Source organism: Muscardinus avellanarius, assembly GCF_963383645.1.
Source record: "Muscardinus avellanarius genome assembly, chromosome: 3".
NCBI lineage: Eukaryota > Metazoa > Chordata > Mammalia > Rodentia > Gliridae > Muscardinus > Muscardinus avellanarius.
This window is the reverse complement of record NC_137788.1, coordinates 26,255,396-26,315,395: the sequence shown is the minus strand read 5'-3', so window position 1 is coordinate 26,315,395 and position 60,000 is coordinate 26,255,396. Positions and strand designations below refer to the sequence as shown.

Genomic DNA, 60,000 nt, shown 5'->3' with positions numbered 1-60,000 from the left:
CAGCACTATTTTTTTTTTTGGTGGGTCTGGGGATGGAACCCAGGGGCATTCGACCTCTGAGCTACACCCCCTGCTCTATTTTTTATTCTTTATTTTAAAACCAGGTCTCAAAGCCGGGCATGGTGGCCTGTAATCCCCACGCTTGGGAGGCTGAGACAGGAGGATCACACAGGTTCGAAGCCGGCCTCAGCTACTTAGTGAGGCTCTCAGCAACTTAGTGAGAACCTGTTTCCAAATAAAATAGAAAATAGGTCTGGGAGTATAACCCGGAGGTAGAAAGCCCCTGGGTTCCATCCCCAGTACCACCGAAAAAACAACCGGGTCTCACTGAGTTGCAGAGGGCCTCACTAAGTAGCTGAGGCTGTACGTGAACTGTGATCCTCTGGTCTCAGCCTCCCGAATGCTGAGATTACAAACGTGTGCCACCATGCCCACTTATTCTTTATTTTGAAACACAGTCTTTCTGGGTTGATAAGAGTCTCACTACTTGCTGAGGCTGTCCTCAAACCTGCGATTCTCCTGCTTTAGCCTCCCAAGTCCTGGGATTACAGGTGTGCACCGCCACACCCAACTTTAAAGGGTGGTAGTACTTCATGTTATTACATGATCGGATGCCACAGAACCTTTGTAACTGAAGAACATTTAGCATCTGGTTTGGTCCTCCAGTTTGGTAATTCTACTACTGCCAATTCTTCATTGACAGCTTTGGTTTTACGGGGGGTAATTTTTACATCCTTTGATTTTTTGACCTATTTCAATAATTTATTAAAAATTAGTGGAGGTTAGCTGGGTGCAGTGGCTGGAATTCCAGTGCTTGGGAGCCTGAGATAGAAAGATTGCAAGTTCAAGTCTAGCCTTGGCAACTTAGTGAGATTTTTTTTTTTTTTTTTGGTGGTGGTACTTGGAATTGAACCCAGAGGTATTCTACTGTCCAGCTATACCCCAAGCCTGATTTTATTTCTTATTTGCAAACAGGGTTTCACTAGGTTGATTCAAGTCTCACTACTTGCTGAGGCTGTCCTCAAACCTGTGATTCTTCTGTCTCCGCCTCCCAAGTGCTGGGACCACAGGCCTGTGCCACCACGCCCAGTTTAAGACTTTCTTTCAAGATAAAAAATCAAGCTAGGTTTGGTGGCATACACCTGTGATCCCAGTACTTGAGAGGCTGAGACAGGAGGATCTCAGGTTGCGGCCAACCTCAACTACTTAGTGAGGCCCTCTACAACATAGTGAGACCCTGTTTCAAAATAAAGAATAAAAAAAAATAGGTCTGGAAATGTAGCTTGGAAGTAGAATGCCCCTGGGTTAAATCCCTGGTACAACAAAAACAAACAAAATAAAAATGGGATAGGGCTGGGAGTTTAGCTTGTAGGTAGAATGCCTCTGAATTCAACCCCTACGACCAAAAACAAAACAAAAGAAGGGGCTGGGGGTTTTGTAGTTCAGGGGTAGAATGCTCCTGGTTTCCATCCACAATAACACACTACTAGAGTTTAGGATGTGGCTGATCATGGGCTTTGATGAAGAAGGGGATTGAACCTAGGGGCATTCTACTTCTGAACTGATGGGGATTGAGCCTGTATTGATTGATAATAAAAGCTATATTAATTGCTAAGAAGAACAAGTTTTCATACTTAGGCACAATACTTAAAATTCTTTTCTCTGCCTCTAAGCTGTCGGCCAAAAGCTGCAGCCAAGATTGACCTAGGTCAGCTAAAAGTTGGCTCTTAGCCTAGCTAAAAAATAAATGTTAAAGCACAAACATCAGCCGGGCGTGGTGGCGCACGCTTATAATCCCAGCATTTGGGAGGCTCAGACCGGAGGATCGTGGTTCTCAGCCGCAGCTACTCAGTGAGGCCCTCCGCAATTTAGTGAGACCCTGTTTCAAAATAAAGAATAAAAAATAGGGCAGGGGTTGTAGCTCGGAGGTTCAATGCCCCTGGGTTCCATCATAAAATAAAATAAAAAGCACAAACACCTATATTTAGGAAAAATTATATAGATTCTTACAATAGTTTAGAAGATAAAAAGATAGTTTAGAAGATAGTTTAGAATAGTTTAAAAGATAAAAAGCAAGCTATAGTAACCCAATATTAATTGCTAATTCCACAAAATAGTTATAGCCCAAAACCTCCATACTTTAAGAGACTATATTTTTTTTATTATAAGACAAATTTTCAACTTAATAATTTTTAGCAGACAGAGAAAAAGGCTAAAACTCACCAAGAACACAGGTAGACAATACAGGCTTTAAGCTTCAAAGTAAAAATAAAACCAAAGAGGGGCCAGGCATGGTGGTGCACGCTTCTAATCCCAGCATTCGGGAGGCTGGAACTGTAGGATCGTGTTTTGTGAACAGCCACGTAGCAAGGCCCTTGGCAACTCAGTGAGATCCTGTTTCAAAAATAAAAAGACTAGCTGGGCGTGGGGGCACACACTTGTAATCCCAGTACTTGGGAGGCTGAGACAGGAGGATCGCACAGGTTCGAAGCCAGCCTCAGCTACTTAGTGAGGCTCTCAGCAATTTAGTGAGACCCTGTTTTCAAATAAAATATAAAATAGGTCTGGGAGTATAACCCAGAGGTAGAAAGCCTCTGGGTTCCACCCCCAGTACCACAATAAATAAATAAATAAATAAATAAATAAATAATAAAACCAAAGACAAAGCGGGCATATACCATAGCTTGCTAACCAAGTGACACAAGTAACACTTTTGTGTGTGTGTGTGTGTGTGTGGTCCTGGAGATGGAACCCGGGGGGCATTCCACCTCTGAGCTATACCCCCAGCCCAGGGGAAATCTACCTCTGAGCTACAGGCCCAGCCTTATTTTTTATTCTTCACTTTTTGAAACAGGGTTTCAGTGAGTTGCAAAGGACCTCATTAAGTAGTAGCTGAGGCTGTCCACGAACTGTGATCCTCCTGTCTCAGCCTCCAAAATTCTGGAATTACAAGCATGTGCCACCACACCTGGTTTCCTGTTTTTTATTTATTTTTATTTTATTTTTTATTTTGGTGGTACTAGGGGTGGAATCCAGAGGCTTTCTACTTTTGGACTACAGTCCCGGGCCTATTTTATATTTTATTTGGAAACAGGGTCTCACTAAGTTGCTGAGAGCCTCCTCACTAAGTAGCTGAGGCTGGCTTCGAATCTGTGCAATCCTCCTGTCTCAGTCTCCCAAGCGTGGGATTACAAGCATGCGCCACTACACCCGGCCTATTTTTTATTTTATATATATATTTTTTTCTTTTGTGGTACTGGGAATGAAACTCAGGGGCATTCTACCTCTAAGCTACACCTCTAGCCCTATTTCTTATTATTTATTTTTGAAACAGAGTTTCACTAAATTGCAGAGGGCCTCACTAAGTAGCTGAGGCTGGCCACAAACCTGCCATCCTTCTGCCTCAGCCTCTCAAGTACTGGGATTACAAATGCACCACCATGCCTGGCTTATTTTTTAATTAATTAATTTATTTATTGTGGTACTAGGGATGGAACCCAGGGGCATTTTACCTCTGAGCTATACCCCAGCCCTATTTTTTATTCTTTATTTTGAAACAAGGTCTCACTGAGTTGCAAAGGGCCTCACCAAGTACCTGAGGCTGTCTGAGAACCGTCCTCCTGTCTCAGCCTCCCGAATGCTGGGATTACAAGCGTGCATCACCACGCCTAGCTTTCTTTTTTATTTTGAAAAAAAGGTCTCACTAAGTTGTAGAAGACCTCACTAAGTTGCTAAGGCTGACCAGGAACCTGCGATGCTCCCGTCTCAGTTCCCCTAGTACTGTGAGTATAAGCTTGTGCCACCATGCCCAACTCAACCTTGGGGATTCTGAGGGAAGACATCAATTGAGGTACATGTCTTGGAGAAGTGTAATAACTATGGATTATCTGTCATGTACTTGGTAAAGAGTATAATCAAGATTTTCTTTGGGAGCAGAAAAAAATATGCCAGACAGTTACACATCTTACTATTCATCTGTAGCCCCTGTGGAATATCTACTACCATTAGAAAACCATCAGTACTGTGGTGCCTTCCAGGGTTCTACCTGGGCTTCACTGAATGTTTAGAAATGTTCAGATATGCCGGGCGTGGTGGCGCACGCTTGTAATCCCTGCGCTTGGGAGGCAGAGACAGGAGGATCGTGCAGGTTCGAAGCCAGCCGCGCACGCTGGCTTAGGAGACCCTGTTTCCAAATAAAAATGTAAAAATAAGTCTGGGAGCGTAGCCCGGAGGTAGAAGGGCTTCCAGGAACCCCAGTAGCACAAAAAAATAAAAAGAAAAAGAAATGTTCAGATACTATCACGCTCAGTGTCAGATTCACAGAAAGGATTTTAATGGGAAGCGCAGGTTGACAGCAGGACAGAACCAGATGTTGCTCTTCTATGGGTGCCCCCGTGTCGTCTATGTGGCTAGTTCAGGGGCAAGGAGACAGATCAGGCCAGTGTGGAAGCTTTCTTGGTTTATGGGAGCACGTTTCCCTTCTAATAACCCCATAAATATAGCCTCTGGGATAGCCATAAAAGACAAAGCTATTTCCAAGAGTCACCGCACTTGAGAAGCCCAAAGCTGTGGTTTCCCATTAGGCACTCACAGTTCTCCCTGTCCAGGTACAGTTTACCATTTAGGGGTCATTTCCACCCTATGTAATGTTGCTTAGCAACATAGTTGACATATGCCTCTACTAGGTTGCCGGGGAAACAGCTAGAAAAATTAACCGAAGGTCAAAATCTCACGCAGAAAGGAATCATTCATTAATCCTTTACCCAACAGTATGTGAAGCAACCATACAAAGATACCCCACCTAATTCCTATGAAAGAGCTTGAGGGCTTCCTGTGCAAATATAACCAACACCAAGCATGCTTCCTCTCTCGAGTAGTACTCCTTTGTGCTTAGCTGCTTATGATTAATACGCTGTTTGCAAATTTTATTTGGAAACAGGGTCTTGCTAAGTTGCCAAGAGCCTAAATTGCTGAGGCTGACTTCGAATCTGTAATCCTCCTGTCTCAGCCTCCCAAGTACTGGGATTACAGGCATGCGCCACCATGCCCAGCAGGAAAGTATTATTTATGTGACAGATGGAGATGAGCCTGTGGTATCTGGATTGGGCCTTGGCTGGCCATGTGCAACAGCTGATACCCTAGAAATCAGGATTGATATAGGACAGGATGGTTATATCAATAGATTTGAGAGCTAGAAAGAACTTTAGAGATGGTCTAGTTCAACTCCATTTACAGAGAGATTAAACGAGCAGTTTCCAGTTCCCCACAGCTGGTTAAGCTCAGGACCTGACAGGCCAATGCTGATAGCAAACAAGCATGTTTGGGCAGGCAGAAGAGACCATCCAGACAGCAGTCATTGCCTTGGTTACCCAGCAGGACCACAGTGCCGTCTGGGCCTCTTAGGATAATGTACGTTCTGTGTGATCGTGGGCTGTGTTCTTGGCATGCTGAGACGGAGAGGGGGGAGTCACAAGTTGAGTATAGTGGACTTAATTTAAGTTCTTTCTCCTACAACACACATAATCTATAGCAAAATAACTGGCACCAAACATATACACTCATATAATGCAAACTGAAATTTCCATTGTCGAGTTATTTAATGTATGGCATGTATTTTATTTATTTTGTGGTACTAGGGATTGAACCTACCTTTGAGTTGCACTCCTGGCCCTCTTTTAGCTTTCATTTGGAAACACAGTTTCGCTAAGTTGCTGAGGCTGGCTGTGAACATGTGATCCTCCTGCCTTAGCTTCCCAAGTACTGGGATTAAAAGCAAATGCAACCATACCTGGTTGCATGTACTTGATTTTCATGTGTTTTGTGCATGTCAGGGGGGTGTTGGGGATTGAACTCGGGGGCATTCTACCTCTGGACTACACCCAGCCCTATTTTTTAATTTTGAATTTTGAATTAGGGTCTCACTAAGTTTATGAGTATCTTGCTAAGTTGCTGAGGCTGGTCTCGAATCTGTGATACTCCTATCAGCTTCCCAAGTACTAGGATTATAGGCATGCACCACCATGCCCGCCTGTGATTGATTTTTGAAATATAAATTTGGAGCCAGGCGTGGTGGCACACACTTGTAATCCCAGTATCTGGGAGGCTGAGACAGGAGGATTGCAGATTCGTGGCCAGTCTCAGCTATTTAGTGAAGGCTTCCACAATTTAGTGAGGCCTTGTTTCAAAATAAAGAATAAGCCAGGTGTGGTGGCGCGCCCTTGTAATCCTAGTACTTGGGAGGCTGATATAAGAAGATCGCACAGGTTCGAAGCCAGCCTCAGCTATTTACTGAGGCTCTAAGCAATTTAGTGAGACCCTGTTTACAAATAATAAAAAAATGGTCTGGGAGTATAGCCCAGATGTAAAAAGCCCCTAGGTTTCACCCCAATACCACATACACACAAAAAAAGAATAAAAAATAGGGCTGGGGGTATAGCTCAGAGGTAGAATGTCGCTGGGTATAATCCCCGGTACTGCAAAAAAGAAAAGAACATAGAAAGAAAGAAAGAAATAAAAAAGAAAGGAAGGAAGGGGAAAGAAAGAAGAAAGAAAGATGTGGCATGATTTGGGAATATCTTATTTGAAGCAGAAAACCACTTATCTCTATTTCAGCAGTCCATATACTATTGTGGTATATATTTTAGATTATTTCTTGACTCGGTGGATTTTAATAAATCTACTGCAAAAGTTAGTTTTAGCCGGGCATGGTGGCGCACGCTTGTAATCCCCGCGCTTGGGCGACTGAGATAGGAGGATCACACAGGTTCAAAGCCAGCCTTAGCTACTGAGTGAGGCTCTCAGCAACTTAGTGAGACCCTGTTTCCAAATAAAATATAAAAATAGGTCTGGGAGTGTAGCCCGGAGGTAGAAAGCCCCTGAGTTCCACCCCAGTACCACACCCACACAAAAAAGTAAGTTTTAGTTTTATGTCTGCAGTAATATATCAATATTTAGTAAAAACACATTAGCCACTGAACATCTAAAAATTCCTAGAGGTAGTGTTTCAGGTTGTTACTGAAATATTTATTACATTTGGGATTAAGATTTAGGGCCATCGAAGATGCGAATCATTTTAAATTTGGTTAAATCAACCTGAGGTAACAGGAAAGAGTCTCCAGCTAGTTTTTCCTCCTAGTCTGTATAAAGCCAGATAGAGACGCCCTCCAGAGGAGGTTAGAACTGAGCAGCCTCAGCCGGGCGTGGTGGCGCAGGCTTGTAATCCCAGCATTAGGGAGGCTGAGACGGGAGGATCGCAGTTCGCGGACAGCCTCAGCTACTACTTAGTGAGCCCTCTGCAACTCAGTGAGACACGGTTTCAAAATAAAAAGAATAAAAATAGGGCAAGGGGTGTAGCTTGGAGGTTGAATGCCCCTGGGTTCCATCCCCAGACCCACAAAAACAAACAAACAAACAAACAAACAAAACTGAGCAGCCTCAGCCAGTTTCAACAAGTCTTTCCATCCGTTTCATGCTCATTTTGTCCTCAGGAACAAATGTATTTTCTGATCTTCCAGAATTTGAAACTGACTTGAATTATATAACTGTATATTCTGAAACAGCTAAGGTCAAAATGAATAAAAAGTCTCTGTACAAGGAATGCAACAGAGAATTAAGGGTTGATCTTTTCACATGAATGAGCTAATCATCCTTCTCTCTTTTTTTTTTCTTTTCTTTTATTTATTTATTTATTTTTTGGTGGGTCTGGGGTGAAACCCAGAGGCATTTGATCTCCGAGCTACAACCCCTTCCCTATTTTTTATTCTTTATTTTTTGAAACAGGGTCTCACTAAGTTGAGGAGGGCCTCACTAAGTAGCTGAGGCTGTCCCGCAAACCTTGAGCCTCCTGGTCTCAACCTCCGGAATGCTGGGATTACAAGGGTGCCACCACGCCCAGCTAACCATCCTCCTTAATTTAAGCTTTGTTATTTTAACTAGGCAAGGTGATGCACACTTGTAATCCCAGTACTTGGGAGACTGAGACAGAATGTTTGTAGGTTCAAGACCAGCCTGAGCTGCTTAGTGAGGCCTTCTGCAATTTAGTGAGACCCTGTTTTAAAATAAAGGAGCCAGGTATGGTGGCACACGCTTGTAATCCCAGTACTTGGGAGACTGAGACAGAAGGATTACACAAGTTCGAAGCCAGCCTCAGCTACTTAGTGAGGCTCTTGACAACTCAGTGAGACCCTGTTTCCAAATAAAATGTAAAAAGGTGGTCTGGGAGTGTAGTCTAGAGACAGAAACCTCTGGGTTCCATCCCCAATACCACAAAAGAAAGAAGAAAGAAAGAAAGAAAGAAAGAAAGAAAGAAAGAAAGAAAGAAAGAAAGAGAGAAAGAAAGAGAGAGAGAAAGGAAGAAAGAGAGAAAGGAAGGAAGGAAAAGAAAAAGAAAGAGCCGGGCACGCTTGTAATCCCAGCATTCAGGAGGCTAAGACTAGAGGATCGCAGTTTGCGGACAGCCTCAGCTACTTAGTGAGGCCCTTTGCAAGTCAGTGAGACCCTGTTTCAAAATAAAGAATAAAAAACAGGGCTTAGGGTGTGGCTCAGAGGTAGAATACCCCTGGGTTCCATCCCCAGTACTGAAAAAAAAAATTAGTCAAGTCAGACATGGTGGTGCACGCTTGTAATCTCAGTACTTGGAAGGCTGAGACAGGAGGATCATGCAGGTTTGAAGCCAGCCTCAGCTACTTAGTGAGGCTCTCAGCAGCTTAGTGAGACCCTGTTTCCAAATAAAATATAAAATAGATCTGGGAGTATAGCATGGAGGTAGAAGGCCCCTGGTTTCCATCCCCAATACTACACCACACACACACACACACACACACACACACACACACACACACACAAAATAATTTTTAAAAAATGGAGCTGAGGATGCAGCTCAGTGATAGAATGTCCCTGGGTTCAGTCCCTAGTACAACACATACACACACACACACAGAGAGAGAGAGAGAGAGAGAGAGAGAGAGAGAGAGAGAGAGAGAGAGAGAGAGCGCGAGCACTGAAGGTGTAGCTCGGAAGTAGAATGCTCCTGGTTTCCATCCCTAATACAGCAAAATAATAAAAAATAAAATAGGGCTGTGACTATAGCTTGAAAGTATAATGCCCCTGGGTTCAATCCTCAGTACCACAATAATAAATAAATAAGTAAGTAAATAAATAGGGTTGGGGATCTAGCTTAGAGGTAGAATGTCCCTGGGTTGAATTCCCAGTAAACACACACACACACACACACACACACACACACACACACACACACACACACACCAACAACTAGTACATGTTAGAAATCAATGAAACTACTCCTTGCCCCCCGGAGGGGGAACCACACGTCTCATTTATCTCTACAGAAACATCTTTTGAAGAAAATCCAAACTTCCAGTGCTACAAAGGAAATGTTTGAGGAAGACAATAATATGGAGCAGGAGAGAACTTTTATAAAAGGACCAAAGATTAGTGAAATCACGTTCATCATGTCACTGAATATCATGCCCCTTTTCGGGTTAAAAGACCGTGTATCATGGGAAAGCCCCAGGTGAGCTACAGACGCCCACACCAGCAGGAAGGAGAGTGGCGGTGCTCAGAACGGAGCCCAGGGACTTCCCTCCCAGCCAGCCCCTTGCACTGGACTTCACACAGATTTTCCTGTCCTCAATGCGTAAGGGACACACCGGCCAACCCAGGGCTCCAAATCAAAGCCTGAGTTCAGTGGACAAAGCCCAGGAGTCTTCCCCCTGCTCTCAGAGCCCACACCGTAGCCCTACCTGCTGCTTTCCTCTCTGTGGGGGTCATCATGTCAGGGAACAACAACAAAATCCATCACAGCATCCAAAAACAACAGAACGCTCAATTCCACAAGATTCTGCAGACCGTCAGCTGAGCAGCTTCCTGCAGGAATATGCAGAGACAGGCGGTCACTGAAATGTTTAATCTGAATGGCATTCTTCTGGTACTGGATTAGAAATCAGGATGCTCTGTTATGTTAGTTATGTCTTCTTTCTTTCTTTCTTTCTTTCTTTCTTTCTTTCTTTCTCTTTCTTTCTTCTTTCTTTCTTTCTTTCTTTCTTTCTTTCTTTCTTTCTTTCTTTCTTTCTTTCTCTTCTTATCTTTGCAGTACTGGGGATGGAACCCAGAGGCATTTGACCTCCGAGCTATGTCCCCTATTTTTTATTCTTTTTTTTGGGGGGTGGTACTGGGGTTCCTGGAAACCCTTCTACCTCCAGGCTACACTCCCAGACCTATTTTATATTTTTATTTGGAAACAGGGTCTCTTAAGCCAGTGAGTCTGGCTTCGAACCTGCGCGATCCTCCTATCTCTGCCTCCCAAGTGCAGGGATTACAAGCGTGCGCCACCACGTCTGACTATTCTTTATTTTGAAACAGGGTCTCACTAAGTTGCGGAGGGCCTCAGTAAGTAGCTGAGGCTCTCTGTGAACCGCTATCTTCCAGGCTAAACCTCCCAAATGCTGGTATTACAAGCGTGCACCACCACACCCAGCTGTTAATCTTTATCTTTATTTTATTTTATTTACTTATTTTTTGCGGTACTGGGGGTGGAACCCAGGGGTTTTTCTACATCTGGGCTATACTCCCAGACCTATTTTATACTTTATTTGGAAACAGGGTCTCACTAAGTTGCTGAGAGCCTCACTCAGTAGCTGAGGCTGGCTTTGAACCTGTGCCATCCTCCTGTCTCAGCCTCCCAAGCACTGTGATTACAAACATGTACCACCATGCCCTGCTGCCTTATTCTTTATTTTAAATCAGGGTCTCAGAAAGTTGCGGAGGGCCTCACTAAGTAGCTGAGGCTGCCACAAACCTGTGATCCTCCTGTTTCAGCCTTCCAAGTACTAGGATTACAAGAGTACGCCAACAGGCCCAGCTTGTGTCATTTTTTAATTACAGTTATAGGCTGTATTTATATTCCTTCTTAACCCTTGAGAAGGGGCTCCCCATCCACTAAGAGAAACAACTTCCTAAGGGTGCCATTTTTGAGTTTCCTGCAAAGAAGAATCCTATTCATGCAATATATCTACTGTAAAACAAAAACATCCCTTTATAGACTTGGACTGAGTATGCCAGAAAAATGCTATAACATAAATTCAATCACTAATGGTCTATGTTGGATCTGATTATGAATTTACCTATAAAAATACCACCATGGAGCCAGGTGTGGTAACACATGCCTATAATTCCATTACTTGGGAGGCTGATACAGGAGGATCACAGGTTCAAGGACAGCCTCAGTAAGTAGTAAGACCGAATAAAACCTAGCAGGACCCTGTTTCCTAAATAAAAATAAAACAGTGCTTGTTTGTAGCTCAGAGATAGAATACCCCTGGGATAAGTCCTCAGTATCACAAAACAAACAAACAAACAAACAAACAAACAAACAAACAAAACATGGACTGCAGATGTGACTCAAGTGTAAGGCCCTGGGTTCCATCTCCGGCAACACAAAATAATAAATCACAACTCCACAACAAATTAAACCTTTAAGACACAGTGATTATAAATACTTACCACCAAATGTGAACATAAATTTTAAAAGGAACCAATTTAAGCCAGGCGTGGTGGCGCACACTTGTAATTCCAGCATTTGGGAGGCTGAGACAGGAGGATCGTGGTTCACGGACAGCCTCAGCTACTTAGTGAGGACCTTTGCAACTCAGTGAGACCCAGTTTCAAAATAAAGAATAAAAAATAGGGAGAGGTGGGATGCCACTGGGTTCCATCCCCAGTACCACAAAAAATAAAATAAAAAAAGTAAAACAGAATAAAAAGAACCAGTTTATGGTCTGATAGTCCAGAAAAAGGAAATATCTTCCCTCTTTCTCTACCTCCTTCTCTTTCTTCCAGTACTGGACATTGAACCCAGAAGCATTTTACCTCTGAGCTATACCCCCAGCCCGATTTTAGTTTTTTTTTTTTTTTTTTTTAATAGGGTCTTGCTAAGTTGCTAATAAGGTCCTCCCTAAATTGCTGAGGCTGGCTTCAATCCTGTCTTCCTCCTGTCTCGGCCTCCTAAGTAGTAGAATTATAGGAATGTACTACTCTACCAGGCTGAAAGATTTTTTTTTTTTTTTTTGTGGGTCTGGGGATGGAACCCAGGGGTATTTGACCTCCAAGCTACACCCCCTGCCCTATACACCCCCTGCCCTATATATATATATTTTTTTTTTTTTGGTGGTACCGGGGGTGGAACCCAGAGGCTTTCTACCTCCGGGCTATACTCTCAGACCCATTTTATACTTTATTTGGAAACAGGGTCTCACTAAGCTGCTGAGAGCCTCACTCAGTAGCTGAGGCTGGCTTCAAACCTGCGCAATCCTCCTGTCTCAGCCTCCCAAGCGCGAGGATTACAAGCGTGCGCCACCACGCCCGGCTCCCTGCCCTATTTTTTAATTCTTTATTTTGAAACCGGATCTCACTGAGTTGCAGAGGGCCTCACTAAGTAGCTGAGGCTGTCTGCAAACCGTGATCCTCCAGGTCTCAGCTTCCCAAATGCTGGGATTACAAACGTGTGCCACCACGCCCGGCTGTGAAAGATCTTTAAAAGTGCTTTTTTTGCGTGTGTGGTACTGGGGGTAGAACCAAGGGGCTTTTCTACCTCCGGGCTATACTCCCAGACTGATTTTATACTTTATTTGTAAACAGGAACTCACTAAGTTGCTGATAGTTTACTAAGTAGCTGAGGCTGGCTTTGAACTTGTGTGATACTCCTGTCTCAGCCCCCAAGTGCAGGGATTACAAAAGTGCACCACCACACCCAGCTAAAAATCACTTTTACAAGCCGGACACGGTAGCACAGGCTTGTAATCCCTGTGCTTGGGAGGGTGAGACAGGAGGATCACACAGGTTTGAAGCCAGCCTCGGCTACCTAGTGAGGCTCTCAGCAACTTAGTGAGACACGGTTTCCAAATATAAAGTATAAAATAGGTCTGGCAGTATAGCCTGGAGGTAGAAATCCCCTGGGTTCTACCCCCAGTACCACCAAAAAAAAAAAAAAAAAAAAAGATATTTTAAAAAGATAGGTGTGGTGATACAGGCTTATAATTATAGTACTATATACTATGGAGGCTGATAAAGGAATATTACAGGTTTGTAGCCAACATTAGCAACTTAGTGAGACCCTGTTTCAAAAATAAAACAGGAGTCAGGCATGGTGGCACATGCTTGTAATCCCCGTGCTTGGGAGGCATAGACAGAAAGACTGTGCAGGTTCGAAGCCAGGCTAGCTGGCTTAAGAGACCCTGTTTCCAAATAAAAATATAAAATAGGTCTGGGATTGTAGCCCGGAGGTAGAAGGGTTTCCAGGAACCCCAGTACCACCAAATTTTTTTTAAAAAAATTTTAAAAAGAAAATAAAATAGGAACTGGTTGTGGTGGCACATGTTTGTAATCCCAGTACTTGGGAAGCTGAGACAGAAAGATTGCAGGTTCGCTGCCAGCCTCAGCAACTTGTGAGGCCCTCTACAACTTAGTGAGACACTGTTTCAAAATAAAGAATAAAATGGGGCTCAGGGTGTACCTGGAGGTAGAATGCCCCTGGGTTCCATCTCCAGTACCATACACACACACAGACACACAAAAGTGAAATAAATAAATAAACAAACAAACAAACAATAGGGCTGGGAGTATAGCTTGGAGGTAGAATATCCTGGGATTCAATCCACAGCACGCGTGCACGCCTGCACACACACACACACACACACACACACACACAAACACACACACACACGAATCTACAAAAATGTTCAGGGTCAATGGTTCTGGGTGTGTGAATCAGTCAGAATTTCTAAATTTCTTTTTTTTTTTAGAATTCCTAAATTTATTTATTTATTTTTCTTTTTTGCAGTACTGGGGATGGAACCCAGGGGCATTCCACCTCTGAGCTATACCCCCAGCTCCTGTCTCAGCCGAATGCTACCACACCCAGCTTCTTTTTTTTTAGAATTTCTAAATTTCTTTCTCTCTCTCTCTCTCTCTTTTTTTTTTTTTTTCTTTTGTGTGTGTGTGTGTGGTATTGGGGGTGGAACCCAGGGGCTTTCTACCTCTGGGCTATACTCCCAAACCTATTTTATATTTTATCTGGAAACAGGGCCTAAGTTGCAGAGAGCCTCACTAAGTAGCTGAGGCTGGCTTTGAACATGTGTGGTCCTCCTGTCTCTACCTCCCAAGCAGGGAGATTACAAGTGTGTGCCACCATGCCTGGCTAGAATTTCTAAATTTCTACATCCTAAACCTAAATCAGATCTAGGCAAGCTGCGAGGCATTTGTCCTCAGCAATAGAACACAAAGCTAAGTTCACCCACTAAAGGCCATGTTTTAAATACTACATTGGCTGGGCGTGGTGGCGCACGCTTGTAATCCCCGCGCTTGGGAGGCAGAGACAGGAGGATCGCGCTGGTTCGAAGCCAGCCGCGCTGGCTTAAGAGACCCTGTTTCCAAATAAAAATATAAAAATAGGTCTGGGAGTGTAACCTGGAGGTAGAAGGGTTTTCAGGAACCCCAGTACTACCAAAAAAAAAAAAATGATAATAAATAAATCAATCCTACATTGTGTTGTAGCAGGGTGTCAGTGTTTGGATTTGAAATGTCCCCAAAGGTTCCTGTGTTAAAGGTGTGGTCCCCAAGGCAGCAGCTCTGAGGTCTCTGGCTCATCCAGGATTTACCCACTAATGATTCAGAGGGTTCTGGCCTCATCCGGGATTCCTCCATTGATAGCCTTAGTGGGCAATTGAGTGGTGGCAGGAACTTAGGTGGGGCCTGGTTGGAGGAAGCAGGTGCATGGGGAACATGCTCTGAAAGGCTGGGTTTTTGTCTCCCACCCCTTCTTCTTTCTCTTTGCCTCCTGGAAGCCACGAGGTGGACAGTTTCGCTCCACTACCCCTCTGCCCCGCCATGATGTTCTGTCCCACTGCAGGGCCAGAACTCATGGAGCCAAGTGACCAAGGACCGAAACCTCTAACACGGTGAGCCAAAGTAACTATTTCTTCTTTTTAAGCTGTTTTCTCAGTTATTTTGTCACAGTAACAGAAACCTGATGAACACATGGTTTCCCAACCTTGGTAAAACCAACATTTTGAACTACCTAATGCTTCGTTATGAAGGCACTGCCTACACAGCATCCCCAGCCTCTACCCACCAGAGGTCAGCAGGACCCTTCCCCACATTGTAACAACTGCTAATGACCCCAGACACTGCCAACGTCCTCTCTGGGCAAAGTCACCCCCAACTGAGAATTGTTGTCTTACAGTGAATTTATTTTATTTTATTTTATTTATTTATTTGTTTTTGGTGATGGTACTGGGGGTGGAATCCAGAGGCTTTCTACCTCCGGGCTATACTCCCAGACCTTTTTTTTAATATTTTATTTGGAAACAGGGTCTCACTAAGTTGCTGAGAGCCTCACTAAGCAGCTGAGGCTGGCTTTGAACCTGTGCAATCCTCCTGTCAGCCTCCCAAGTGCGGGGATTACAAGCGTGGGCCACCACACCCGGCTACAGTGAATTTATTTATTTATTTATTTATTGGGGATGGGAAGGGGTGTGTGTGTGTGTGTGTGTGTGTGTGTGTGTGTGTGTGTCTGTGTGTTACAAAGGATTGAACCCAGGGGCTTCCTTTTCTTTCTTTCTTTCTTTCTTTCTTTCTTGTATTGGGGGTGGAACTCAGGGGTTTTTCTACCTCCGGGCTATACTCCCAGACCTATTTTATACTTTATTTGGAAAAGGGTCTCACTAAGTTGCTGAGAGCCTAAGTAGCTGAGGCTGGCTTCAAACCTGGGAGATCCTCCTGTCTCAGCCTTCCAAGCACTGGGATTACAAGCATGCACCACCATGCAGGACAAACCCAGGGGCATTCTACCTCTGAACTATACCTCCAGCCCTATTTTATTTTGGAAAGGTCTCATTAAATTGCTGAGGCTGCAGTTACTTAGTGAGACCCTTTGCAACTCAGTGAGACCCTGTTTCAAAATAAAGAATAAAAAATAGAGCTGAGGTTATAGCTCAGAGGTAGAATGCCCCTGCCAGTAACACACACACACACACACACACACACACACACACACACACACACACAAATTGCTGAGGCCATCCTCAAACTTGTAATCCTATCTCAGCCATCTAAGTATTATGATTACAGGCCATGCCACTCTGCCCAGTTTACAGTGAATTTGTTTACACAGTGATATAAATAGGTCACAGGAAGCCGGGCGTGGTGGCACACACTTGTAATCCCAGCATTTGGGAGGCTGAGACTGGAGGATTGCGGTTCAAGGACAGCCTCAACTATTTCGTGAGGCCCTTCCCAACTTAGGCCCTGTTTCAAAATAAAGAATAAAAAGTAGGGTTGAAGGTGTAGCTCAGAGGTAGAATGTCCCTGGGTTTCATCCCTAGTACTGCCAAAAAAAAAAAAAAAAAAATCACAAAATGCTGGGCATGGTGGCACATGCTTGTATTCCTAGTACTTGGGAGGCTGAGACAGGAAGATAGCACGGGTTCGCAGCCAGCCGTTCTCACGGGTTCTCAGCTATTTAGTGAGGCATCTACAACTTAATGAGATCCTGCATCAAAATAAAGAATAAAAAATAGGGCTGAGGGTGTATTGGAGGTAGAATGCCCCTGGGTTCCATCACCATTACCACACACACAAAAAAGTTGGAAATAAAACATCATAAATAAACTGGGCGTGGTGATGCATACCTATAATCCTATCTATTCAGGAAGCTGAGGCTGGAGGATCCTGAGTTCAAGGCCAGCCTGAGCAACAGAATGAGACTCCCATCTCAAAAAATAGTAATAATAACAAATTAAAAAGAGCCAAAATATCAGTATAACTTCTTTCAAAACAAATCTACACATTCATCTAAGTTTTATTTTGCTAAGATACCTCTTTTCAAAAACAGCTAATGTTTTCATTTCCAATAAGTATTTCTGGGTTTTGATCATTATTAAGGTATGACTCTTGCCGGGCGTGGTGGCGCACGCTTGTAATCCCCGCGCTTGGGAGGTAGAGACAGGAGGATCGCGCAGGTTCAAAGCCAGCCTCTTTGGCTTAAGAGACCCTGTTTCCAAATAAAAATATAAAATAGTTCTGGGAGTGTAGCCCGAGAAGGATTCCATCCCAAATACTACCAAAAGTTTTTTAAAAATTAAAAAATTAAAAATAAATATGTGATATTCCACATATCAACATGTTGTCTTCCTGTACGGCCTGGTACCCAGCCTTTGTGTACAATAGCTCTCAGCTGGCTATGCGTGAATTGGTACACACCCTGTTCAAGATGAGACCATTGACCAGATGTATGGGTGTCACAGCAATATCAAAGTGTCAGAAAAGTTTCTATATGCCTACTTTTAACTTGTGGTGTGCCTTTTCTGGCTCTGAAATCAATCACCATATCAGTGCCTGCCATGGCCATACTTTCAGAAGCACTGCCCTACAGCTCTAACTACTAATAAGAAGTATGATTTTTTATATTTTTTTGAGGTACTGGGGATTGAACCCAGGGGCATTCTACCTCTGAACTATACCCCCATCCCTATTTTTTATTCTTTATTTTGAAATAGGGTCTCACTAAGGTGCAGAGGGCTCACTAAGTAGCTGAGGTTGGCCGTGAACTGCCATCCTACTGTCTCAGCCTCCCAAATGCTGGTATTACAAGCGTGCGCCACCACACCCAGCTTAGTATTATTTATTATATTTTATTTTTGTGGTACTGAGGATTGAATTCAGGGATTCTAACTCTGAGCGACACCCCCAAGCCCTATTTTATTTATTTATGTTTGCAGTACTGGTGATGGAACCCAGGGGCATTCTACCTCCAAGCTATATTCCCAGCCCTATTTTTTATTTTTTGTTTTGAAACGGGGTTTCTCTGAGTTGCAAAGGGCCTCACTAAGTAGCTGGGGATGGCTGCGAACCAAGATCCTCCTGTCTGTCTCAGCCTCCCAAATGCTGGGATTACAAGCATGTGACACCACGCCCGGCTCTTTATTTTTATTTTGAAACAGGGTCTCACTAGTCTGAGAGTCTCACTACTTGCTGAGGCCTGATGTGAACCTGTGATGCTCTTGTCTCAGCCTCTCAAATACTGGGATTACAAGTGAGTGCTATCACCTGGCTCCATGCCCAGCACTTTATTTATTTTTAAATACAGACTTTAATGCTAACAATTCCTTTAAGCTCAATTAACTTTAGCTATTACAAATCTTATGCAGATGTCACTATTAGACAACATTTAGTGGTTAATGTTAACACCAGGCCAAGCACTTTAAACTTAAAAAAAATTAACAATTAGACCAGTATCTACAAGTCAATTTTATTAATTTTTGTTTATTTAATTATTGGTACAAGGAATTAAACCCAGGGGCATTCTACCTCTGGGCTACCCCAGACTTTTTCATTTTTAAAGTATTGAAATGAAGTCTTGCTAAGTTTCTGAGGGTCTCACTAAGTTGCTGAGGCTGGCTTTGAACCTGAGATGCTCCTGTGTCATCCTCCCAAGTACTAAGATTACAGCCATGCACCACAATGCCTGGCAACAAACAAGTTTATAATGCTTTTCATTTTTTGTTTTTGTTCAAGAAGGTGAAAGAAAAATTTAACTGCGTTTGAAACACACTGAAATAAAGTTAAAGACAAAAGAATTTCTTTTAAATTTCATTTTGGATTTTTTTTTTTTCCAGTACTGGGGATGGAACCCAGGGGCATTCTACCTCCGAGCTACACCCCCAGCCCTATTTTTTATTCTTTATTTTGCAACAGGGTCTCACTGAGTTGCAAAAGGCATAAGTAGTAGCTGAGGCTGTCCGTGAACTGCGACGCCCCCGTCTCACCCTCCCAAATGTTGGGATTACAAGTGTGCGCCACCATGCCTGGCTCATTTTGGATACTTTAATATAAAACAAAATTATGAAAGTGACTTCAAGTACATCCCTCATCCCTAGACTCCTGCTCTTTAGTCTTCTAAAGAGCAACTTAGCAAATTCCTGTTTCAAAATAAAAAATAAAAAGGGCTTAGGGTATAGCTCAGAGGTAGAGTACCCCTGAATTTAATCCCTAGTACACCCAAAAAACATTCAATTTCAGCCTCGTTTGTTAGAATGATTGTATAGCTGCAGAGTGGATAAAAAGCAAACTGGTTTCAAAACCCATTCTAGTAACCCTCTCTTTCCCTTAAGAGGGTCTTTTAAAAGCTAATGATTTAGAAATATAACTTGTTTAGATGGACTTATGCTTTTATTCCAATTAAAGTTCTGGACATATATTAAGGAAAGAATGGGGTTGCTGTGTTTCCAGGTTGCAGTGATATCTCTTAGAAATGGCTGGAAGAAGTGGGGAAAGAGTTTGCGTTTTGCCCAAATGACTTGTTTTATGATCACAGAATAGGTTGTGTGTGTGTGTGTGTGTGTGTAATCATCAAATCCCAAACCAAATGGGAAAACCACCCAGCCCTGGCTCACAGGCTTCCTTCTTGGAACTAAGATAAAATATAATTCAACTGGGCAGGTGAGGGTGCCCTAATGAACCTTCAGCTCGTTTCCAGGCTTGTCTGCACATAAATACTCCCAGCTTTCAAAACTGCAATCTTAGATTTAGAGTGCCTTTTACGATCACGTAGGCAGACAGCCTGTCTGCTTTATATCATGAACTTTTCTCTTTGATACTTTGCCAGAAAATTAAACTGTGGAATGCATTTGGACAGGCTGGGCAAAACTTAATGTATTCCTGACCCTCAGAATAATGTACTCTTGTCCACCTTTGCAGAGAGAGGGGAAGTTGGCAAAGGGATGTGAAAGACTGGGACAGTGCGGAGACAAGTATCGAGGTTTTCTTACCTTCTTTCAACCCAAGAGTTTGGATGGATGCACAGCAGCAAAAACGTGAAGCTTCAGGGGTAAGCCTGATCCACTCAGGATTAAGAAGTAGTCAGACCCTCAGAAAACATGGGCACCACACTAAAAAGTGATTTTTTTTAACAGTACCAGGGATTGAACTCAGGGGCATTCTACCTCTGAGCTACACCTTAGCCCTATTTTATTTTTTATTGAAACAGGGTCTAAGTTGCTGGGGTTCTCCTACCTTGCAGAGGCTGGCCTCAAACTTATTCAATCCTTCTGCCTCAGCCTCCCAGATGCTGGGATTACAGGTATACACCACCATGCCCGGCTAGTTATGAGTCTTTTGAGTCATAAAATCCAACCTCTAGCTAGGTGTGGTGGTGCACGCTTGTAATCCCAGCATTCGGGAAGCTAAGACAAGAAGACTGTGGTTCACAGACAGCCTCAGCTACTTAGTGAGGCTCTTTGTAACTCAGTGAGACCCCGTTTCAAAATAAAGAATAAAAAAATCGGGCTAGGGGCGTAGCTTGGAGGTAGAATGCCCCTGGGTTCCATCCCCAGTACCGCAAAAACAAATAAACAAATCCAACCACTACCAGGTAGTGTAACAAAAATGCAACTATAACCACAATGAAAAACAAGTGTTCCTTCGGGTGGGATTCCACAAAATTGGACAAATGGTGGCCTTCACCACAGAACAAGCAAGGACACATTCTGGAACGTCTCCCCCACCCCAACTCCCGGTTTAGTGCTACGTAAGCGTCTCTCGGTCTGATGAGTTGGGCTGCATCTGAGGCCCGTCCCCAGAGTCCTCTGTGGTGGGGTCATTCTCGTCACCAGACTCCACGTAGATGGGCCAGTCATTGTCCGTGTCGCTTTTCTCTTGGCTCTCTGACGAAGCCTCCACCAGGCTGAGGTTGATGGGCATCAGATCGTCCTCATCGTCGTGTGCGTCAGAGACGCAGGTGCAGCTGTCGCACAGCCCAAAGCGCCGCAGCCCCTGAGAGAGGTGGCTGGTGAAGGTTCGTCTGCAGCCCTTGCAGATGATCGGACGGTTGGATCTGTGGACCTGCGGTCACAGGGAAATAGAGCAGGTGTCACAGGAAAGGGGCTGAGCCACAGCCCCCGGGCCTCACGTGACCCTCTAGCCTAGTCTCCCAGCCTCTCTCTGGGCTTTCTCTGCCATAGTCTCAGTCTCATCGAGGTCCTTTCCACCCCAAAACCACTGGACATTGATGGTGCATTTCCTCCTCCAAAGATTGATTGCCTTGCTCTGAGAGGACCATAAATGCAAAGTCTCTCTGAATGACCTGCATTCTCTGTAGCTGCTGGAGACAGAATCCCAGAGGGGAGGTCCCTCTTAGCTGAGACTCCTTTCTTTGCCGCCCACCGGGAGCTCTATAAATGGCAGCACATCCCTCCCCACCCACAGGGTGATGGGACTGTGGGAAATTAAAACTGCTCCTTATCTTCAGCTTCACACTGGTGGGAAGAGACCCACAACTCCTTCTCCAAGCCCCATCCTTCTCTGCTGTATTCCCGAGCAGGACCTAAACTTTCCTGACTTTCCCCTTAGAAGTCTGTTACCATACAAGTTGTAACTTTAAGTGCTACTAGCCCAGCTTTAATTCAATAGTAGAAACATATGTTCCTGATTCTCTGAAAATACCCCAGTGGTCAGAGAAGTGATGGGCAGGCTGGCCTTCCCCTTGACAGTGGGTGATCTGGGGCAGCCGCTGTGGCGGGACACTTACACTCAGGGCGTGGCTCCGCAGGTGCTCCTGCCGCGTGAACCTCTTGCCGCAGGTCTCGCAGGGGTAGGGCCGCTCGCCCGTGTGGGAGCGGATGTGCCTCTTGAGGATGCCCTTCTGTTTGGCAGTGTAAGGGCAGAAAGGACACCTGTGCAGCTTGATGGGGACCACCAGCACATCACCTAGGAGCCCAAGGGATTGATTTAGCTGCACGGTACACAGCAACCAGCTGGCCACCCTCCCGTGGACCAGATCGGAATTGAGGGATTCCACCAGCCCAGATGGAGAGAGTCGGGACACCAACTCTACCGCCAGCCACAGTGCCACACCATCCATAATTCCAGCTCTGGCTCCCTCTGGTGAGAGAGGACAACAAGGTACCCACTCACCTCCTGTCACAGAAAGAACCTTAGTTTACCTGACGGCCTAGAACATTCAGCTCCACTGGACAGCTGGAGGAGCTTCCTGAAGCAGTACTCACGCTCCTAGTGTCTGGTCTGCTTGATTTCATTTTAAGACAGTGATGTGAGACTTTGTTATGGAATGAATTATGTGCCTCAAAACATTCATATCCTTCTGGGCATGGTGGTACATGCCTGTAATCCCTGTTCTTGGGAGGCTGAGACAGGAGGACTGCAGATTCAAAACCAGTCTCCTCTACTTAGCAAGGCTCTCAGTAACCTAGCATGACCCTGTATCAAAATAAAAAGATCTGGAGTAGCCAGGTGTGGTGGTGCATACTTGTAAGCCCAGCATTTAGGAGACTAAGACAGGAGGATCGCAGTTTGCAGACAACCTCAGCTATGTAGTGAGGCCCTTTGCAACTCAGTGAGACCTGTTTCAAAATAAAGAATCAAAAACAGTGTAGCTCAGAGGTCGAATGCCTCTGGGTTCAATCTCCAATATGCAAACAAACAAAAGAATGATCTGGAGTATAACTAAGAGGTCGAAGGACCTTGGGTGGTTCAATCCCCAAAACCGCTTCCACACACACACCATATATATGTATGTATGTATGTGTGTATATATATATATATATATATATATATATATATATATATAATATGTAATTTATATATATTTTAAAATTCCTATCTTAATGCTTTAACACCTAATGTAACTGTAATTTGGAGATGGGACATTTTAAGAAGGTGATTAAAGTTAAATGACTCATAAGGGAAGGAGTCTAATGAGAGCACTAGGGGCCTCATCAGTAGAGAAGACACCAGAGATCCGCTGATCTCTGCGTGTGTGCCTCTCCCTGAACTCCACTCTCCCCAGAGGGCACTGACAGAGGAGAGGCCGTGCGTGACACAGCAGGAAGGCAGCCATCTGCAAACCAGGAAGAGTCTTCACCAGAAACTGTCCTGGCCTGCACCTCAATCTTGGCTTCAAGCCTTCAGAAAGGAGAATGAATCTCTGTGGCTTAAGCAGCCCAGTATCTTGTTCTGTTACAGCAGCCTGAGCAGACTAATACAGACTCTCTGCATTGATCTCATTACCTTAAAAAGTTGGGACAGCTCCTATAGTGCATCAGTCTTCTGGGCCAGAATTCATGATTTTCTGGACAGCAATGTCTAAGAATATCTTCCAGGAACATGTAGAAGAGGTCTGCTATAATGCAGACCTTAAATTGTCTAGAATTTATATTAACTCTATATCTGAAATAATCAAATACCCAGCAATTCATTTAAATCTTGTTCCAACATGTTTATTCCCCCGCCTTGTTCATACAATCATCAAGGTGACGTCATGATTATCATCCACATGTGTAGCTACTGTTCCTCTCAGGTCTTCTGGGCTATACTTACTGCAGTGCTCAGAGATTTGTTCCTTCTATCCATGCCCTTCGAGAGTTACAGACCAGTTGGGCGTGGTGGCGCACACTTGTAATCCCAGGATTTGGGAGCCGAGACAGGAGGATGGCAGGTTCTCAGCCAGCCTTAGCTACTTAGTGAAGCCCTCCGCAACTCAGTGAGACCCTGTTTCAAAATTAAGAATAAAGCCGGGCATGGTGGCGCACGCTTGTAATCCCCGCGCTTGGGAGGCGGAGACAGGAGGATTGCGCAGGTTCGAAGCCAGCTGCGCGCACTGGCTTAGGAGACCCTGTTTCCAAAAATGAAAATGTAAAAATAGGTCTGGGAGTGTAGCCCGGAGGTAGAAGGGCTTCCAGGAACCCCAGTACCACCAAAAAAAAAAAAAAAAAAAAAATTAAGAATAAAAAAGGCCGGGCATGGTGGCACACGCTTGTAATCCCCACGCTTGGGAGGCGGAGACAGGAGGATCGCACAGGTTTGAAGCCAGCCTCAGCTACTTAGTGAGGCTCTCAGCAATTTAGTGAGACTGTTTCCAAATAAAATATAAAATAGGTTTGGGAGTATAGCCTGGAGGTAGAAAGCCCCTGGGTTCTACCCCCAGTACCACCAAAAAAAAAAAAAAGAATAAAAAATGTGGCTGGAAGCCAGGCATGCTGGTGCACACTTGTAATCCCAGCAATTTGGGAGGCTGAGACAGGAGGATCACTGTTCGAGGGCAGCCTCAGCTACTTAGTCAGCCCCTTTGCAACTCAGTGAGACCTTCTTTCAAAATAAAGAATAAAAAATAGGGCTGGGGTGTAGCTCAAAGGTAGAATGCCCCTGGGTTCAACCTCTAGTACTGAAGAAAAAAAAAGTTACAGATCTTGGTCACTATCTCCTGTGAAGGCACTAGTGATTTGAACTTTCCAGAGAAACCTGGGTGGAGGGTCACTAAGTAGCTGAGGCTGGCTGAGAACTTGTGATCCTCCTGTCTCAGCTTCCCAAGTACTGGGATTACTCGTGTGCGCCATCACACCGGGCTCACACATCTTCTCTGTGCTTTGCTGTCCTCATCTGTACAACAGATAAGACTTCAGTTTCCACCTCGTAGGGCTGTGATAAGAATGGAAGGAAATAACACCTAAAACACAGCACCTGGCACAAGCAAGCTCTTCAGACTGTCAGCCACCTTTGCTGTCACCATCACCTCCCCAGCATTTGTTTTTATTGTTGTTGTTGTTGTTGTTGTTGTTATTGGTGGTGGTGGTGGTGGTGGGTGTGTGTGTGTGTGTGTGTGTGTGTGTGTGTGTGTGTGTGTGTGTGTGTTTTAATAGAGATCTAACACAGGAGCATTCTACCTCCAAGTTATATCCCCAGCCCTATATTTTTATTTTTATTTACTTATTTATTTTTGGCAGTACTAGGGATGAAACCCAGGGGCATTCTACCTCTGAGCTACACCCCCAGCCCTATCTTTTATTCTTTATTTTAAAGCAGGGTCTCACTGAGTTGCAAAGGGCCTCACTAAGTAGCTGAGGCTGGTATCGAACCACGATCCTCCTGTCTCAGCCTCCCAAATGCTGAGATTACAAGTGTTTGTCACCATGCCTGGCTTTTATTTTTATTTTTGAAACAAGGTCTTGCTAGGTGGATGCGTCTCATAACTGGCTGAGGCTATCTTGAACTTGCAATCCTGTCTCGGCCTCCCAAGCGTTAGGATTACAAGAGGATTGGGTAGCCGTCTGATTGAGTCCTTGAGCTCCGGAACACATGCTTATCCACAGGCTCTGCCCCCAGGCCAGAGCTGCACAGGCCGCCCGGTGCTCTGTGGCCATCTCCACGTGGCTCTCCTTCCTTCCTTAGAGCTCTAAGATCGCTTGAAGCCCATAGCTGCAGATGACCCCACTGCTGCCCCTCCCAGTACAGGCATCAAGAGCCCTTGGCTATGTCCTGTTTCTCAAAAATGCCGCCAGAGAGCCTTCAAATGCAACTCCTGGCACAGTTCTTGGTGTGAATACTGAAAGACTTCTCTGTTCCTTGACCTCCGCTCCTTTCCCAGATCCTTGTTCCCACTCCACTTCAGGCCCCTAGATTTCAAGGTGTGTAGTGAGGTGTTGGATTAAAAGGCATGTTTATTTGTCAATGGGAGTGATCCAAGAGAAATGGGTATAATTGCCAGGTGTGGTGGCGCAGGCTCATAATCTCAGTACTTGGGAGGCTGAGACAGTAGGATCGAAGTTTCTTCTACCAGCCTCAGCTACTCAGTGAGGCCCTCTGCAATTTACACCCTGTTTAAAAAAAAACACAAAAAGCTGGGTATGGTGGTGCATGCTTGTAATCCCAGTTCTTGGGAAGCTGAGACAGGAGGATCACATGTTTGTAGCCAGCCTCAGCTACTTAGTGAGGCCCTCTTACTGAGACCTTGTTTCAGAAATAAAGAATAAGCTGGGCTTGGTGATGATACTTGTAATCCCAGCATTTGGGAGGCTGAGACAGGAGGATCGTGGTTCACAGACAGCCTCAGCTACTTAATAAGGCCCTTTGCAACTCAATGAGACCCTGTTTCAAAATAAAGAATAAAAAATAGGGCTGGGTGTGTAGCTCAGAGGTAGAATGCCTCTGGGTTCCATCCCCAGTACCACTGAATAAATAGATAGATAGATAGATAGATAGATAAATAAATAACCAGTCATGGTGGCACACTTGTAATCCCAGTAGGTGGGAGGCTGAGACAGGAAGATCACAGGTTCTTAACCAGCCTCAGCTACTTAGTGAGGCCCCTCCACAACTTAGTGAGACTCTGTTTCAAAACAAAGAATAAAAAATAAGGCTGGGGTGTAGCTCAGAGGTTAAAAAATAGAGTCGGGGATATATCTCAGGGATAGAATTGCCCCTGGGTTCAATCCCCAGTACCAAAAAAAAAAAAAAAGGAAAGAAAAAAATGGGGGTAATTATGGAAGAAATAGGGATAATTACCAGAGGGAAGATGGAGTTCCATGCACAAGTAAAAGCAGGTCCTGGGGGTTCACATGGGTGGTTGGGAGTATGTAGAGGCTTATTTATTTATTTATTTATTGTGGTACCGGGGATGGAACTCAGGGGCATTCTACCTCCGAGCTACAACCCCAGTCCTACTTTTATTCTTCATTTTGAAACAGGGTCTCACTGAGTTGCAGAGGGCCTCACTAAGTAGCTGAGGCTGTCTGAGAACCATGATCCTCCTGTCTCAGCCTCCCACTGGGATTACAAGTGTGCGCCACTACATCCAGTTTATCTTTTTATTTTTTGAAACAGGGTCTCACTGAGTTGCAGAGGGCCTCACTAAGTAGCTGAGGCTGTCCCCGAACCGCGATCCTCCTGTCTCCGCCTCCTGAATGCTGGGATTACAAGCGTGCGCCACCACGCCTGGCGACTATTTTTATAATGGGGATGAACCCAGGGGCATTCTACCTCTGAGCTACATCCCTGAACTCACTTTATTTTTACTTTGCAACAGGGTCTTACTATGTGGCTAAGGCTGGCCTTGAACCAGCAATCCTCCTTTCTTTTTATTTTTTTTGTGGGACTAGGGATTGAACCCAGATGGATTCTACATCTCAGCTGCCCAGCCTGATTTTTTATTTCTTATTTGGAAACAGGGTTTCATTAGGTTGCGGAGGGCCTTTCTAAGTTGTCATGGCTGACCTGGAACCTGCAATCCTCCTGTCTCAGCCTCCCAAGTGCTGGGATTATAGGCATGCACCACAATACCCAAATGAGTTTCTTTTAATGTCTCCTCCTCCTCCTCCTTTGCCTCCTCCTCTTTCTCCTCCTTCTTCTTTTTCTTTTTCTTTTTTTTTTTTTTGGTATGGTACTGGGGGTGGAACCCACGTCCCTTCTACACCCTGGCTACACTCCAATCCCTATTTTATTTTTTATTTGGAAACAGGATCTTGCTAAATTTCTGAAAGTCTCATTAAATTGTGGAGGCTGTCCTCAGACCTGTGGTCCTCCTGTCTCAGCTTTCCAAGTACTGAGATTCGAGGTATGCACCACCACGCCCGGCTTTTCCTGCTTCTTACTGACTTCACAAGCTAGGTTAGCAGTTCTCTCTCCGTCGGATCACTTCCTGCACACACCTCTGAGTGTCTCTGAGCACCTGAAAGCGATGGCATCATTCCCAAAGGTTTGATGTCCTCTAAGACACTGTGGATTCTGAGGGCTGCAACCATGTCTGACTTATCTTTGTATCTTCACGAAGAAAGTGCTCAAATATTAGAATGTATAAACAAATAACCAAACAAATCAATCCTACTGTATGCCTTGGCTTCTGGAATAAATTTATCCTGGAGCCCTGTGGGTGAACTATAAGCTGCAGACAACAGGCATGGCCGGGGGCCCAGGCAGCAGCCTTGCCATTTACCCTGCGGTGAGAAACAGAACTTTCCACGTGGAGCAGGACTGGACTTGAATAAAGGTGGCACAGAGCCAATGATGGTGTCTCCATATTCACTGACTTACAGTCAGGGCTAAAGACAAAACCATTACACTGAGATGCTCTATGCCCTTGTACTGCCTGCCCAGTTGCTTTTTTCTTTTGAGGGGGAAAGTACTGGGCGTTGAACCCAGGGGCATTCTACCTCTGACCTGCAACCCCAGCCCTATTTTTTATTCTTTATTTTTGAAACAGGGTCTAAGTTGCAGAGGGCCTCACTAAGTAGCTGAGGCTGGCCGAGAACCTGGGATCCTCTTGTCTCAGCCTCCCAAGTACTTGGATGACAAGCATGCACCACCACGCCTGGCTAATTTCTTTTATTTTGAAACAGAGTCTCACTAAGTTGCTGAGGGTCTTGCTAGGTTGTGGAGGTTGTCCTCGAACCCACGATCCTCCTGTCTCAGTCTGCCAAGTACTAGCATTACAGACGGGGACGACCATGCCCCGCTCTGCTGTTTCTTTAGTGAAAGCGAGTGAAATGCAGGCAGCTTGGGTTTCAAGTCTGAGCTGTGCCGCTGATTCACCAGTCTTGCATTCCTGGGAAATTCACCAAACCCTCCCCGGTCTCACTTTCTCCACATTTCCTCTGCCAAACTCATGGGCATCATGAGGGTCCAAAGGATGTAAAAGGGGGTTACAGTCGGTGAAATGCTGTCATACCCACAGAAATGAGAATTTCAACAAGTTCCCACAGTGTGTTCACTGAAAAAGCCACTCTCTTAACCAAATGCTGCTTAAGTTAGTCTCTGAGGTCCAGAAGCATTTCCAGGTCTAGTTTTCATCAGACATAGAGAGTTCCTCCTTAAAAAACAAAAACAAAAACAAACAAACAAAAAAAAAAAAAACTAAAGCCTGGCGTGGTGGCGCAAGCTTGTAACCCCAGCATTTGGGAGGCTGAGACAGGAGGATCGCGGTTCGCAGACAGCCTCAGCTACTTAGTGAGGCCCTCCGTGACTCAGTGAGACCCGGTTTCAAAATAAAGAATAAAAAATAGGGCAGGGGGTGTAGCTCGGAGGTCAAATGCCCCTGGGTTCCATCCCCAGACCCGAAAAAAACAAAACAACAACAACAACAAAAAAAAAACTAACAAGTCTCCAGACAGCCATTTAGTAATGAATGAAAGCATGGATCTCCCCTTGTTTAAAAGATTCTCCTACTCAATACTGAAGGGCAAACTAGAAATGTGAGTCATTAATACCTTGGCTTGAGGTACCGGAGCCGGAGCCACCTTTCATCTGTAAGTTGGCAGCGAGGGCGCCTGCCTCCTGCAAGAGGCCTTGCAGTGACCTCAGCTGTGCTAACTCGCCTTTTAGGAGTGCTGGAGTTGGCAAAACTCGCTCTCTGTCTCTCTCTCTTTGGGTGGTGGTACTGGGGATTGAACCCAGGGGCATTCTATCTCTGAGCTATCCCTAACCTTTTATTATTATTGTTGTTGTTATTATTATTGGTGTGTGTGTGTGTGTGTTATTGGAGATGGAACCCAGGGGCATTCTACCTCTGAGCTCTACTGCCAGCCCTATTTTATTTATTTATTTATTTATTTATTTTATTATTATTATTTTTTTGGTGGTACTGGGGTGGAACCCAGAGGCTTTCTACCTCTGGGCTATACTCCCAGACCTTTTTTATATTTTATTTGGAAACAGGGTCTCACTAAGTTGCTGAAAGCCTCACTAAATAGCTGAGGCTGGCTTCGAACCCGTGCAATCCTCTTGTCTCAGCCTCCCAAGTGCAGGGATTACAAGCGTGCACCACCACGCCCAGCTATTCTTTTATTTTGAAATAGTCTCATTAAATTGCGGCTGACCGCAAACCTGCAATTCTCCTTCTCAGCCTCCCAAGTACTGGGAGTACAAGCATGTGATACCATGCCCAGCTTTATTTTTCATTTTGAAACAGGGTCTCACTAAGCTGCTCAGGCTGGTCTCAAACCTGTGATCCTCCTATTTCACCCTCCCAACTAGTGGGAGTACAGGCATGCACTGCCAATTTCTCTTAAAGCACAGACATGTTGGGACTGGGAGTATAGTTCCCATGAAGTGCACTTGCTTAGCATGCTAAGGACTTGGGTTCTACCCCCAGCACCAACACACACACACACATACACACACCCCTACAAGAGGATATAAAAAATGGGCTCCCAGCTGGGAATGTAGCTCAGTGGGCGACCACTTGCCTAGCATGTACAGGCCCTGGGTTCAGTCCCCAGCAGGTGAAAATATGCGCTCCCATCAAGTTAAACACCAGCTCTAGAATATTTTGATGTAAATACAGGGCTGGGGGTGTAGCACGGAAGTAACATGACCCTAGTTCAATCCCCAGTAGCACAAAAAGTATACAAAAACAAAAATAAGAATAAAAATAGGGCTGAAAGCCAGGCGAGGTGGCGCACACTTGCAATCCCCGCGCCTGGAAGGCTGAGACAGGAGGATCACACAGGTTCGAAGCCAGCCTCAGCTACTTAGTGAGGCTCTCAGCAACTTAGTGAGACCCTGTTTCCAAATAAAATATAAAATAGGTCTGGGAGTATAGCCCGGAGGTAGTAAAGCCTCTGGGTTCCACCCCCAGTACCACATTTAAAAAAAAAAAAAAGGCTATTCTGAAGTAGAAAGCACATGAACCCACCATGTTCACTGACTGCCTAGGATGTGTTAGGCACTGTGGCTAATACAGAGCAGCATAGGGCCGGGCGTGGTGGTGCACTCTTGTAATCCCCGTGCTTGGGAGGCGGAGATAGGAGGATTGCGCAGGTTCAAAGCCAGCCTCGCTGGCTTAAGAGACCCTGTTTCGAAATAAAAAAAGATGTAAAAATGGGTCTGGGAGTGTAGCCCAGAGGCAGAAGGGTTCCATCCCCAGTACCACCAAAAACAAACAAACAAAAACTGTCTGTACTAAACATTTACAGACTTTTTTCTTGTCATTATTCCCTAAAAAAAAAGTACAATGATTCACATAGCATTTACTTTGTATTAGGTACTGTAAGTCATCTAAACATGCTTTATCTATTTATACATTTATTTATTTATTTACTGCAGAACTGGGGATGGAACCCTGGGACATTCTTCCCTCCAAGCTATGCCTTCAACCCTATTTTTTATTCTTTATTTTGAAACAGGGTCTCACTGAGTCGTAAAGGGCCCCACTAAGTAGCTGAGACTGTCTTCAAACCATGATCCTCCTGTCTCAGCCTTCCAAATACCGGGATTACAAGCGTTCGCCACTATGTCCGGCTTATTTATTTATTTTTGTGGTACTGGGACTTGAACCCAGGGGCCTTCGATCTCTGAGCCACACCCCAATCCTTTTTTCATTTATATTTATTTATTTATTGGAGTACCAGGGATTGAACCCAGGGGCATTTTACCTTTGAGCTACACTACACCCCATCCCTATTTTTTTTTCAAACATGGGGGTTGAACCCAGGGGCATTCTACCTCTGAGCTACACCCCCAGCCCTATTTCTACTTTTTTTTTTTTTTGGTGGTACTAGGGATGGAACCCTTCTACCTCCGGGTTATATTCCCAGACCTATTTTTAAAATTTTATTTGGAAACAGGGTCTTTTAAGCCAGTGAGGCTGGCTTCAAACCTGTGCGATCCTCCTGTCTCCGCCTCCAAAGTGTGGGGATTACAAGCGGCACCACACCCAGCTATTTTCTACTTTTTCTTTTTTTTGCGGGTCTGTAGGTGGAACCCAGGGGCATTTGACCCCTGAACTACACCTCCTGCTCTTTTTTTTTTTAATTCTTTATTTTGAAACTGGGTCTCACTGAGTTGCAGAGGGCCTAAGTAGCTGAGGCTGTCTGCAAACCGCAATCCTCCGGTCTCGACCTCCGGAATGCTGGGATTACAAGTGTGCGCCACCACGCCCGGCCTATTTTCTACTTTTAATTTTGACACAGGGTCTCACTAAGTTATGGAGGGCCTCACTAAGTAAATGAAGCTGGCTGGGCGTGAACCTGTGGTCCTCCAATTTCAGCCTCCCAAGTACTGAGATTATATAAGTCTGTGCCACCATGCCTGGCTTCAAGCCCTATTTTTTATTCTTTATTTTGCAAAGGGCCTCATTAAGTAGCTGAGGCTATCTGTGAAACAGGGTCCTCCTGTCTTAGCTTCCCAAATGCTGAGATTACAAATGTATGCCATCACACCAGGCCCCGGCCCTATTTTCTCTCTCTCTCTCTCTCTCTCTCTCTCTCTCTCTCTCTCTCTCTTTCTTTCTTCATTTATTTCTTTATATTTTTATTAAAAAAAATTTTTTTTTGCAGTACTGGGGATGGAACCCAGGGGCATCTACCTCCGAGTTACACTGCCAGACCTATTTTTTTATTCTTTATTCTGAAACAGGGTCTCACTGAGTTGCAAAGGGCCTCACTAAGTAGCTGAGGCCATCTCAGCCTCCTAAATGCTGGCATTACAAGCATGCACCACCACACCCAGCTTATTCTTTCTTTCTTTCTTTCTTTCTTTCTTTCTTTCTTTATTTTGGTGGTACTAGGGGTGGAACCCAGAGGCTTTCTACCTCCAGGCTATACTCCCAGACCTATTTTGTATTTTATTTGGAAACAGGATCTCACTAAGTTGCTGAGAGCCTCACTAAGCAGCTGAGGCTGGCTTTGAACCTGTACATCCTCCTGTCTCAGCCTTCCAAGTGCAGGGATTACAAGCCTGTGCCACCACACCCAGCTTATTCTTTATTTTGTAACAGGGTCTCACTAAGTTGCAGAGGGCCTCACTAGTTAGCTGAGGCTGGCCTCGAACCTGCCATCCTCCTATCTCGGCATCCCAAATACTAGGATTACAAGCATGTGCCACCATGCCCAGCTAAACATGATTTAAAATACATAGGAAGCTGGGTATGGAGACACAGGTTTGTAATCCCAGCATTTGGGAGGCTGAGACCGGAGGATCACTGTTCATGGGCAGCTGCAGCTACTTAGTGAGGCCCTTTGCAACTCAGTGAAACCCTGTTTCAAAATAAAGAACAAAAATAGGGCAGGGGGGGTAGCTTGGAGGTAGAATGCCCCTGAGTTCCATCCCCAGACCTGCAAAAAAAAAAAAGGAAAAAAAATGCCCCTGGGTTCCATCCTCAGTACCAAAAAAAAAAAAAAAAGAACCACAAATTATGGTTAGGGTATACCTCAGAGGTAGAATAATGTCTCTGGGTTCAACCCCCAGTTCCACAAAATAAATGAATGAATAAATGAATATTAAAAAATAGAACTGGGGGTATAACTTGGAGGTAGAATGCCCAAGTTCAATCCTCAGTACCGCAAATAAATAAATATAAAAATAAAGTACATAGGAGGATGTACATAGGTTTTATGCAAATACTGTACCTTTTGTGTGTGTGTATATAAGTGGTATGAGGGATTGGAACCAGGGAATTCTACCTCTGAGCTATCCCCAGCCTGATTGATTGATTGATTTTTGATGGTTTGGGAATTGATCTGGGAGGAATTCTATCTCCAAGCTACAGTCCTGACCGATTTTTATTTCTTATTTGAGAACAGGGTCTCACTTGGTTGCTGAGCACCTCACTAAATTGCTGAGGCTGTCCTTGAACCTGTGATCCTCAAGTCTCAGCCTCCCAAGTACTAGGATTACAAGCGTGCGCCACCATGCTCGGGTCTTTTATTTATTTATTTATTTATTTATTTATTTATTTATTTATTTTTGGTGGTACTAGGGTTCCTGGAAACCCTTCTACCTCTGGGCTACACTCCCAGACCTATTTTATAGATTTTTTTTGAAACAGGGTCTCTTAAGCCAGCAACGCTGGCTTCAAACCTGCGCGATCCTCCAGTCTCCACCTCCCAAGTGCGAGGATTACAAGCATGCACCACCATGCCGGACTTATTTTTTATTTTGAAACAGCATCTCACTAGACTGATTAGCATCTCAGTACTTTTTGAGGCTATCCTTGAGCCAGCAATACTCCTGTCTCAGCCTCCCAAGTAATGGAGTTACAAGTGTGTGTCACCACATACACTTGAAAATGACTTGCACCATTTTAGGCTTTTTTTTGTTGTTTGTTTTGTTTTTGTGGCATAAGGATGGAACCCAGAGGCATTGCACCTCTGAGCAACATTCCCCAGCCCTATCTTTTACTTTTTTTTTTTTTTTTTTTTTTTTTTTTGGTACTAGGGATGGAACCCAGGAGCATTCTAGCTCCCAGCGATAACCCCAGCTTTATTTTTTATTCTTTATTTTGAAAAAGGGTCTCATTGAGTTGCAAAGGACCTCAGTAAGTAGCTGAGGCTGTCTGTGAACCACGATCCTCCTGTCTCAGCCTCCCAATTACTGGGATTACAAGCATGCGCCACCACGCCTGGTTTGGCTTGCACCATTTTATATAAGAAACTTGAGCATTCATGGATTTTATACAAGGGGAGTCTTGGAATTAATCCTTCATAGATAGCGAAGGAGGGCTGTACTCTAACTGAAGAGGTAAAATACACAGAGGCATGAAGGAACGATACTCTGAATACAGTTCAGTTAACACCTACCAGCAGCGGCAGTGGTGATGATGATGAGGATAACGGCAGGGATGATGATGCAATGAGGTGACCATGGCAGCGATGAGCATGGTGATGGGGACCACAGGCACAGAGGGTGCTGCTAACTGACAGGCAGAGAGGGCGGTTAGTGGAGCTCACCTGTGTCTTCTCCATACCAGTCAGTCTGCACGTCCATCACGGAGCTCATGGCTACTCCGGCGCCTTCTGCTCTTCCCTCCAAAGCCCGGGAAAAGTGGCGCTCCGCGTGCTCTTTGCCCTGCACGGCGCTGTTGCGCAGGAGTGCCTCCAGGAACTGCTTGACGTGGTAGTTATTGTAGGCCAAGTCCACCGCCTGGCCGGGCAAGGCCTCCTCGCCGGGGGCCAGGCTCAGCGGGGCCGCGTACTGGGGCAGCGGGTCCCCGACCTCCACCTCCACTTCCGCAGCGTCGAACTCCACCTTGGGCTCTACCCTTTTGGGCAGAGTAGAGAGGTCACTGTCCGCGGAGCCACCGCCTTGGCTGTCTTTCACCACGAGTTCCAAGGGGTGGCAGTCCCCACAGTCATCACAAGGGGATTCTTTTGTGCAGTGGACGCTCTCTCCTCCTTTGGTTGGAGAGGAGACCGTGTTCTTGGGGCCACAGGAGGTCCCCTCCCTGCCCGAACTGGGGTTCCCGCTGTCCACCTGGTGGGCTGCAGTAGCAGCTGCAGCCGCCGCCGCTACCGCGGCAGCCACCGCAGCCTCCTTCTCCATCTTTCGGCAGATATCGAGGGACGACCTGATGTATGTCTTACAAAAGTTTACCACGTCGTTCATCTGCAGGTAGCTGGCAGCAGACATAACTTCTATCACGTTCTCCCCGCACAAATCCAACTTCCCGGAATAGAGGAAATCTAAGATGGTGGAGAAGGCGTCCGAGGTGACGATGTCCAGGGAGGCCGTGCTGTGCCGCCCAGTGTCCTGGATGTAGTGAATGAGCAGCGCGCGGAAGTAGCCGCTATTGGCAAACAAGATGTTCCTGTGGGCCTTGAAGATGCGCCCCTCCACGATGATGCTGCAGTCGCAGAAAAAGTCCCTCTTCCGCTGTTCATTCAATTCCCCTAGGAGCTTGGCATAGTAGGACTGCATCTCCATTTCTCCGCCAGCCGCTGCCGCTGCCGCTGCTCTGGAGTGGCCTGGGTCTCTGCCAAGATTTTTATGTACGTTAACTCATAAATTCCAACCTCACGAATGAGATGGTTTTTGTTTTGTTTCGCAGTCCTGAGCTACAAATTCAGCTGTTTATTTTTTGGTGCTGAGGGGTGAACTCAGGAACATTCTAACTCTGAGCTACACCCCCAGCTCTACTTTATTTTTAATTCTGTGTGTGTGTGTGTGTGTGTGTGTGTGTGTGTGTGTGTGTGTACTGGGGATGCAACCCAGAGGCCTTCTACCTCCAGGCTATACCCCCAGCCCTGTCTTATTTCTTATTTGGAATCAGGGTCTCCCTAAATTGAGAAGGGCTTCAATAAGTTGCTGAGGTTGACTTCGAACCTGTGATCCTCCTGTTTCATTTTCCCAAGTACAGGTGTGTGCCACCATGTCCAGCTATTTCTTTCTTTCTTTTTTTTTCAGTACTAGCGAAAGAACCCAAGGGCATTCTACCTCTGAGCTACACCCTTAGCTCTATTTTTTATTTTCCTACTAAGTAGTAGCTGAGGCTGGCTACGTACCTGCAAGCCTCCTTTCTCAGCCTCCAGAATGCTGGGATTACAAGTGTGCGCCACCACACCCAGCTTATTTTTTATTTAGAAACAAGGTCTTTCCAAGTTGCTAAGGGGCTCACTAAATTCCTGAGGTTGACTTTAAACCTGTGATCCTCCTGTCCCAACCTCCCAAGTACTGGGATTACAGGTGTACACCACCACACCTAGCTGAAAATATACAAATCTTGAAAAATATAGTTCAGCTGTGCTCAGTGGCACGTGCCTGTAATGATAGTACCTGGGAGGCTGAAACAAGGGATGCATGCAGGTTTGAGATCAGCATGTAGTAATTTAGTGAGACCCTGTTTCAAACTAAGAAAATAAGAAGAAAAATTTAACAGGGCTTAGGAGTATAACTCAGGGGTAAAACATCCCCTGAGTTTGGAATCAACCCCAAATCCCTATTGCTGTGCGTGCACACACACACATCACACACACACACACACACACACACACACACACACACACACGCACACAGTCTCCAGTGTCCTAATCTGGAGTTTGAGACTGGTAAGCACAGCCTCAGCTCACACCTCTTATCCTGGGCAGGTCAGCAGCGTTTCCCCTGCTGACGGTTCTGGTGCACTTTCAAGCATTCAGAGAATCACCTCTCCCCATCTTTGCATCAAGATGGCGTCACCCCAGGCTTCAAGTGTATGAGATGTAATGTAGGCTACTACAATCACCATATCCTACCCCTCGACCACCAGCAATTGGCTCAGAGACAGCCATATGACTTGGCCAGTGCCATTGAAAAGTTACCACACATTTTTTGGCTTTCTGAAAAAGAGCCCTCTGTTCTGTGGGCAGGTGAGGGGTGCTGTGGCCACACCCCAGGGAATCCAGCTAACAAAGACAGCTCAGACAGCTGAACCCGGGAACACCATCTGAGCCCCAGCTCAAGCTGTGCCAGAGCCAATTAAGTCCCTTTTTTTTTTTTTTTTTTTTTGGTGCTAGGGATTAGAACCCAGGGCCATTCTACCTCCAAGCTACAAACCCAGCTCCCCCCCACTTTTTTTTGTGGTACTGGGGGTGGAACCTAGGGGCTTTCTACCTCCGGGCTATTACTCCTAGACCTATTTTATATTTTATTTGGAAACAGGGTCTCACTAAATTGCTGAGAGCCTCACTAAGTAGCTGAGGCTGGCTTCGAACCTGTGTGATCCTCCTGTCTCAGCCTCCCAAGCACTTGGATTACAACCGTGCGCCACCACGCCCAGCTTTTATCCTTTATCTTGAAACAGGGTCTCACTCAGTAGCTGAGGCTGGCCAGGAACCCAGATCCTCCTGTCTCAGCCTCCCAAGTACTGGGATTACAAGCACAGCACAATGCCCAGCAAGTTCCTTTTGCTTTAGCTAGTCTGAGTTGGATTTTATTTTATTCTTTTTGAGATACCATGGATGGAACTCAGGGGCATTCTACCTCCAAGCTATACCCCCAGCCCTATTTTTATTCTTTATTTGGAAACAGGGTCTTACTAAGTTGCAGAGGATCTCACTAAGTAGCTGAGGCTGTCTGTGAACCGCGATCCTCCAGTCTCAGCCTCCCAAATCCTGGGATTACAAGCGCGCCCCATGGTGCCCATCGTCACTTTGATAACCTTCTTAGAATCTGGCAGTGCTCTGGATACAGTATGTTTGATAAGTTAAAAGGAACCTAACTGCTAAGTAGAGCAAGTAAAATCCATCTGGTAGCCAGGTGTGGTGGCACACACTTGTAATCCCAGTACTTGGGAGGCTGAGACAGGAGGATTTAGGTTTGTAGCCATGCTCATTACTTAGTGAGGCCCTCTACAACTTAGTGAGACCCTTTTTTAAAATAAAAAATAGGGCTAGGGGTGTAGCTCAAAGGTAGAATGCCCCTAGATCCAATCCCAAAGCAAAAAGAAAGAAAGAAAGAAAAAAGAAAAAATTAAAATCCATCTGGTAGCCAGGCGTGATGGTTCATGCCTATAATCCCACTACTTGAGAGGCTGAGATGGGAGGATCACAGGTGTCAGCAACTTAGCAAGACTTTGTTTCAAAACAAAAATAAAAAGGCCTGGGGTGTAGCTCAGAAGTAGAATGCCCTGCTGGGCGTGGTGGTGCAGGCTTGTAATTCCAGCATTTGGGAGGCTGAGACTGGAGGATCGCAGTTCTAGGAAAGCCTCAGCTACTTAGTGAGGCCCTTTGTAATTCAGTGAGCCCCGGTTTCCAAATAAAGAATAAAAAATAGGGCAGGGGGTGTAGCTCTGAGGTCGAATGCCCCTGGGTTGCATCCCAGACCCACGCAAAAAGAAAAAAGATTAAATGCCCCTGGGTTCAGTCCTCAGTACTGAAAAAATAAAATACTTAAATCCAACTGGTACCCAGGCATGGTTACCAAGTAGGTAACCATGAAATAGGGGGATCATGGGTTCAAGACTAGCTTCAGTAATTTAGGGAAATTCTCAGTAACCTAAGGAGATGCTGTTTGAACAAAAAAAATAAAAATAGGGCTAAAGGTATAGCTTGGGGATAGAATGCCTCTGGGTCTCATCCCCAGTGACATAAACACACACACACATACATCTGGCACTGAGGAAGACAGACACTGGCCTCCCAAGAGCTCTCCTCCATCTCGTCCCATCACACAACCACAGAACCTTCCATCTGCTACCTCTTCATCACTGGTCTACTGAATGCAGAGGTTCCTACAACCAAGCACAGCTGGCCCTCAGCATCCGCAGGTCTTACATTCACAGGTTCAACCAATTGTGGATTACAATATTTGGGAGCTGAGTAGGGGCAGTTGTGTCTGTCCTGAATATATAACAGACATTTTTCTTGGCATTATTCCCTAAACAATACAGTAAAACAGCTACTTACATATCATTTATGTTGTTTTAGTAATTTACACATGAATTTTTTTTTGTGTGTGTGGTACTAGGGATGGATCCCAGGGGCATTCTACCTTTGAGCTACACCCCCAGCCTTATTTGTTGTTGTTGTTAAGTGTGTGTGTGTGTGTGTGTGTGTGTGTGTGTGTGTGTATTACTGGGGATGGAACTCAGGGACATCCTACCTCCAAGCTACACCCCCAGTCCTATTTCTTATTCTTTTTTTTTCTTTTTTCTTTTCGGTACTGAGGATGGAACCTAGGAGCATTCTACCTCCAAGCCACACCTGCAGCCCTATTTTTTATTCTTTATTTTGAAAAAGGGTCTCACTGAGTTGCAAAGGGCCTCACTAAGTAGTTGAGGCTGTCCGTGAACCACGATCCTCCTGTGTCAGCCTCCCAAATTCTAGGATTATAAGCATGTGCCACCATGCCTGGCTTTATTCTTTATTTTATTTTTTGTGGGTCTGGGGATGGAACCCAGAGGCATTTGACCTCCGAGCTATATCCCCTGCCCTATTTTTTATTCTTTATTTTTTGAAACAGGGTCTCACTAAGTTGCGGAGGGCCTCACTAAGTAGCTGAGGCTGTCTGCGAACCACGATCCTTCCGTCTCAGCCTCCCGAATGCTGGGATTACCAGCGTGTACCACTACGCCCGGCTCTTTATTCTCTATTTTGAAAAAGGGTCTCATTGAGTTGCAAAGGGCCTCACTAAGTAGCTGAGACTGTCCTGGAACCATGATCCTCCTGTCTCAGGCTCCCAAATTCTAGGATTACAATGTGTGCCATCATTCCTGGCTGGACATGATTTTTTTTGTTGTTGTACTGGGGATAAAACCTAGGGGAATTCTACCTCCAAGCAGACTACAGTTCTATTTTATTCTTTTATTTTGAAACAGGGTCTCACTAAGTTGTAGAGGGCCTCAGTAAGTTGCTGAGACTGGCTTTGGACCTGCAATCCTTCTGTTTCAGCCTCCCAAGTACTGGAATTACAAGCATGTGCCCAGCTTGGACATGATTTAAAGAGTGGAGCTGGACGTAGTGGTGCATGCCTGTAATCACAGTACCTGGGAAGCTGAGACTAGAGGATTGCATGTTCGAAGCCAGCCTCAACAATTTAGCAAGGCTCTTAGCAACTTAGTGAGACCCTGTTTTCAAATAAAAAATAGAACAGAAGCTGGGCATGGTGGTGCACACTTGTAATCCCAGAATTTGGGAATCTGAGACAGAAGGATCATGGTTCACAGACAGCCTCAGCTACTTAGTGAGGCCCTTTGCAACTCAGTGAAACCCTGTTTCAAAATAAAGAATAAGCCGGGTGTGGTGGCGCACGCTTGTAATCCCTGCACTTGGGAGGCTGAGACAGGAGGATCGCACAGGTTAGAGCAGGTTCGAAGCCAGCCTCAGCTACTTAGTGAGGCTCTAAGCAACTTAGTGAGACCCTGTTTCTAAATAAAATATTAAAAAAATGGGTCTGGAGTATAGCCCGGAGGTAGAAAGCCTCTGGGTTCCACTCCCAGTACCACAAAAAGAAAGAAAGAAAGAAAGAAAGAAAGAAAGAAAGAAAGAAAGAAAGAAAGAAAGAAAGAAAGAAAGAAGAAAAAATAGGGCTAGGGGTGTAGTTCAGAGATAGAATGCCCCTGGATTCCAAATGCAGTCCTACTAAATAAATAAATAAATATAAATAAATAAATAAATAAAACAGGCTAGAGGTGTAGCTTGGAGGTAGAACGCCCATGGGTTAATACCCAGCACCCCCATCCCCCCAAAAAAGGTATATGAGAGGATGTACATGTGTTACATACAAATACTATGCCATTTTATAAAAGGGACTTGACCACCCAGAGATCTGGTGCCTCCAGGGTCCTGGAACCAGTCCTCCACAGCAGGGGCAAGTGTACATCATATCCCTGTACTGGGGTCACAAAGGCCTGCTCAGACCTGCCAACCAGGGCTACAGGCCTGATCACTCTTCCTTTCCACAAGCAGCCCACTCCAAAGCACTCTTCACGGATCTTGAAATCAGGTATCTCCAAGCTTCCCAGAAAGTGCCTCCACTGGCCGAACAGGCCCCGGGGGCCTGTGCATTCAGTGCATAGACGGTACTCATAAAAGACTCACCATAACCTTATAAAGGGGCAATTTACATATACTTTAGTTATATTTATAACAAGTGATAAAGGAAATTTAGAAATCAGAGAACCAATTAGGAAGGAAGTGGAGGGGAGCCTCTGAGAGCAAATAAATTGACAAACTTAAAAGTGAGAACAGCTAGAAAGAAAAAAATCCAAACATTACAAAAAGAAAACCTAGAATTTTTTTTTTTTTTTTTTTTTTTTTTTTTTTTTTTTTTGCGGTACTGGGGATGGAACCCAGGGCCTTTCTACCTCTGGGCCACACACCCAGCCCTATTTTTTTATTCTTTATTTTGTTCTTTTTTTGTGTGTGTGGTACTGGGGATGGAACCCAGGGCCCTTCTACCTCTGGGCTACACTCCCAGACCTATTTTATATTTTATTTGGAAACAGAGTCTCACTATGTTGCTGAGAGCCTAGCTAAGTAGCTGAGGCTGGTTTCCAACCTGTGTGATCCTCCTGTCCCAGCCTCCCAAATGCTGGGATTACAAGCATGTGCCACCAACGCCTGGCTCTTTATTTTTTATTTTTATCTCACTGAGTTGCAAAGGGTCTCACTAAGTAGCTGAGGCTGGCCATGAACCGCTATGCTCAGTCTCAGTCTCCCAAATGCTGGGATTACAAGTGTTTGGCACCACGCCCGGCTAGAATTTTTTAAAAAATATCAGCCTAATGTCATTTAGCTAAGGGTATTAAAGCTCCTACATATTGAAAACAGTCTGAGGCCATCACTAAATTATAGCCCAGGTCTATAGTTATTGGGCCTAAGGCATCAGATTTCTTTTTATATAAATTTTAAATTCAAAGAAATTATGCTATAATTTGACAATTTTTTCCCAAAGTAGTTAAAATTTTGGTTCAGAAAGAAAGAGAACTATCAGATATCTGAGAAATTCTACTGTTCCCAAATAAATTAACCCTGAAAACTTTCCCAGGACAAGGCTTTCCTCTCTTTCTCACTTCTTCCAACGGATCCAACCTGAATTCTCAATAGTTCCTGCTACTGCCTTGGAAAATCAAAATATTAAGGTAAAAACAAGATAAAGAAAAATCCTACATTTAAATATTAGGTGGAGAGCCGGGTGTGGTAGCGCATACTTGTAATCCCAGCATTTGGGAGGCTGAGACAGGAGGAGCTACTTAGTGAGGCTCTCTGCAACCCAGTGAGACTCTGTTTCAAAATAAAGAATAAAAAAATAGAGCAGGGGGTATATCTTGGAGGTCAAATGCCCCTGGGTTCCATCCCCAGACCCGCAAAAAAAAAAAAAAAAAAAAAAAAAAATAGGGCTGGGGGCTGGGATTGTAGCTTGGAGGTAGACTGCCCCTGGGTTCCATCCCCAGTATCAGGGGTAAAATAAATAAATAAATAAATATTAGGTGGAGTTGGGCGTGGTGGCATGTGCTTGTAATCCCTGCTCTTAGGAGGCTGAGACAGGAGGATCACACAGTTTCAAATCCAGCCTCAGCAACTAAGTGAAGCTCTCTGCAACTTAGTGAAACCCTGTTTCCAAATAAAGTATAAAATAGGTCTGGGAGTTTAGCCCGGAGGTAGAAAAGCCCTTGGGTTCCACCCCCAGTACCACAAAATAAATAAATAAATAAATAAATAAATAAATAAATAAATATTAGGTGGTGCCAGGAGTGGTGGCACATGCTTGTAATCCCAGTACTTGGGAGCAAGACAGGAGGATCACAGGTTTGCAGCCAGCCTCAGCTACTTAGTGAGGCCCTGTTTCAAAATAAAAGAATACTAGCCAGGCGTGATGGCACACGCTTGTAATCCCCACACTTGGGAGGCGGAGATAGGAGGATTGTGCAGGTTCGAAGCCAGCTGCGCTGGCTTAAGAGACTCTGTTTCCAAATTTCTTAAAAAGTATAAAAATAGGTCTGGGAGTGTAACCCAGAGGTAAGAGGGTTTCCAGGAACCCCAGTACCACCAAAATAAAAGAATAGAATCTGAGCATGGTGGCACACACCTGTAATTCCAGTATTTGAGAGGCTGAAACAGGAGAAACACAGGTTCACAGCCAGCCTCAGCAACCTAGTGAGATGACCTGCATCTTAGTGATTCTGTTTAAAAATAAGATAATAAGCCGGGCATGGTGGCGCACACTTGTAATCCCTGTGCTTGGGAGGCAGAGAAAGGAGGATCACGCAGGTTCGAAGCCAGCCGCGTGCGCTGACTTAGGAGACCCTGTTTCCAAATAAAAATGTAAAAATAGGTCTGGGAGTGTAGCCCGGAGGTAGAAGGGCTTCCAGGAACCCCAGTACCACTAATAATAATAATAATAATAATAATAATAATAATAATAATAAAATAAAATAGGGCTGGAGGTGTAGCTCAGAAGTAGAATGCCCCTGAGTTCCATCCCCAATAACACATGCACACAAATAAAAATAAAAATGGACAAATGAATGAATGGAGCCAGGCCTGGTGGCACACGCTTGTAATCCCAACGCTTGGGAGGCTGAGACAGGAGGATTATGGGTTCACAGCCAACTTCAGCTACTTAGTGAGGCCCTCCACAACTTAATGAGACTCTATTTTAAAATAAAATAAAAAATAGCCGGGCGTGGTGGCGCACGCTTGTAATCCCCTCACTTGGGAGGCAGAGACAGGAGGATCACACAGGTTCAAAGCCAGCCTCAGTTACTTAGTGAGGCTCTCAGCAACTTAGTGAGACCCTGTTTCAAAATAAAGAATAAAATATAGGGCAGGGGGTGTAGGTCGGAGGTCGAATGCCCCTGGGTTCATCCCCAGACCCACACACACACACAAAAAAAAAAAAAAAAAAAAATTCAGATAACACATCCAAGCTAGGATCCAGAACCCAGATTCAACTGATTATAGAGTTGACACCGTGTGTGTGTGTGTGTGTGTGTGTGTTTGTGTGTCTGGTCTGTGTTGCTGAAAACTGAACCCAGGAAGATTCAACTTCCAAGCTATGCTCCCAGCCACATATTTATTTATTTTACTGGGTACTGGAGATGGAACCGGACATTCTATCTCCAAACTATACCCAGCCCTCTTTTATTTATTTATTTTATTTTTACTTTTTGCGGTACTGGGAATGGAACTCAGGGGCATTCTACCTCTGAGCTATACTCCCAGCCCTATTTTTTATTCTTTATTTATTCTTTATTTGGAAACAGGATCTCACTGGGTTGCAAAGGGCCTTACTAAGTAGCAGAGACCATCTGCGAAACAAGAGCCTCCTCTCTCAGCCTCCCAATTGCTGATATTGTAAGCATGCGCCACCACACCCAGTTGTATTTTTTATTTTGACACAAGGGTCTCCCTAAGTTGCAGAAGACCTCACTAAATTGTTGAGGCTGGTTTCGAGGAACCAGCAATCCTGTCTCAGCCTCCCAAATACTGAGATCACGGGCGTGAGCCACAGGACCCAGCTTATTTTTATTTTGAAACAGAGTCTCACTAGGTTGGCTGCACTGGATTCAAACCTGCGATCCTCTAATCTCAGCCTCCCAAAATCTGAGATTACAAGCGTGGGGTACCGACACCAATAAGGTCTATTCAACATCCGCAAACCCTCGAAGAGACATTCCTTGGTTCTCTTACTCATGGAAAGGACGATCTCACATAGAAGAGTTTCCATTTGAACGGTAAGAATTTCAGGGCCAACTGCATCTCTGGGTACCCAGCTAAACTGCTCACAGGAGAGGAGGATCCTCCCCCTTCCAGACCCTGACAAGCTGCAGCGACCACCAGAACCAGCTCAGGGAAGAGTCCTTGGCCCCCGAGGGTGGGACCCCCAGGCCTTGCCCCTCCCGTGGCCTCCCATGGACAAAGTGACCATCCCTGCATCCGGCCGAGCATCCTTCACCATGGAATGAGTAGGTGCACCGACCCCGGGCTGGACCACGCGGGGGGCAGCCCAATGCCGGGCAAGGGTGCAGTGCCGCCGCGCCCACCTCTGGCCACGCTGGAGGAAGGAGGGTCGGCCGCTGAGTCGTGGGGTCGCGTGGCTGGGGTCCCGCGAGTTGCCAGGGCCGGGCGCTCGGAACGAGGCTCATTGAGAGGGAGCAACCCCCTGCTACCTGCCCCCCCCCGGATGGCCTCCCCGGGTGTCCCGAATCTTCCCCGAACCCCTAAAGACGGCAGCGCGAACCCGCTTCTGGGATCTCACCTTCCACTGGGTTCCAGCCGCGCCGCCACCGAGCCCCGCGCACCGGCACGCCCCCCTTTCATTCACCTGGCGCCCCCGCGGTGAGAGGCGGGGCAGCTGGCCAATCGTAGGGCCGCTCAGGCTCGGGAAGGCGGGCCCTATGGCCAGCAGGTTTGTCAATGGCGCTGGTGCCCCCTCCGGAGGATGCGCTCTGAAGGCTCCAGTACTCACGGGGAGATGGGAGTTGTGGTCTCAGAGCTCGCTTTTTAGGTTAAAAATCCAGTGGATGAAACTACAAGTACCAAGATGCCGAAAAGGGGCCAGGACCAGTGCTTGTAAAAAGCTGTATCTCGTTCGATCTTTTGAGTCCCACTCGAGAGACCTGCCAAGTATTGGTGCCTTTGTCCGGAGAGCTTTAAGTAATGCAGCCTAGAGAATCAGAGCTACGGCTTGACAGGCCCCATACATTTTACATGCTGGTGCTCTCTGCAGAAATCTGGAAATGAGTAAAATAGTTTAATCTACTCAACAGGTTTTTATTGTACACCCACAATGCACCTTCACTGAGTGGTAGTTATAGAAGATAAAACATGCAACTCTGTCTTTTTTAGGTTTTTCAGGTTCACGTATACTAGTTAAACCGCAGTACAATGTAATCCCGGTACTTGGGAGGCTGAAAGAAGGATCTCAGGTTCTTGGCTAGACTCAGCTACTTAAGGAGGCCCTCCCCAATTTAGACCCTGTTTCAAAATAAAGAATAAAAAAGGCTGAGGAGATAGCTCAATGGTAAGAGTGCTTGTCTAGCAGGGTATGTGGCTCGGAGGTCAAATACCCCTGGGTTCCATCCCCAGACCAGCAAAAAAAAAAAAAAAAAAAAAAAAAAAAAGAAATAGGGCTGGGAGTGTAGCTCGGAGGTAGAGCCACGCACACACACACACACACACACACACGCGCGCGCGCGCGCGCGCGCGCGCACAGACACGCACACAGTACAAAGTATTACAACGAGGACTAAAATAACACCTGTAATCCCAGTACTTGGGAATACTTAGGAGGCTGAGACAGAAAGATGGAAGGTTCAAAGCCAGCCTCAGCAACTTAGTGAGGCTCTGTTTCAAAATAAAGAATAAAAAATAAATAAATAATAAGGCTTAGGGGTATACCTCAAGGCACAGAAGGAGGAGGAAGGCTTACGAGGGAGAGGAGAGGAAGAAAGAAAGAAGAGAGAGAAAAAGAAAAAGGAAGGAAGGAAAGAAAGAGCAGCAGGAGTGTCTCTAGGACAGCTGTCAACAAGACATGACTGGTTACACCTCTCAAGAGCTTAGTTCTAGTAGGATGGAGGTGTATCTGCATGGAGGTGTATTTGCTTGCTAGGGCTGCTTGTATCAAAGTACCACTGACAGGGCGTGTGAACAGAAATCTGTCACTTCACAATTCTAGAAGTCTGGAATCAAAGTATGAGGGCTAGTTCAGGATTGTTTCAATCCCCAGTATCAAAAAAAAAAAAAAAAAAAAAAAAAAAAGCCGGGGCTGGGCATGGTGGCACACCGCTTGTATTCCCAGCTTTCAGGAGGCTGAGACAGGAGGATCACAGTTCATGGGCAGCCTCAGCTACTTAGTGAGGCCCTCTGCAACTTAGTGAGACCCTGTTTCAAAAGAAAATAATAAAAAAAATAGGGTTGGGGTGTAGCTCGGAGGTCAAATGCCCCCCTGGGTTCCATCCCGAGACCCGCAAAAAAAAAAAAGTATCTTTGAGAATTTTATTTTATTTTTATTTATTTTGTAGTATGGAGGATGGAACTCAAGGGTGTTCTTCCTCTGAGCTACACCCCCAGACCTATTTTCTTCTCTTATTTTGAAACAAGGTCTCACTAAATTGCAGAGGGCCCAAATAAGTAGCTGGCACATGCTTTTAATCCCAGTATTTGGGAGGCTGAGACAGGAGAATTGCAGGTTTGAAGACAACCTTGACAACTTAGTGAGGCCCTCTGCAACTTAGTGAGACCCTGTTTCCAAATAAAAAATAAAATTGGGCTGGGGGTTTAGCTCAGAGATAGAACATCCCTGGGTTCAATCCCCAGTGCCATAAAAATAAAAATAAATAAATAAATAAAGCCGGGCACCTGTGCCTCTTATCCCAGTACTTGAGAGACTGAGACAGGAGGATTGCAGATTCGTGGCCAGCCTCAGCAATTTCACAAGACCCTCAGCTACTTAGAAAGACCCCGTTTCAAAACTTAAAAGATAAGAGCAGAGAGTGATGGTGCATGCCTGTAATCCCAGGACTAGAAAGGCTGAGGCAGGAGAATCACAGGTTCGAGACATTTTCAGCAAGTAGTGAGACTCATCAACCTTGCTAGACCCTCTCACAAAATTGGGTTGGGGTGTAGCTTGGAGGTAAAATGATCCTGGGTTCAATCCCCCATACCACAATTAATTAATCACTTAATAAGTACAAATACAAACAAAAAATAAAAAGGGCTGGGGTGCAGCTTGGAGATAGGATCCCCCTGGATTCAGTCCCCACTACAAGCAAGGATACTTTCACCTTCTTTCTTATCTATATTTGTCAGGGGTCTGGGTCTGTACTTTCCGAATGTTGTTGTTTTGTCCGTATCTGGTTTTGGCATCCAGTTCCACTGCCCTTGTTGAAAAGTTTGGAAGGATTTCCTCTCTTTTGATTCTTTGTTACCTTATTTTCTCATGCTTCTTGTGTCCCTGCATTGATATTTCTGCATCTGGCATATCCACTGCCTCTACTAATTTTATTTTTAATTATTATATTTTTATTTTATTTTATTGTTATTATTTTTGTGGTACTGGGGATGGAACCCAGGGGCATTCTACTTCTGAGCTACACCCCAGCCCTATTTTTTATTCTTTATTTTGAAACAGGGTGTCACTGAGTTGCAAAGGGCCTCACTAAATTGCTGAGGCTGTTCATGAACCGCCATCCTCAGCTTCCCAAATGCTGGGATTACAAGTGTGCACCACCAACCCTGGCTCTCTACTAATTTTATTATAGATTGACTGATTGATTGATACTGGAAATTGAACTCAGGAGTTTTTTTTTTTTTTTTTTTTTTTTTTTTTTGGTGATACCAGGGTTGGAATGGAACCCAGGGGCGTTCTACCTCCACACTACTCTCCCAAACCTATTTTTTATATATTTATATTTTATTTGGAAACAGAGTCTCATTATGTTGCTAAGAGCCTCACTAAGTAGGTAGCTGAGGCTGGTTTCAAACCTGTGTGATCCTCCAGTCTCAGCTACTGTGTGTGGCACCACGCCCAGCTTCCCAGGAGCATTTTAACTCTGGGCTACACTCCTACCCCTTTTATTTCTTATTTGGAAACAAGGTCTTGCTAGGTTGATGAGAGTCTGACTACTTGCTGAGGCTGCCCTTGAACTTAAATCCTTCTGTCTCGGCCTCCAAGTACTGCACTCCCAACCCTTTAAAAAATTTTTTTTCTAGCTAGGCCTGGTGGTACACACTTGTAATCCTAGTATTTGGAAGGCTGAGACAGGAAGGATCACAGGTTCAAGGCCAGCTTCAACTACTTAGTGAGGCCCTCCACAACTTAGTGAGAATCTGTTTCAAGATAAAAAATAAAATATAGGGCTGGGGATGTAGCTCAGAGCTGGGTGAGATGGCACACACTTGTAATCCCAGCATTTGGGAAACTGAGACAGGAGGATCGAGGTTTGCGGATAGCCTCAACAATTTAGTGAGGTCCTTTGCAACTCAGTTAGACCCTGTTTCAAGATAAAAAATAAAATATAGGGCTGGGGATGTATCTTAGAGGTAGAATGCCCCTGGGTTTAATCCCCCGTACTGCAAAAAAAAAATTGTTTTTTAAATTTTGGTACAGAATCTCATTAAGTTGTCAAGGCTGGCTTCCAACCAGAGATCCTCCTGTCTCAGCCTCCCAAGTACTAAGATGCCTCTACTAATTTTGTAGGGTGATTTTTGTAGTAAGACTTTGTACTGGCAGTATGCCTAGGTGGGTGAGCTGCATTGACTTTGGCTTCAGGTGGGTGTTTAGGGTAGATTTGTGTAGCTTCTTCAGCTAAAATCAACACGATCCTTGTCTGTGGGTATCTCGGTGACCTGGGGTGCACGAAGTCATGGGATTTCTCTGCCAACTGGGATACAGCTCTCTTAAGTGAAATACACTCCCTGTCTGCTGAGCATAGTACCCAGCTGCAGCTCTGGGGTGCCTGTCAGTTATTGCAGGTTGTGTGGGGTGGGGCCCCTCTGGCAGGCACAGCAGCAGTGGCGTGGCTCTTATCATTTTCCAAGGGCCCAGTGGAAGTGGGGGGCCACTGATGGTCCCAGCTGGGTGTGGTGCGGCATGCCCTATATAGGGGGTGGGGGCACCAATCAGTGTCTGAGGACCACATGAAAATTGGCCATACCAGTGAACCCAAACGGGGCACTCGTCAGTGTCCAAGGGCTTCACGGGTGACTTCACAGCATCTCCAGGGACCAATCTGTTCAGGGTGGGCTGCCTAGCTGCTTCTTAGACTGAGGTTTGGTGAGCAGGGCCAACCTCCTTCACAGATCCTCAGCAAGCCAAGCTGCCAGGGCAGGCTGCTCCACTATTTTCTGGGATTGTAAGCAGAGGGGCAGGGCTGTTCGCTGGGCACCTTGGTGGGCTGAGCCACTCAGGCAATTACCCAGCTGTTTCCTGAGGTGGTAGGTGGGTGGACAGGGCTTTCCTCTTCCATCCAAGCTGTTTCCCAGGCTGAAGGTTGGTGGGTGTGTCTGCTTCCTGGGGGCCTGAGTGTGTCAGGTGCAGATGCTTCCTGGGGCTATCGGAGGTAGGGGTCAGCCACCTAGTTCTTTGTGGGAATGGATCTGCTGAGCTACTGGGAATGGCTACCCAGCTGCTCCACAGAACCCCAGATGGTAGGAGTCTGAAAAGGGCACCAGGTAGGCAGTACGAGCTAGAAGGGGGGGGGGGTGGCTCTGGAGCAATGCAGGGATGTGGTAACCTGGTGGCTCCCCAGACTGGCTCGTGGCCTGGGAGAACTGCAGGCTTCTCTAGAGTGAGTGTCAGGTGTCCATGGTGTATGTGGAGGCGGCTGGAAGCTTCCTGCCAAACAAAGTCCTTCCGGATTCACGGTCAATCTCAGAGACTGGATGGCAGATAGATGCTATCTGAGTCCAACTCCAGTACCAAAAATAATTAATTAATTAACAAATTAAGTGGTTAATTGCACGTTACATGAATTTTTTGTGTGTGGCACTAGGGGTTGATCCCAAGGGCATTCTAGCTCCAAGCTCCCCCCAAGCCTTATTTTATTTTTATTTGGAAACAGGATCTCCTAGAGTCATGAGAGTCTTGGTACTTGCTGAGGTTTTTCTTGAACCTGCGATTCTCCTGTCTCAGCCTCCTTAGTACGGGGATTACAACTATGTACCACCATGCCTGGCTATGGTACATGAATTTTGCTCCCCTTTTTTGTGGTACTAGGGATTGAACCCAGAGGCATTCTACCTATGAGCTACATCCCCAGCCCTTTTTTTTTTTTTTTTGGTGGTACAGGGGATGGAACCCAGAGGCTTTCTACCTCCAGGCTATACTCCCAGACTTATTTTATATTTTATTTGGAAACAGTGTCTCACTAAGTTGCTGAGAGCCTCACTAAGTAGCTGAGGCTGGCTTCAAACCTGTGCGATCCTCCTGTCTCAGCCTCCCAAGCGCGGGGATTACAAGCGTGCACCACCATGCCCCACTCCCAGCCCTATTTTTTATTCTTTATTTTCAAACAGGGTCTCACTCAGTTGCGGAGGGCCTCACTAGGTAACTGAGGCTGGCCGCAAACCTCAATCTTCTGGTCTCAGCCTCCCAAATGCTGGGATACAAGCATGTGCCATCACGCCTGGCTTCTATTTTTTATTATTTTGTTTTGTTTTTCAGTGCTGGGAATTGAACTACTTCAATGTACTTGAGCTGCAATGAACTACAAACATGTGCCACCACACCCAGCCTTCTTTATTGTGAAACAAGGTCTCACTAAGTTGCTGAAGGTCTCATTAAGTAGAGGAGGCTGGCTGCGAACCTGTGATCCTCCTGTCTCAGCTTCTCAAGTACTGGGATTACAAGAATGCTCGGCTCCCGATTTTTATTAATGTAGGGGGAGAATGTGTTCACAGAGAACATCACTTAACCCAGAAAGCCAGTTAAGTATAACTCTATTTTGGTATGTGGGTGTGGCAATGGGGATTGAATCCCAGAGCATTCTACTTCCAAACTACACACCCAGCACTATTTTTTTTTTTAATTTGAAAACAGGGTCTCACTAATTTGATGAGAGTCTCACTACTTGTTGAGACTGCCTCGAAGCTGTGATCCTCCTGTCTTGCCTTCCCAAGTACTAGGAATACAAGTGTGTGGCCTCTTGCCCAGCTAGTATAGCTCTATTAAGAGAGGTTTTAAACTGGGCGTGGTGGCACACACTTGTAATCCTAATGCTTGGGAGGCTGAGACAGGAGGATCACACAGGTTAGAAGCCAGCCTCAGCTACTTAGTGAGGCTCTCAGCAACTTAGTGAGACCCTGTTTCCAAATAAAGTATAAAATAGGTCTGGGAGTATAGCCCAGAGGTAGAAAAGCCCCTGAGTTCCATCCTTAGTACGAGAGAGAGAGAGAGAGAGAGAGAGAGAGAGAGAGAGAGAGGGAGAAAGAGAGATAGATTTTCTAATAAATTTACTCCAAACTATGAAACTAGATTTAGTATCTTAGAGCAAGTGTATGGGACTGCCTACTGAATCCCAAGGAAGTGTTTCCTGCTCCTTTACCTAAAGAATTTGATTATGTCTTAATTAAGAAATCATCCTCATTGCTGGAAAAATCAAGGTCCTTCTGGCCCCTTGGCCAGAAGCAAAGTCCAAATTTAGCATGTTCTGGGTGATGAAGAGCAGACAAAAATAGGGAAGAGTAGGTCTACCCAGGAAGTTTGTGTTTTGTTTAATGAAAAAGCTGGGGACTATTTATGGAGGTGGAGTCAGAGGGTACTAAGAAAAGACTGGATACAATTTTAGATCAAAACAAATTGATTGATTTGAGTGCACTTACAGGCAATTCTGCATCCCGTGTGGTCCCTCTGACAGCGAGCAGCTGTTACTCTAACAATCTGAAGTGTTGCTCTATGCAAAACTGGATACCAGACTGACCCATCAATTTGTTTGAGAGTGGAAATCTCCTGGCATAAATTAAAGGAAGAAATTCAAAGGTGTTAAGAAGCAAGAATGATTTATTGGGTCTATATATATACTTATATCTTATTGGCCAACCCAATAATTATATTCTTTGAAAAGGCCCCAAATTCACCTTCATTACGTAGGCTTAAGGAGAATAGATGAGAGGAGTGCCTAAATCATTTAAAAGCGCTGTACTGACCGTCCTCTCTAAGCCAGGAAAAGTGGTGGATGGGTCCACAGTTAAAAGTACACAGACCCCCAAGGACAGTAGGAGGACTCTGGGTCTGCAGAGGCTGGTGGTGGCAGCTGTCCATCCCATACACATTGGGAAGAGTTACCGATAAGCAGAAGGGTTGACAAGAGGTCAAAATAACTTGATCTACAGAAATCTCTGGAAACAACTAATCGATTGTGGAAAGCCTACCAAGTTCCTCTTAACTCCTGTGTGTGTGTGTGTGTGTGTGTGTGTGTGTGTGTGTGTGCGCTCACGCACGCGCACACGCATTCTCTTGGGGATTGAACTACACCCTTAGCTCTTTTTATTCTTTATTTTGAGACAGGATCTTGCTAAATTGCTGAGGCTGACCTCAAACCTGCAATCCTCCTCCTATCTCAGCCTCCCAAGTACTGTGATTAAAGGCATGTGCCACCATGCTTAGCATCCCGCTTAACTAATATGTCAATTACAGAAGAGGGAAAAAAAGAATGTCTATGTCTGGTAAACAGAAGCTAACCTATCTTCACACAATGGATATCTATCTATATCTATATCTATAATCTCTCATGCAGTTCCCATACATGAATCAATTCACAGGTGCAATAACAATTAGATAAAAGGAAAATACAGCAGGAATCTTAAGGAAAGACCTAATAATAACAAATAATAATAACACAATTCTAAGCCAGGCGTGGTGGCCCACGCCTGTAATCCCAGGATTCGGGAGGCTGAGACCGGAGGAAGGTGGTTCGCAGACACTTAGGCCCTCTGCAACTCAGTGAGACCAGGTTTCAAAATAAAGAATAAAGAATAGGGCAGGAGCTATAGCTCGGAGGTCGAATGCCCCTGGGTTCCATCCCCAGACCACGGAAAAAAAAAATAATAATAACACAAGTTCGAACTATGGATCTTTCTTCTGATCTTTTTCAAAGGACCTCTTCTCTCATGCAAATACCAAAAGCTAGCTGGGTGTGGTGGCACACGCTTGTAATCCCAGTACTTGGGAGGCTGAGACAGGAGGATCTTAGGTTCAGAGCCAGCCTCAACTACTTAGTGAGGCCCTGGGTTCAATCTCCAGTAACACACACACACACACACACACACACGCACGCACGCACACACGCACGCACGCTCGCATGCACACACACGCCTGGGTTAGATACCAGCTAATACTTTGGCACACAGGGCACCACAACACCAAGACCGTACGAGACAGAGTGGTCCACAGGAAGCAGCGTACATTCTAGTCTAGTGCAGTCTTTCTCCCTTAGCAGACACCTAGCTCAAGCCAGGGGCCGAGTGAAGAAGTAGTTCAAGACTTTGTTTGTTTATTTTGTTTTCTTGTTTTTGTTTTGCGGTAGTAGGGATGGAACCCGGAGGCATTCGACCTCCAAGCCACAGCCCCAGCCCTATCTATCTATCTATCATCTATTTATTTATTATTTAGTTTTGCAAGAATGGGGAAATGGGGATGTAACTCAGGGGCATTTGACCTCCAAGCTACAACCCCTGCCCTATTTTTTTATTCTTTATTTGGAAACAGGGTCTCACTAAGTTGCAGAGGGCCTCACTAAGTAGCTGAGGCTGTCCACGAACCTGGATCCTCCAGTCTCAGCCTCCTGAATGCTGGGATTACAAGGGTGCGCCACCACGCCCGGCTAGTTCAAGACTTTTTTTTTTTTTTTTGTAGTACTGGGTGGGGTTCCTGGAAGCCCTTCTACCTTCGGGCTACACTCCCAGACCTATTTTATGTTTTTTATTTGGAAACGGGGTCTCAAACCAGCGCAGCTGGCTTCAAACCTGCGCCATCCTCCTGTTTCTGCCTCCCAAGCACGGGGATTTACAAGCGTGCGCCACCACGCCCGGCTCTAGTTCAAGACTTTTTGACTCACTCAGAAAGTATTTGCATCTTGGCCCATGATTGTAGGGAGGGGAGGCATGTTAGCGTCCAAGGGAGAAACACCTATATCAAGTGACATAATTTTTCCATCAAACTGGAAGTTGAAACTTTTACTCAAACACTTTATATATCTCATGCCTTGAAACAGAGAGGTAAAAAAAAAAAGAGATAAATTGATGCCGGGCATGGTGGTATACGCTTGTAATCCTAGCATTCAGGAGGCTGAGACAGGAGGATCACAGTTCATGGACAGCCTCAGCTACTTAGTGAGGCCCTTTGCAATTCAGTGAGACTCGGTTTCAAAATAAAGAATAAAAAATAGGGCATGGGGGGTGTAGCTAGGAGGTTAAATGCCCCTGGGTTCCATCCCCAGACCCGCAAAAATAAAAAAAGTATCTTTGAGAATTTTATTTTTATTTATTTTGTGGTATGGAGGATGGAACTCAAGGTCGTTCTTCCTCTGAGCTATTTTTTTCTTTTATTTTGCAGCCCTATTTTTTTCTTTTATTTTGAAACAAGGTCTCACTAAGTTGCAGAGGGCCCAACTAAGTAGCCGAGGCTGGCCATGATCCTGTTATCTTCCTGTCTCTGCCTCCCAAGCACAGAGATTGCAAGCATATGCTACCACACCTGGCTAATTTTTTAAAAATATTTTGAATCAGGGTCTCATTAAATTGCAGAAGGCCCCACCAAATTGTTGAGGTTGGCCATGAACCTGTGATCCTCCTGTCTCAGCTTCCCAAGTCCTAGGATTAGAAGTTTGCATGACTACATCTGGTTTACCCCAGCCCTTTTAATTTTTATTTTATGTATTTATTTTGGTGCTGGGAATTGAACCCAGAAGCATTCTACATCCAAGCTATGCCCCCGGCCCAATTTTATTTCTTTATTTGGAAACAGGGTCTCACTAGGTTACTGAGACCTGAGACTGTCCTTTAATCTGTGATCCTCCTGCCTCAGCCTCCCAATCACTGGAACTATAGATGGGTGCCTCCATACTTTCCTTCCCATTTTCTACCACTCTTGTCCAGGTGGTTGTCCAGAGAGATTAATTTCACCCTTTTGTCGTGGGTTTCAGATTATTAAGAAGGGATGGAAAGTTAGAGGAGGAAGGTCAAGAGTTAGGGTGCCTTACTCGGGGAGTAATTAAAATGTTTCAGCCTGGCGTAGTGGTACATGTTTGTAATCCCAGTACTCGGGAGGCTGAGGTCAGAGGATCACAGATTCAGAGCCAGCCTCAGCAAATTAGAGAGGCTCTCAGCAACATAGTATGACCTTGTTTCCAAATAGAGAAATAAAGTTGGTTTAGGACCTCACTTGGAGGTGTAGAAAGTCTCTGGGTTTGATCTCCAGGACCAAAAAAATTTTTTTTGTTTAATTTCAACTGTAGAAGTGATAGCTGTTGCCAGGCGTGGTGACGCACAGCTGTACTCCCAGGACTCGGGAGGCTGAGACAGGAGGATGGCAGTTTCATGGCCAAGTTGAGCTCTTAGTGAGGCTCTCTGCAACTCAGTGAGACCTTGTTTCAAAATAAAGAATAAAAAATAGGGCTGGGGGTGTTACTTGGAAGTAGAATGCCCCTGAGTTCCATCTTCAGTAATGCAAATAAATAAATAAATAAATAAATAAATAAATAAATAAATAAATAATAAAATAGGGTTGGGGTGTAGCTCAGAGGTAGAATGCCCCTGGGTTCCATTCCCAGTACTGCAAAAATAATTAATAATTAATTAATTAAAATAGGGCTGGGGTGTAGCTTAGAGGTAGAATACCCCTGGGTTCAATTCCTGTACTGGAAAAAAAAAAATAGGTCTGGCGCTGGGTGTGGTGGCGCACGCTTGTAATCCCCACGCTTGGGAGGCAGAGACAGGAGGATCACGCAGGTTCGAAGCCAGCCGCGCTGGTTTAAGAGACCCTGTTTCCAAATATAAAAAAGTATAAAATAGGTATGGGAGTGTAGCCCGGAGGTGGAAGGGCTTCCAGGAACCCCAGTACCACCAAAACAAAACAAAACAAAACAAAAAAAACAAAAAACGTCAGGAGGTGTAGCTCAGAGGTAAAATGCTTCTGGGATTAATCCCTAGTGCCCCCCCCTCACACACACACACACACACACACACACACACACACACACACACACAATAAGTATGTAAATAAATAAATAAATAAATAAATAAATAAATGGTATATGCTTTATGTTAGTTGAGAAGCAAGTCTTTGGGTCACTTTTTTTTGGGGGGGGGTACTGGGGGTGGAACCCAGAGGCGTTCTACCTCCGGGCTATACTCCCAGACCTTTTTTTATATTTTATTTGGAAACGGGGTCTCACTAAGTTGCTGAAAGCCTCACTCAGTAGCTGAGGCTGGCTTCGAACCTGTGCGATCCTCCTGTCTCAGCCTCCCAAGTGCGGGGATTACAAGCGTGCGCCTCCAACGCCCAGCTTGGGTCACTTTTAGCCAACGTGTACCCCTGGGGTGGAGGGAAGTGACCTGTGTCCTCTACAAAAGTACTGAGTCTAGATCTTCCTCTACCCATTCCTAGATATACTCAGACGGCCTGTTAAGAATGACGTGTGAATCCCCAAAACAGTGCTGATGGCAAGGATGCTGGAAAGACGTGATGACAGCAATTTTACCACAGGAGAGAACCAGGCATAGGAAGATAACGCGGGGTACACCTGTGGCCAGCCCACAGCGCCACCTCCTGGGCGCCGGTGACAGCGCCTCCGCCAGAGCCAAGGTCCAGCTCTTCTAGAAGCAACAGCCTTTCCTCTTTGGACCAAAAGCTCTACTTTGAAAGCTTCTACTCTGAAATAAATATTTTTCTTTCTCTTCCTTTCCCCTGTTCAGCATTATTGTTTATAGGTGGTTACATAGAAAGATTAACTTCACCATTTAGTCACTGATCATAGATCCTATTAAAAAAAAAAAAAAGTGAGCCGGGTGTGGTGGCGCACGCTTGTAATCCTCGCGCTTGGGAGGCTGAGACAGGAGGATCACACGGGTTCGAAGCCAGCCTCAGCTCCTTAGTGAGGCTCTCAGCAACTTAGTGAGACCCTGTTTCCAAATAAAGTATAAAGTAGGTCTGGGAGTATAGCCCGGAGGAAGAACGCTCCTGGGTTCCACCCCCAGTACCAAAAAAAAAAAAAAAAAAAAAAAAAAAGTCACTTTCCAGTATCATTCCTCAGCTAGCTGCTTGAGATAGCCCCTACCCCTGATCACCAGAGAATCACACCGATCTGCCCTGCCTGGCACGCGCAGCGGCTTCCCGCGAACGAGTACACAGCACCCCCTGGTGGCACCTGGAGGCAGGGCTCCTGGGAACCGGAACCAGAATCCTGGGGCAAGAATACTGCGGTGGATGAAAGGAAAGGTCTGAGGATCAAAGATGATGGGGTGAATTTACACACTTTTTTTTTTTTTTTTGTGGTACTGGGGGTGGAACCCAGAGGCTTTCTACTTCCGGACCTTTTTTATATTTTATTTGGAAACAGGGTCTCACTAGTTGCTGAGAGCCTCATTAAGTAGCTGAGGCTGGCCTCGAACCCGAACCCGTGCGATCCTCCTGTCTCAGCCTCCCAAGCGCGGGGATTACAAGCGTGTGCCACCACGCCCCGCTTGAATTTACACACTTTCATTCCTTGCCTAGGAGCTTCACCACACCGAAGAGGTCCCAAGGAGGATGGAAAAACTGAGTTACAGACAGAAAAAGATCAGTACCTATAGCCAATATTAAAATTCTGCTCTCAGCCTGGCAAGGTGACCAAGCTCTGTAAGTACTTGGGAGGTTGAGACAGGAGGATTGCAGGTTCAAGGACAGCTTCTGTAACATAGTGAAAATCTGTTTCACATTTTTAAAAAATTAGAAAAGGGCTGGGGGTGTAGCTCAGAGCTAGAATGCCTGTGAGTTTAATCCCCAGTACCAAAATAAATAAGTCAATAAATAAATAATCTCGGCGTGGTGGTACACAACTGTAACCCCAGTACTTGGGCAGCTGGGAGAGGAGAATCATAGGTTCAAGGACAGTCTCAGCAAGTAGTGAGACTCTCATCAACCTAGCAAGACCCTGTTTCAAAATAAAAATAAAGGGGCTGGGAAGTAGCTTAGTGGCAAAGCGCCTGTGCCTGCTTTGCAGGTGCAGTGCTCCTGAGTTCAGTCCCTGGTGCCAAAAAGACAAAAGAAAATAATCCCTTAAAAAAAAAATAAGCTAAGAACAAAATAAAAATAAAAGCTGGGCATGGTGGCACATGCGTAGTTTTTGTTGTTGTTACTGTTGTTGTTGTTGTTTTTGGTCACTGGGGTTCCTGGAAGCCCTTCTACCACGGGGCTACACTCCTAGACCTATTTTTTATTTTTTTTATTTGGAAACAGAGTCTCTTAAACCAGCAAGGCTGACTTCGAGCCAGCGCGATCCTCCTGTCTCCACCTCCCAATCGCACGGATTACAAACGTGTGCCACCACGCCCGGCCTGTGCCACATGCTTGTAATCCCAGCATCCCGGAGGCTGAGACTGGAGGATCGCAGTTTGCACGCAGCCTCAGCTACTTAGCAAAGCCAGTAAGACCCTGTTTAAAAAAAATAAAAAGACTAAGCCGGGTGTGGTGGTGCATGCTTGTAATCCCTGTTTCTTTCTTTCTTTTTTTTTTTTTTTTGGTGGTGGTACTGGGGTTCCTGGAAGCCCTTCTACCTCCGGGCTACACTCCCAGACCTATTTTTATACTTTTTTATTTAGAAACAGGATCTCTTAAACCAGCGAGGCTGGCTTTGAACCTGTGTGATCCTCCTGTCTCCACCTCCTTTCTTAACTAAATGTCTTTCTTTTTTTCTTGTCTAATATCCCTGACTAGAATATGTAGTACAATGTTGACTAGAAAGCTGACATTCTTGGATTGTTTCTTTTTTTGGGGGGGGAGAGGTCTGGGGATGGAACCCAGGGGCATTTAACTTCCGAGCTACACCCCCTGCTCTATTTTTTATTCTTTATTTTGAAACCGGGTCTCACTGAGTTGTAGAGGGCCTCACTAAGTAGCTGAGGCTGTCTGCAAACCGCGATCCTCCAGGTCTCAGCCTCCCGAATGCTGGGATTACAAGTGTGCGCCACCACGCCCGGCAAGAGACCCTGTTTCAAAAATAAAGAATAAAAAATAGGGCTGCGTGTATAGCTCAGAGGTAGAATGCCCCTGGGTTCCACCTCCAGTACTACAATATAAATAAATAAATAAATAAATAAATAAATAAATAAGACTAAAAAATAACCGCAATCCTCCTGTCTCCGCCTCCCAAATGCTGGGATTACAAATTTGCACTACCATGCTTGGCTTATATTCTTCAGCCTTACAACAACCAGGCTTAGTATTCTCATTTTAAGGACAAATGTTCTAGAGACCAGGGAAGTTTTTCCCCAAGGCCATACTGCTGATAAGCGGGTAAACTAGGGTTTGAAT

At 45.2% G+C, this 60,000-nt stretch overlaps 1 protein-coding gene across 1 annotated transcript; it reads right to left on the bottom strand.

Moving 5' to 3' along the window:
- Window positions 1-20,595: 20,595 nt before the first annotated feature.
- Window positions 20,596-45,311, bottom strand: ZBTB8B (zinc finger and BTB domain containing 8B; the record flags this gene model as incomplete). Its single annotated transcript, XM_080690875.1, has 4 exons — window positions 20,596-20,913; window positions 21,599-21,777; window positions 34,524-35,545; window positions 45,250-45,311. The coding sequence occupies 4 exons, from the start codon at window positions 45,309-45,311 to the stop codon at window positions 20,596-20,598; spliced, it is 1,581 nt and encodes a 526-aa protein (XP_080547001.1).
- Window positions 45,312-60,000: the final 14,689 nt, after the last annotated feature.